Below are 72,089 nucleotides of genomic sequence, written 5' to 3' on the forward strand. Positions count from 1 at the left end.
ATAATCATGTTTCTGGTCTTGAACAGAAAAAAAAACTAATGAGGTACTGTATGGTGACTAATATAACATAATAAAAGAATTTTAAATAAATAAATAAATAAATAAATAAATAAATAAATAAATAAATAAATAAAATGTCTGTGGTACCCAAAGCAATTTACACATTCAGTGCAATCCCCATCAAAATACCATCAGCAGTTTTCCCAGAGCTAGAACAAACAAACTTAAAATTTGTGTGGAACCAAAAAAGACAGCAAGTAGCCAAAGGAATGTTGAAAAAGAAAACAAAAGCCAGAGGTATCACAATTCTGGACTTCACGTTGCACTGCAAAGTTGTAATCATTAAGACAGTTCGGTATTGGCACAAAAACAGAGACACATAAATCAATGGAATAGAAGAGAGAACACAAAAATGAATCCTCAACTCAATGGTCAACTAATCTTTGACAAAGCAGGAAAGAATATCCAATGGAAAAAGACAGTCTCTTCAACAAGTGGTGTTGGGAAAATTGGACAACCACATGCATTAGAATGAATCTGGACCACTTTCTTACACCATCCCCAAAAATAAACTCAAAATGGATGAAAGACCTAAATGTAAGACAGGAATCCATCAAAATCCTAGAGAACACAGGCAGCAACTTCTTCGACCTCGAGTACAGCAACTTCTTGCAAGACATGTCTCCAAAGGCAAGGGAAACAAAAGCAAAAATGAACTTTGGGATTTCATCAAGTTTAAACTTCTGCACAGCAAAGGAAATAGTCAACAAAACTAAAAGGCAACCCACAGAATGGGAGAAGATATTTGCAAATGACATATCAGATAAAGGGCTAGTATCTAAGATCTCTAAAGAACTTATCAAACTCAACACCCAAAGAATTCAGTCAAGAAATTGGCAGAAGACATGAACAGACATTTCTCCAAAGAAGACATACAAATAGACAACAGACACATAAAAATATGCTCAACATCACTTGACATCGGGAATATCCATATCAAAACCACAGTGAGATACCACCTCACACAGTCAGAATGCCTAAATTTAACAAGTCAGGGAACAGCAGATGTTGACAAGGATACAGAACAAGGAGAAAACTCTTACACTGTTAGAGGGAATGCAAGCTGATACAGCCACTCTGGAAAACAGTCTGGAGGTTCCTCAAGAAGTTACAAATAGAGCTACCCTACAACCCAGAAACTGCACTACTTGGTATTTTCCAAGCAATACAAGCATAGTGATCTGAAGGGGTACCTGAACCAAAATATTTATAGCAGCAATGTCCACAATAGCCAAACTATGGAAAGAGCCCAGATGTCCATCAACAGATGAATGAATAAAGAAGAGGTGGTATATATTTATACAATTTAATATTACTCAGCCATCAAAAAGAATGAAGTCTTGCCATTTGCAACAGCATGGATGGAATTAAGTGTATTATGTTAAGTAAAATGATTCAGTTAAAGATAAATACCATATGAGTTCACTCATACATGGAATTTAAGAAACAAAACAGATGAACATGGGGAAAGGGAAGGGGAAGAAATAAGATGAAAATTGAGAGGGAGGAAAACCATATGAGATGCTGAAATCTAGGAAACCAACTGAGGGTTGCTGGAGGGAGGTGGGTGCGGGGATGTGGTAATTAGATTTTGGGCATTAAGGAGGGCAATTGATGTAATGAGCACTGGGTGTTGTATACAACTGATTAATCACTAAATTCTACCTATGAAACTAAAAGGTAAACAAAGGGGACAAATGCTGGGATCAGCCTCCCAAACCATATCCTAGGGATGCACCCATCAGTTGACCCTAGTGATCCTTCCCACCTGCCCTCCCCAGCCAGGGTTTGCTCCACATCTGCCATGTCCCCACAGACACAGCGTCCCCTAGGACACAGTTGCTACTATACTGCATGTTCCCTTACTTCTGGTTTCCCACCTTACAGATTGTTGTGGACTAAATGTTTGTGATCCTCTACCCAATTCATATGTTGAATCCCAAGCCACCCCCCCATGTGTGGTATTTGCTGATGGGGTCTTTGGAAGATAACTAGAATGAGATGAGAGTGGGGCCCTTAGATGGGATTAGTGCCTTTTTAAGAAGAGACCTGTGAGAGATGCCTGGGTCGTTCAGTCCGTTGAGCATCTGCCCTCGGTTCAGGTCATGATCCAAGGGACCTGAGATCGAGTCTCATGTTGGGCTCCTTGCTCAGAAAGCAGCCTGCTGCACCCCTGCTTGTTCTCATTCTCTCTCTCTCTCTCTCTCTCTCTCTCTTTCTCTCTCTCTCTCTCTCTTTCTCACAGACACACACACACACACACACACACATAAATAAAGAAAATGTTAGAAAAGAAAAAAGAAGAGATACCTGAGAGTTTTTTTTTCACTTTACACTTGAGAGTCAGAAAAGGCCATGGGAGCACACAATGAGAAGGTAGTCAGAAAGAGTGTTGTTTCAGCCCCCCAGTCTATGGTATTTTGTTATGGAGTCTAAGCTAATACACAGGTCCTTGGGATTCCCTGACACGGGAATCAAGTCTGACTTGTTCATTTCCATTTCTTTCAATTTAGCACCATGCCTTTAAGAGTAAGTACTTATCAAATATTTGAAAAATGGTGTGGGATGAAGAGCTCCCCGACCTTCCTAGGACACAGGTCAGCAAACTACAGCCCATGGGCCAAATCTGGCTCACCACCAGTTTTGTACAGCACACAAGGTAAGAATACCCTCCACGTTTTTTAACAGGTGAAAAAATCAAAAGAAGAATGAAATTTCATGTCATGTGGACATTCAATGAAAGTCTGTGTCCAAAAATAAAGTTTTATTAAAACACAGTCATGATCATTCATTATACAGGTTTTCATGCTACAATGGCAGAGTTAAATTGTTGCTATAGATTCTAGCCATGATGGTTAATTTCATATGTGTCAACTTTACTGGGCCACAGGATGCTGGATAGCTGGTTAAACAGGAATTCTGGGTGCATCTGTAAGGGTGTTTCCAGGAGAGATTAGCATGTGAGTTGGATGGGGTTAAAGAGAAGGCCCTTTCCAAGGTGGATGGGCATCATCCAGTCCCTTGAGGGCCTGATAAAATAAAAATTGGAGGAAGATTGAATTAACTCAGCCTGATGGTTTGACTGGAACATCCATCTTTTAGAATCAACACACCTGGTTCTCAGGCCTTCAGACACAGAATGGAATCTACACCATCAGCTCTCAGGCTCTCAGGCCTTCAAACTACACCACTGTCTTCCTGAGTCTCCAGCTTGCAGATAGCAGATTGTGGGACTTAGCTCCATAATCATGTGAGTCCATACCTTATTATAACTTGATTCACAAAAACACGTGTGTGTGTGTGTGTGTGTGTGTGTGTGCGCGTGTGTGTGTGTCCAGTGGTTCTATTTCTCTGGACAACCCTGCCTAAAACACTGGCCCACAAAGTCGAAAACATACATATCATGATCTGAGTTTTCAAACTATCTGTATCATCATGTGAGGATTAAACACGATGGTGTCTGTGAAATGGATTATACTTCAATTGTTCAGCTATAGAGATGTGATTTGTAGGAATCTTTCAGCCTCTGAGTCGACTCTAGCTGCAAAAATCACTTTATTGCCCCCCTGAAATCTCTATGAAGGCAAAACCTGTGTCTCCCTTGGTCTCAGCCTTAGACCTAGTGAGAAATCAATATCTTTGAATGAGTGAATAATTAAACCCACAGAAAGCAGAACAAAGAAATTTCAAAATCCATACTATGGTGTGAACTTTTCCATTCTTATGGATGGTTTTGGTAGGAAAATCTGTTGAGTTGGGTTTTCCTGCTCATAGATGTTCAGCATCTGGAAGAGACTTTGTAGGAAGGAGAGGCTTCCAAAAAAGACGTAACCCAAAGTGACCAAGAAATTGAGCCACATCTGGCCCTTTATATGTTGAAAGTTTTCTGAGCACACTGAAGGACACAGAAAAATTCCAAATTTTGCAGATCTTGAGTGTCAAACATGATTGACTTCTTTCACATTGTGGACATGGTGACATGGTGAATTTTTTGAAACACACACAACAAAGTCTTGTTTATCCTCTCAATGGCTCAGAGAATAACAGTTCCAGTTTTCCATGGGATAAGTGGATATAAGTCAAGATATCTTTTAATTCACCTAGAAAAAATAATATTTAGAAATGTCATAAAAGACTATAGAGAGATAATTCTAAAGATTCCTTTGGGGCATCCCGGTGGCTCAGTCAGTTACACGTCTGACCCTTGGTTTCAGCTCAGGTCATGATGAGAGTTGTGAGATCGAGCTCCATGGGGGGCTCCATGCTAAGCATGGAGTCTGCTTGAGATTCTCTCTCCCTCTCCCTCTGCCCCTCCCACTCATGCTCTCTCTCTCCCTCTAAATTAATAAATAAATATTTTTTAAAAGTTTCCTTTGAAAAAAGAAATAAAAATTTAATGAAGCATTCAATCACAAAATTTCCTTGCCAGGTGAACATGGCAGAGGAAGATCAAAACACCATACTATATCTATATTACATTTGGTGAGACTCTGGTCTTCCCCAGAAGTCCCATCTCCCTACAAATCTTAACCCCCAAGTTACAGAAGATAAAACCAATGAAATATGCTACAGAAGAAAAAAAAGATCTGTCTCTTTCAAGATGTGTGTCCTGATCCTTCTGCTTCAATGTTTGTGAAATGCTGCTTTACATGTAGAGAAATAAAAGAGGGAAGGTGGGAAATTAACACAAGGTTGGAAATGTTACATGTTGTCAATCACCTCAGATGTAAAGGAAAAAACAATTAATTCTCCTTTTTCCCCCTTATCCTTTCCATTTCCATTTCCAATATGAGTTATTTTTTCCTGGGTCTACAGAAAGCTTAGTGTGATTTCTGGTGTTTGAGTTAGGCAACTTCACATGCTTATCTCTACACAATAGGATTATAAAAATTATGCTTTGTGAAATTACTCAGAACTAAATGCAAGAGCATATATTGTGTTTTTCTTGAACGGGGCTTCAAGAAGCCACAGAAGAGATGACAGGATGAGGGGGAGACACTCCTATATCTTCAAACACCAGAGGCACCAAATTTTAGGAGACAGGAGAAAATACGACATTAAAGAATGGATTTGCTTGGTCCTTTGCTCGCAGACAGTAGAAACAGCTGATCAGATGACTTACATTTTAGACCCCTTCCTTGGCTATCTGATGCCATTTTTGTCACAGAAAGTATGTTTCTTCACTGTGCAGATCATCTCAGGGGAGGGGGGTTGATATTTACTCAAACACTATAATACCAGGCAGATTCTGATGGTTCTATAATAAGCAAACCAAAACCATGTAGAGTAGACAGAGTAATGATTCTCCCAAAGGTGCCCAGATTCTCATCTCTGGATCCTGTGAATATGTATTTTGACATGGGAAAAAATGGACTTTCGAAATAAAATTAAGTATCTCAGATGAGAAGTGAGGCAGTATAATGACTAAGGTCCTTTTAAGGGAAAGAGGGAGACAGGAGAGTCAAAGACAGGAAAGGAGATACAACTGGCAATACCAGGGGGGAGAGAGAGAGAACGAGAGAGATTTGAAGATGCCGTACTGCAGGCTTTGAAAGGGAATGGAGCAAGGGGCCAGTATCTAGGGAAAGCAGGAAGACTCTAGGTGCTGGAAAATGTGAGAAATCAAAAACTCTCCTAGAGGTTCCAGAAGGAACTCAGCTCTGCTCACCCCTTGATTTTACTCCCATAAGATCATTTGAACCTTTGAACTTCTAGAGCTATAAGATATATGTTTGTGCTTTTTTTAAAGATGTGCTTATTTGTTTTTTTATTATGTTCAGTTAGCCAGCATATAGTATATCATTAGTTTTTGATGTAGTGTCCAATGATTCATCAGTTGCACGTAATCATGGGAAACAGTATGGAGGTTCCACAAGATATTGAAAATAGAGCTACCCTACCACCCAGCAATTGCACTACTAGGTATTTATCCCAAAGATACAGATGTAGTGAAAAGGGAGGCACATCACCCCAAAGTTCATAGCAGCAATGGTTTACTTATTTTTTTGAGAGAGAGAGAGTGTGTGTGCAGTGGGGGAGGGGAGGGAGAGAGAATCTCAAGCAGACTTGACACTGAGCATGGAGCCCACTGCAGGGCTGGATCTCAGGACGCTGAGATCATGACCTGAGCTGAAATCAAGAGTCAGATGCTTAACGAACTGAGCCACCAAAAGACCCCTAATGATTGTGTGGTTTCTAGCAATAAGTCTGTGATAACTTGTTACAACAGAACAAGGAAACTAATACAACTGAAGTATATATGTGGAAACATCATTTTCTGGGATTCTGGAGTGAGGGAAGCTCAGATCCTATTCAGGGACTCCTAGGTTCTAGCTCCAAGGGATGAGGATATGGCCTTGCTGAGGCTGAGCTAACTAAAGAACATGGAGGTTAAGTACTGTGAGCATTCCCGAAACAGAAAGGTAGAGACTGTTTGTTACATTCTTCCTGATAAAGTGCAAGCCCCAAGTGGGATGGGGCTGTGACACAGCCAGAATGGAACATCTTCGATCTGTGGGGCCCTCCCCTTGTGTGATGGCCTCAGCTGTACTGAGGGATGTTACATTAGCTCCTGCTTGGTTACATTCCCCATCCTTGGCTGAATCAACGTTTACAATGTGTGTGGGAAATGTTCAGCCCCCTCCCACCAATGCATGAGCCACCCGAAAACCTACACATGGAAGCAAGTAATTAGTTCCGATTGAGTAAATTTAAGAAAACTGTCTCCTGTAGGGAAAAGAAAAGGAGACAACGGAAGATTTACGATGTTTAGCAATTTGACCCAGTTCACATACAAGCGCTTGAGAGAGGTGGTGTTTCGTTCCAGACTTGTTTCAGTCTGGGAACTAAGATCTACGTGATGCTCATGGATCATAAGGAGATAGTTGGGTCTTAATAAGTAGACGTGATGGTCAATAAAAAACAATGGGGCAGAGAATTACCTTGATATTCCCAAGAGAAAGTGGCATCATAAACTAATCAGTTCTTTCATCTACTGTTTTCATAAATTCACTCATTCATTTATTCATTCACTTGTTTGCGCACTAGACAATTATCGAGCATGTGGAAAGATGCAAAGAGATTGGTGAGCAAGACAGTTCCTGCACCTTCTGCAGCTGCAGTTTGTTCATTTAACTTAATCAGTCGTGCAGCAATTAGGTACTGAGCATTTCTATGTGCCCGACCCTGTGTGAAATGCTGGGGGATACCTGAGATGGAAAAACCAACCTGGCACCTGTCAGGGATGAAATCCAGAGGGAACACAGACACTAATGAAACAGTGAAAACCAAGAGTAAAGGACTCTTACAAATGCTCTGCAGGAAAGGCACAAGGGTATCAGAAGTAAAAACAAGAGAATCTGACCTGATCTAAGAAGGAAGAGAAGGTTTCTTGGAGGAATGGGCGCATGAACTGAGATCTGAAGGTTTACCTCGTTTTGAGTCATGGAAAACAAAAGAGTGTTTCAAGGAGAAGGAGTAGAGGGAGTATGTTGAATTCTTTGTTCCAAAGAGACACAGTGAATTTTAAAAATTGAAAGAAATCTGAGGAGGCCAAAATAATGGTGAGTTTATGGTACATGAAGCTGGAGAAGTAAGCAGAAGACAACCCAAGCAAATACTCATTGATTTTAGGATTGGGGGTTTGATCCTACATGTAATGAGTTTAACAAAGGAGTGACTTTATTTTATTTCTGTTTTGAAAAGGTCCCTCTGACTTGTGTATAAAGGATGCACAAGAAGCTGATAAGAGTAGAAAGCAGTGGTCAGGTAGGATCCAGCAGTGGCTCAACCAAGCAAAAATGGCATCCTGCTAAGGAGGGGTGATGAAGATTAAGCCAGCAGGAAATACTGTGGACATATTGAGAAGATAAAAACAACAAGGACTGGATAGTGGGTAGGCTGTGGTGGGAAATAAAATCATTGTTGAGCGTAACTTTTATGATCCAGATTAGTGCCAGAGGATGATCGAGTACCATCAACAGAGAAAAAGACATCATGGGAAAGGTCATGGGAAAGGATAAATTGGGGTAGAGATTGCAACTCTTCTGCTGAAAGGCTGAGCTAACGATGTCTTCAAGATATGAGAAATAAGAAGCCAGAAATAGTCATCTAGATCTCAGAGATCAGAGCAAGAGAAACATACATGGCCATCGTTTGTGTCTACTGATCCATTGGATAGAGCTATAAAGGGAACAAAGAGAGAATGGAAGAATGACATAGAAGGGTGTGTGAGTAGAATCTAGACAGAATAAGGATGGAGTGTTTCATGAGAAAGGATGAATAGTCAGAAGTTGCTGAGAAAACTTTTAGGGACAGGGAGATCATTGTAGGTCCAAGAGATGTTTGTTTGGGTGGCACGATGTGGGAAAGAAACCATATTTGGAAGGGTTGAGGGAGGAGGGAGTAAGTTTAAGGCAAGGAAATGGAGACAGAAAGTCAACTCTTGCCTGGTAGTAACAGAGGGGCAAGTAATCCATGTTTTTAAGATAGAGGAGAACCAACCATTTTTCCAGGACTATGGGAAGAATATTGTTGAGACGGTGCTAGAGGGAAGGGAAGAGAGAGAGGAAGAATGCGTGAACAATAATTTAAAGATAATTGATAAGGTATAAAGGATGGGATCCAAAGAGCAGATGGAAGCACTCTTGCTAGAGGAACAAAGAAATTGCATCAATGATCTGGAATGTGGACAGGATGCATGCTGATGTTTGGTTGGTCTGGCCAATGGCATAGAGCTCACAAAGTGTCATCATGATGACTCTGATTTTCTCTGTGAAATAGGTGGTGAGAACATTTGCTGAGAAAGGAGGGAAACACAGAAGATTCAGTGGCAGAACCAGTGCTAGTGGAGTTTTGGTGAATGGGGTAGTGCAGGAGGACTTCCTGGCAGCAGAGTAGGCTCCTTTAGATGGGAAGGGAGACTCAGGGGAGTCTTTAACAGAAAATGGAAGAGATGAGAAACCATAGGTGAAGAACTCAGTTCAGTCTAAACCAGTAAGTGTTGGTTCTGGATAACCATCCCCATGAATTTTCCCACGCCATACTGCTTTCCCTTCTTGGTTTTGCAGTGGGTAGAGTGCTGAAAATACCAGGCATCCTTATCAGAAAGTCCAAAAGGCCAGCTAATACTTCTGTTTAATTTATAAATATGTACATCCACTTCCCCCATGATTGCCTTTCTGGGGCTTGCTGCTCAGTGACTTTGAGTTATGGGTGGGTATAGAGAAAAAGGAGAGGACAACGTGGCCTGAGTGGAATGTGCATTGACACTTCCAATCACTGATTCCTGTTTACTTAGTTAGCCATGCCTGCCACATAGCAGGTGTTTCATGAGTGTTGATGTGTAAGAGTTAAGATGAACACAGTTCCCTAAGGAGAAAAATATATTCTTAAACAAACCTTTTTAAAAAGACAGTTGTAATAATTAAAGATTATTGAGAAGGCATGAATGATAGGATCCAAAGAGCAAGTGGAAGGAAGCATCATCTTCATAGACGAGTCCAAATGTTAAGAATTAATTAATAGCTAAATTATTAACATTAAAGAAATAGGTAAAGAGTCAAAAAGCAAACCAAGTGATAAAAAAAAAAGCAAACCAAGTGTGAGCCACCCTGGGGCATCATCTGCTGCACACTAAAGTTGTTCAGCATGATAAGCATATGGTACTCAAGTGATCACTTAGTGAAGTGCTCCGAGAGCACTGCCTGATCTTACCATGCTCGGTTGGGAGGCATCAGACATGACCTTGCTGGACAGCGTGTATTTCTCAGACTCGGCTCTTGTTTTCCTGATCGCTTTGAACCATTTCCCATATTGCTCCCGTACCTGCAGAGGAAATGTATGTTCTGGATCAGCTCACTGAGAGGAGTGAGGACAGGAAGGGCCCTGGGTGGGAGTTAGGCAGTGGTACCTGCTGGCTGAGGAGGCAGTACACCAGGAAGAGGAAGACGCCCTGCAGGCTGTTGACGATGGTGAAGAGGTAAGCCATGACGAGGGCAGCTGGGCCCACCTGCAGGACGCCCAGGCACCACGTGCAGCCCAGGATGAAGAGCTGAGCTGTGGCTTTAAATGTCAGCATCCTGGGTGGGAGGAGAAAGGAGGCTCATGACGCACCCGGGGCAACACAATGACAACCATTCTCCTCTCTACCCTATGGATTCTCCTTCCTTCCCCTGTTGGTGATGAGTTCTCAGACTGAATTGTGATCAGCTTAGATCTTTACTGTCTGTGAGCCTCTAAAAAAAATGTCATGCTAAATGAAATGAGTCAAGCAGAGAAAGAAAATTATCATATGGTTTCACTCATTTGTGGAACATAAGGAATAGCAGGGAGATCAGTAGGAGACGGAAGGGAAGAATGAAGGAGGGTTAACAAAAGGGCGAATGAACCACAAGACACTATGGACTCCAGAAAACAGTCTGTGGGTTTTAGAGGGGAGGGGGTGGGGGACTGGGATAGGCTGGTGATGAGTATTAAGGAGGCCATGTATTGCATGGAGCACTGGGTGTTATACGCAATGAATCGTGGAACACTACATCAAAAACCAATGATGTACTGTATGGTGACTAACCGTATGGTGATAACATAATAAAAGATTTAAATATATATATATTATATGTATATATATTTATATATATACACATATATATTATATCAAAGAAAAAATGCCACGAGGGACCAGGGTGGAATTTTGATTCAGATTGAGAAGGATAGGGATACTTCATAATGAAGTTTCAAAAAAATTTATGACATCCATGGAGATCCTGAATTTCATTCATCCAAAACTACTGAGGAGCCATTTTGCATCAGGCTCTGTGCTGGGACCTGGGCATTAAAAAATAACAAAGGCAAGATTTCTATTTTCTTTGGGTTTTGTTTTGTTGTTTTTTTGTTTGTCTTTGTTTGTTTGTTTGTTTGTTTTAGAATCTGTCTTTATTTTTTTGTTTAAATTCAACTAGCCAAGGAAGATTTCTATTTTCATTTGGAAAGGATAATAATAGGAACATGGGGGGAGTCAAAAGATGGCAGAGGAGTAGGGGACCCCTTTTTCAGCCGGTCCCCTGAGTCGAGCTGGATAGGTACCAGACCAGCCTGAACATCCACAGAATCAGCCTGAGACGCAGGAAGATACATCTGGATCTCTACAACTGAACATCTCCAGCGCTGAGTATTGAGGTACAAAGCGGGGAGCCGTGAGACCACGCACAGATATCGGAAGATAAACGGAAGGCGGAGGGAGCCGCCCCATTCGGGCGCCGGGAAGCGGAAGCCACCTGCACAGGGGAGCGGGCGGACTCACGGATGGCACCCGCAAGAGAGCAGACTGAGACCGGTGAGCCGGGAGCGCGCGCCACCAGGCATCTTGTGGAACACCGGAATCCCGGTGTGCTCACAGGATCCAGACTGAGACCGGGAGCTCCGGGAGCCCACGGGGGTGGCTGGCAGTGTTAGAAACACAAAGGACAGAGACGCGCTGGCCCTGGAAGTGAGGGCAGGGACGCTGGGTGTGGGGCGCACATCCCAGGACGCTGCACGGTTGAGCAGCACCAACAGAAACAGAGTTAAAGTGGCCAGAACATCAGTGGAGAACGGGCCGCAATCCCTCTGTTCTGTGACAATTCAGCCTCTGCTGCTCTGACTCTCAGAAGAGGCATAGCAGACCGCCAGGGAAAGCCGCCAGAAAACAAAAGCCTGGAAATACTGGCTCACAGTGTGCCCATCCCCATCCCCCCTCGCAGGGGACAAGGAGACTCTACCCAAATAGGGTTGCCTGAGTATCGGCGCGGCAGGCCCCTCCCCCAGAAGGCAGGCTGAAAAATCAAGAAGCCTACATCCCTAAGACCCCTATAAAACAAGTGCACACTGCATGGGTCCCAGTCAATAATTTGGGCTCTGGACAACCCCACAACCTCTCCTCATCAGAATGACGAGAAGGAGAAATCCCCCCAGCAAAGAAAAGACAATGAGTCTGTGGCCTCTGCCACAGAACTGATGGATATGGATATAACCAAATTATCAGAAATGGAGTTCAGAGTAACAATGGTCAAGATGATGTGTAGACTTGAAAAAATATTAACGAAAATACTAACAAGGATATAGAATCTCTAAGGGTGGAAATGAGAGCGAATCTGGCAGAAATTAAAAATGCTATGAATCAAATGCAGTCAAAACTAGATGCTCTGACAGCCAGGGTGAATGAGGCAGAAGAACGAATTAGTGAATTGGAGCATGGGATGGTAGAAGAGAAAGCTAAAACAGAAACTTGGCTCAAAAAAATCCAATCTCAAGAATGTAGGTTACGGGAGATTACTGACTCAATGAAATGTTCCAATGTCAGAATCATCGGCATCCCCGAGGGGGTGAAGAAAGAGAGAGGTCTAGAAGAGATATTTGAACAAATTATACCTGAAAACTTCCTTAATCTAGCAAAGGAAACAAGCATTCATGTCCAAAAGGTAGAGAGGACCCCTCCCAAGGTCAACCATGAAAAACCTATGTCAGGTCACATCATAGTGCACTTCGCAAATATTAGATCCAAGCATACAGTATTGAAAGTGGCCAGGGCAAAGAAATTTCTCACATACAGGGGCAAAAATATCAGAATTACATCAGACCTTTCTACACAGACCTGGAATGAGAGCAAGGGTTGGCAGGATATTTTCAAAGCTCTATCCAAGAAAAACATGGAGCCAAGGATACTTTATACAGCAAGGCTGTCATTCAGAACTGATGGAAAGATAAGGACCTTCCAGGATCGCCAGACACTGACCAAATTTGTAACCCCAAAACCAGCCCTACAGGAGATATTAAGGGGGGTTCTATAAAAGTAAAAAGGACCCAAGAGTGATACAGAACAGAAAGTCACAATCTATAGAAACAAAGACTTTACAGGCAACATGACAACATTAAAATCATCTCTCTCAATAATCACTCTCAATCTGAACGGCCTCAATGCTCCCATAAAACGCCACAGGGTTGCAGATTGGGTAAAAAGACATGACCCGGGGTGACTGGGTGGCACAGCGGTCAAGCGTCTGCCTTCGGCTCAGGGCGTGATCCCGGTGTTATGGCTCTGATGAGCCTGCTTCTTCCTCTCCCACTCCCCCTGCTTGTGTTCCCTCTATGAGCCTGCTTCTTCCTCTCCCACTCCCCCTGCTTGTGTTCCCTCTCTCGCTGGCTGTCTCTATCTCTGTCAAATAAATAAATAAATAAAGTATTTAAAAAAAAAAAAAGCATGACCCAACCATTTGCTGTCTACAAGAGACTCATCTTGAAACTAAAGATATATCCAGACTGAAAGTGAAGGGATGGAAAACCATTTTTCATGCCAATGGGCCTCAAAAGAAAGCTGGGGTAGCAATTCTCATATCAGACAGATTGAATTTTAAACTAAGGACTGTAGTTAGAGATACAGAAGGGCACTATATTATTCTTAACGGATGTATCTAACAAGTGGATATGAGAATTATAAATATCTATGCCCCCAAGAGGAGAGCAGCAAGATACACAAGCCAACTCTTAACCAGACTAAAGAGACATATAGATAAAAATACGTTAATAGTAGGGGGCCTCAACACTCCACTATCAGCAATAGACAGATCACCTAAGAAGAAAACGAACAAAGAAACAAGAGCTTTGAATGACATACTGGACCAAATGGACCTCATAGATATATAGAGAACACTACAGCCCAGAACAACAGATTACTCACTCTTTTTGAATGCACATGGAACGTTCTCCAGAATAGACCATATACTGGGTCACAAAACAGGTCTCAACCGATACCAAAAGAATGAAATTATTCCCTGCATGTTCTCAGACCACAATGCTTTGAAATTGGAACTCAACCACAAGGAAAAATTTGGAAGAAACTCAAACACGTGGAAACTAAGAACCGTCCTGCTCAAGAATGATTCGGTAAACCAGGAAATTAAAAATCAATTTAAAAAACTTATGGAGACCAACAAGAAAGAAGACAAAATGGTCCAAAACCTATGGGACACTGCAAAGGCAGTCCTAAAGGGAAAATACATAGCCATCCAAGCCTCACTCAAAAGAATAAAAAAACCTAAAATGCAGTTTTTATACTCTCACCTCAAGAAGCTGGAGCTGGAACAGAAGAACAGGCCTAACCCATGCACGAGGAAGCAGTTGATCAAGATTAGAGCAGAGATCAATGAATTAGAAACCAGGAACACAGTAGAGCAGATCAACAGAACTAGAAGCTTGTTCTTTGAAAGAATAAATAAGATCGATAACCCACTGGCTAGACTTGTTCAAAAGAATAGAGAAAGGACCCAAATTAATAAAATTATGAATGAAAGAGGAGAGATCAAGACGAACACCAATGAAATAGGAAGGATCACTAGAAACTTTTATTTTTTTTTAATAATGATTTTTTATTATATTATGTTAGTCACCATACAGTACATCCCCGGTTTTCGATGTAAGGCTCGATGATTCATTAGTTGTGTATAACACCCAGTGCACCATGCAATATGTGCCCTCCTTACTACCCATCACCGGTCTATCCCATTCCCCCACCCCCCTCCCCTCTGAGGCCCTCAGTTTGTTTCTCAGAGTCCATAGTCTCTCATGTTTCATTCCCCCTTCTGATTACCCCCCCTTTCTTTATCCCTTTCTTCCCCTACTGATCATTCTAGTTCTTATGTTCCATAGATGAGAGAAATCATATGATAGTTGTCTTTCTCTGCTTGACTTATTTCACTAAGCATTATCTCCTCCAGTGCCGTCCATGTTGTAGCAAATGTTGAGAACTCATTCTTTCTGATTGCTGAGTAATATTCCATTGTATATATGGACCACAACTTCTTAATCCAGTCATCTGTTGCAGGGCATCTCGGCTCCTTCCACGATTTAGCTATTGTGGACATTGCTGCTATGAATATTCGGGTGCATATGGCCCTTCTCTTCACTACGTCTGTATCGTTGGGGTAAACACCCAGTAGCGCAATGGCTGGATCATAGGGTAGCTCAATTTTTAACTTTTTAAGGGACCTCCACACTGTTTTCCAGAGTGGCTGTACCAACTTGCATTCCCACCAACAATGTAGGAGGGATCCCCTTTCTCCACATCCTCTCCAACAATTGTTGCACTAGAAACTTTTATTGACAGCTTTATGCCAATAAATTAAACAACCTAGAAGAAATGGATGCCTTCCTGGAAACGTGTAAACTACCAAGACTGAAACAGGAAGAAATTAATTTTTTAAACAGACCGATCAATTATGAAGAGATTGAAGCAGTGATCAAAAACCTCCCGAGAAACAAGACTCCAAGGCCTGATGGATTCCCCAGGGAATTCTACAAAACATTCAAAGAAGAAATAATACCTATTCTCTTGAAGCTGTTTCAAAAAACAGAAACAGAAGGAAAACTACCAAACTCATTCTATAGGGCCAGTATTAACTTGATCCCCAAACCAGGCAAAGACCTCATCAACAAGGAGAATTACAGACTGATATCCCTGATGAATATGGACGCCAAAATTCTCAACAAGATCCTAGCTAATAGGATCCAACAGTACATAAAAGGATTATCCATCATGACCAAGTGGGATTCATCCCTGGGACACAAGGGTGGTTCAACATTCGCAAATCGATCAGTGTGATAGAGTATATCTACAAGAAAAAAGCCAAAAAATCATATGAGCCACTCAATAGATGCAGAAAAAGCATTTGACAAAATACAGCATCCTTTCCTGATTAAAACCCTTCAGAGTGTAGGGATAGAGGGTACATTCCTCAATCATAAAAACCATCTATGAAAAGCCTACAGCAAATATCATTCTCAATGGGGAAAAGCTGGAAGCCTTTCCGTTAAGATCAGGAACATGACAAGGATGCCCACTCTCACCATTATTATTCAACATACTACTAGAAGTCCTTGCAACAGCATTCAGACAACGAAAAGGGATAAAATGTATCCAAATCGGCAAAGAAGAAGTCAAACTGTCTCTCTTCGCAGATAACATGATACTCTATATGGAAAACCCAAAAGAATCCACTCCCAAACTACTAGAAGTTATAGAGCAATTCAGTAATGTAACAGAATACAAAATCAATGCTCAGAAATCAGTTGCATTTCTATACATGAATAATGAGACTGAAGAAAGAGAAATTAGGGAATCCATACCCTTTACAATAGCAACAAAAACCATACATTACCTTGGAATTAACTTAACCAGAGATGTAAAGGATCTATATTCTAGAAACTATAAATCACTTTTGAAAGACATTGAAGAAGACACAAAAAGATGGAAAAATATCCCATGCTCATGGACCGGAAGAATTAACATAGTTAAAATGTCATGCTACCCAGAACAATCTACACTTTCAATGCTATCCCGATCAAAATACCAAAGACATTTTTCAAAGAACTGGAACAAACAGCCCTTAAATTTGTGTGGAACCAGAAAAGGTGACGAATTGCCATGGAAGTGTTGAAAAGGAAAAACAAAACTGAGGGCATCACGTTGCCGGATTTCAAGCTGTACTACAAAGCTGTGATCACAAAGACAGCATGGTACTGGCACAAAAGCAGACACATAGACCAATGGAATGGAATAGAGAACCCAGAAATGGACCCTCGGCTCTTTGGGCAACTACTTTTTGACAAAGAAGGAAAAAACATCCAGTGGAAAAAAGACAGTCTCTTCAATAAATGGTGCTGGGAAAATTGGTCAGCTACATGCAAAAGAATGAAACTTGACCACTCTTTCACACCACACACAAAGATAAACTCCAAATGGATGAAAGACCTTGATGTGAGACAGGAATCCATCAAAATCCTAGAGGAGAACATAGGCAGCAACATCTACGACATCGGCCACAGCAACCTTTTTCATGACACATCTCCAAAGGCAAGAGAAACAAAAGATAAAATGAACTTGTGGGACATCATCATACAAAAGCTTCTGCACAGCCAAGGAAACAGTCAGAAAAACTAAGAAGCAGCCCACGGAATGGGAGAAGATATTTGCAAATGACACTACAGATAAAAGACTGGTATCCAAGATCTAAAAAGAACTTCTTAAACTCAATATGCAAGAAACAAATAAACAAATCATAAAATGGGCAGAAGATATGAACAGACACTTTTCCAATGAAGACATACAAATGGCTAACAGACACATGAAAAAATGTTCAAAATCATTAGCCATCAGGGAAATTCAAATCAAAACCACACTGAGATACCACCTTACGCCAGTTAGAATGGCAAAAATAGACAAGGCAAAAAACAACAATTGTTGGAGAGAATGTGCAAAAAGGGGATCCCTCCTACATTGTTGGTGGGAATGCAAGTTGGTGCAGCCACTCTGGAAAACAGTGTGGAGGTCCCTTAAAAAGTTAAAAATTGAGCTACCCTTTGATCCAGCCATTGCACTACTGGGTATTTACTCCAAAGATACAGACGTAGTGAAGAGAAGGGCCACATGCACCCCAATGTTCATAGCAGCAATGTCCACAATAGCTAAATCGTGGAAGGAGTTGAGATGCCCTTCAACAGATGACTGGATTAAGAAGTTGTGGTCCAGTAGTGAAGAGAAGGGCCATATGCACCCTAATATTCATAGCAGCATTGTCCACAATAGCCAAAGCATGGAAGGAACCGAGATGCCCTTCAACAGATGACTGGATTAAGAAGCTGTGGTCCATATATACAATGAAATATTACTCAGCTATCAGAAAGAACGAATTCTCAACATTTGCTACAACATGGACGGCACTGGAGGAGATAATGCTAAGTGAAATAAGTCAAGCAGAGAAAGACAATTATCATACGATTTCTCTCATCTATGGAACATAAGAACTAGGAATGTCAGTAGGGGAAGAAAGGGATAAAGAAAGGGGAGGTAATCAGAAGGGGGAATGAAACATGAGAGACTATGGACTCTGAGAAACAAACTGAGGGCCTCAGAGGGGAGGGTGGTGGGGGAATGGGATAGACTGGTGATGGGTAGTAAGGAGGGCACATATTGCATGGTGCACTGGGTATTATACGCAACTAATGAATCATCGAACTTTACATCAAAAAACAGGGATGTACTGTATGGTGACTAACATAATATAATAAAAAAATATGATTATAAAGATAAATAAATAAAATAGAAAAAAATAAGAAGATGTGGTCCATATATACATTGGAATATTACTCAGCCATCAAAAAGAACAATTTCTCAACATTTCCTGCAACATGGAGGGGACTGGGGGAGATAATGCTAAGCAAAATAAGTCAAGCAGAGAAAGACAATTATCATATGGTTTCACTCATTTAGGGAACACAAGAAGTAGGAAGATCAGTAGGAGAAGAAAGGGAAGAAGAAAGGGGGCGTAAGCAGAAGGGGGAATGAACCATGAGAGACTATGGACTCTGGGAAACAAACTGAGGGCTTTAAAGGGGAGGGGGGTGGGGGATTGGGATAGGCTGGTGATGGGTATTAAGGAGGGCACGTAATGCATGGTGCACTGGGTGTTATATGCAAGTAACGAATCATGGAACTTTACATCAAAAACCAGGGATGTACTGTATAGTGACTAACATAATATAATAAAAAAAATATTCTATAAAAATGTATAAATAAATAATAGGAACATGGAAGACAAAGCAAGAAATTGCACAAAGGTTGCTGGAACACAGGACTGCCCAAGCCTCCTAGAAGATTGGACATTGACTATGATTTTCTCCACAGAAAGGAATGGAAGAGGGGTCAGAAGGAGCCTGAACTAAGGGTGGTGTGTGGAAGTATAGGCTGGTTTGTGAGAGCAATCACAGGCTTTTCTAAGTGCTTCATGGGAACATAAATGTTCTTTACACATTTGTCATAAGATTGTTGGAAAAATCCAAAGAATGTTTATTAACCAATGCCAATTTTTCCTGTTGCTGATGGCGTTACATACCTGGGTTAGAAATAGAACAGTGGCGGCTGGGTGGCTCAGTTCGTTAAGCATCTGACTTCGATTTCAGCTTAGGTCATAATCTTGGGGAGTCCCCATGTCAGGCTCCTCACTGAGCGTAGAGCCTGCTTAAGAATCTCTCTCTCCCTGTCCCCCAGCCCTTCACTCCCTCCCCCACACTCTTGCTCTCTTTCTGGGGAAAATAATGAAAAGACAGAACATTTTGGCCAGGGTGTCAGCAGCACACCACTGAATCTGAGTCAGCTGCCATAGAAGGATAGCTGCACCTCTCTACTCTAGGCCCCTCAGCAAACCCCGAGAAGAAGCATCAGGGGCTGCTGAGGCACATGGCTTTGTCCTTAGAACCACATGTGTCTGCGGGGTTGTCACTCTCTTCTCCATCTTACCTGGTGTTCTGGAGGGTGGATACATCACTGTTGAGGGAAGACAGTTTGCTTTTCAAAATCCAGAGGGTCATCAGAAAGAAAGCTAAATTGACCTTCAAGAAACCACAGAAGTTTTATTGAAAACAATTTCAGTCTGTGATCTGTATTGTAGTCTGTCCTACATCAATTTCACACTTAAGTCATTTCATATCAAGTAACAGTGTTAGAGTTTGTAGTTTTAGGACCAATCTTAGAAAACCAAACAATGCCATGACAATCCAGGGACATGCCTGCCCCTGTCACCCCCTTTAAAATTCTGCTCTTCTAATGACCCCAGCTAAGCATCAAGGATGCTGTGATGTCATTACTCACAGAGAAGATGACACAGACTGGTCCAAGGAAGCTCCATAGAAATCCCTTTTCTCGGTGGAGCCAGCAGCTGAGAAAGAGAGAGTAAAAAATGCATTAGTCCTTAGGAATACAGAATATTATATAAATTCATTCATTCATTCATCAACAAAGACTGAGTGACTCTTTTTGAGAGAGTCTGTCATTGGCTCTGAAGATACAGTAGTAAAGAAAGTAAACATGGCCTTAAAACCCACAAATCCCACATTAGTGGACACACAATTAGTCATACTGTAACAATAAAACAAAAATGTGAGGCTTCAAGATGTATCATTGGCTGTCATGCTTAGTTTGGAGTCTGAGGGATAAAGATGGTTAAGGAAGATTCCCTAAGGAAATTATATTTTTAGCTGGGATATTGACGTTGAAGGATGTTACTGAGATAAACAGGGTTGAAGCAAAGAAGCCCACAAACGTGTTAGATTTTGAGAGTCCTGTAATCCTAACAGTCTTTTAGGGGCCTTTCTTGCACTGCTCAATTGAATTTGTTTCCATTGGCTGCCAAACTCACCGACTTAGTTCTAAATTTGTTCATGGCTTTATTGAGATATATTTTATAGACCGTAAAATTCACCCATTTAAACTACATAGTTCAGTGATCTTCAGAATATTCACAGAGTTGTGCAACCAGTGCAACAAAATCTAATTTTAGGACATTTTCAACTCCTCCAAGAGAAACTTCATTCACATTAGCAGTCGTGTACTCCCACCTCCACACACTCCACTCCTCACCCTCCCCCCAGGGCACCATTACTCTGCTTTCTCACTTGATGGATTTGCCTAATCTAAACATTTTACATAGGTGGTATCATGCAATATGTGCTCTTTCATGACTGGATTCTTTCATTCAGCATCAAGCTTTCAAAGTTCATCCACATTGCCACATATTTTTATGGCTGAGTAATATCCCTTACTCTTTTTCATAGCTAAGTCATATTCTGCCGGATGGATATGTCCCATATTGTTATCCATTCATCGGTTGATGGACATTACAGTTGTTTGCAATTTTGAATACTGTTGCTATGAGCATTCATGTCCAAGTTTTTTGGGAACATATGTTTCCATTTGTTTGGGGTATATGCCTAGCATGTGGTAGCTATTTATTGAACTTTGTGAGAAACTGTCAAACCATGTTGCCAAGTGGTTGCACCATTTTACATTCCAACCAGCAATGTATGAGTGTTCCAAATTTTCCACATCCTTGCAAGCACTTTTTTTTTTAATTTACAATGACTTTTTTGTGCTTTTTTTTATTATTGAGATATAATTGATGAGTAACATTGTATTAGTTGTAGGTACACCTGAGCCTATATTTTTTATAATAATTTTTTATTATGTTTGTTAGTCACTTTTTACTGCCTGTCTTTTTTAACCATCACCACTAATGGGTATACAGTTAATATCTCACTTGTGGTTTTTGACTTACACTTTCCTAATGACTAAGGTGGTTGAACATTTTTCATGTGCTAATTGGTCATTTACATATCTTCTTTGGGAAAATGTCTATTAAAATATTTTGTCAGGGCACCTGGGTGGCACAGCGGTTAAGCATCTGCTTCGGCTCAGGGCGTGATCCCGGCGTTATGGGATCAAGCCCCACATCAGGCTCCTCCGCTATGAGCCTGCTTCTTCCTCTCCCACTCCCCCTGCTTGTATTCCCTCTCTCGTTGGCTGTCTATCTCTGTCGAATAAATAAATAAAATCTTTTAAAAAATATATTTTGTCCATTTTTTCAGTTTTTTATTTCTTTAATTAATCTCTACACCCCACATGGGGCTCAAACTCACAACCTCAAGTCAAGAGTCACACACTCCACCAACTGAACCAGCCAGGCTCCCTTAGTTTGTCCATTTCTAAATTGAGTTATTTGTCTCTGGTTGTTGAGTTATTCAATTTAATTTTCACAACAGCACAAATCAGAGGTTCTCTTATGATCACACGTTGGTAACTAATGCTTAGAGAGCTTAGGTCTATGGCTGAAGGTTTTACTGATACACAGTGACAGAATTCACTTTTGATTCTACATTAGGATAAAGGAGAGAGTAAGCAGGGCATTTCAGAACAATTGAGAGTGTGGAAGGCCATTTCAGGACAACTGAAATATAGACTAAGTAGAATGTAAGCAAGAGAGAACTGAAGTGTCCAAGAAAGACACCCGGGAAGAGCTCGGTCGATGAGGTGAACATAAGCTGTAGCAGCATGTTGTGGTTAGGCGTGCACGTCCTGGGAACTGACCTCCTGAATGGAGGAACCGCAGAAAATATTGAAAATAGTCTCTCCAAGAGAAACTACTACACCTCACTAAGACTAGAGAGAAAGGAGGCTGGGATGGTTAACATGGAGCTTGGTGGTGTCGCAGCCAAAAGTTGAGAGCACTGAAGACAATGGAGAGATCTGACTATTTTTGGAGCTCCACTAAAAGCATCATCATCACCCCCAGAACACAGCCAATATTTTTTTCTAACTCTGTAATTCCCTAACCCTTTATTCTGCAAACTTGGCGGCTATTTGATTTGACTGAGAACTCATGGGGGAGAGGGGAGCCTATGCTAGGGTGTTACCAGTACAATAGCCCACTACTGTCACATCACCAGCTGTCTAGGCCTATGATTTCAAGTGGGATCAACAAGAACTTGTCCAGCAATTTAAAAGGAAATACTGGAGAACCAAAAGACCATAACAAATTTTGAAAACCTCTGAAACATTCCTCTAAGTCTAAGGATGCATGAGGGTATGCCTCACTCAAAAAAGGCATGGGGTGCACCCAATGTTCATAGCAGCAATGTCCACAATAGCCAAAATATGGAAAGAGCCCAGACATCCATCAACAGATGAATGGATAATGAAGATGTGGCATATATATGCAATGGAATATTACTCAGCCATCAAAAGGAATGAAATCTTGCCATTTACAATGACATGGATGAAAATAGAGGTATTATTATGCTGAGTGAATTAAGTCAGTCAGAGAAAGACAAATCTCAGATGATTTCACTCCTTTGTGGAATTTAACATGAACCTTGGGAACGGAAGAAAAAATTAAATAACACAAAATTGGAAGGGGGGACAAACCATAAGAGACTCTTAACTGAGGGTTGCTGGAACGAAGTGGGCAGGGGATGGGGAAGTGGGTGATGGGCATTAAGGAGAGCATTTGATGTAATGACACTGAGTGTTACATACAACTGTTGAATCACTAAAATATACCTCTGAAACTAAAAATAAACTATATGCTCATTTAACTGAATAAAAATTGTTTTTAAAAAGGCATGGGGAAAAAAGAGAGTGCTAGTCTCTCACCTCTGACTGACCTTGAGGTTTTGTACAATCAGAAAGTGAAAGCTGTTATGTAAACTGTCCTAAGTTTGAAGGTGTGCCTTCTCACACAGATACCTTTGTAAAAGAACGCAAAGTATATAGGCAAAGCATTAAGGAAGTCTTCTGAGGAAACATTGGGTCACATTTAAAATATACTGACCCACATGTGACCAACACCCTAGGAACCCAGGACTAAAAATAAAAATAAGAACTTTAATAAAGCTAGCAGAAAATTCAGAAATGGCTAGTAAGGAGGGCACGTATTGCATGGTGCACTGGGTGTTATATGCAAGTAACGAATCATGGAACTTTACATCAAAAACCAGGGATGTACTGTATGGTGACTAACATAATAAAAAAATATTATTATTAAAAAATTAAAAATAAAACTTTTCCTAAATGTCAAAAAAAAAAGAAAAAAGAAATAACACACTTCAAGGAATGACCAATCTACAGAATTGGTCCAGGAGAGTCACTAAACAAACAAACAACAAAAAAAAAAACCAATATATCAGAAACAACATATCTGGGAGGGTGGAGGAATCTGATAACAGAGGTGTTACAATATATTATCTAATATATTGACGTTTAACCAAAAATTTATGATCTATCCAAAGAAACAGGAAAATGCGCAACATACACAGAGAAAAAATCAGTCAAAAGAAAATGTTTCCTAAGAGGTACAGATTTCACTTTGTAAAGTCTTTAAATCCGTTATTATAGATATATTAAAAACACTATACCATGTCTAAAAAAACAAAGGAAAGGGTGCTGGGGTGACTCAGTCAGTTAAGCATCTGACTCTAGATCTGGGCTCAGGTCATGATCTCAGGGTCATGAGATGGAGCCCTGTATCTGTCATGCACTGAAATAAAGTTCTCAGACACCAATCTGAGTGGCCACGCAGGCTGCCTCTGCAAGGGAGAGTGGTAGCAGCTGAATCCTGCACATACATTTTATTTTGTTTTTTATCAGAAAAGCAAGGACAGCTGCCTCAAAGCATGGGAAAGGGGTACAAAGGGATAGTAAAATCTTGAAGCCATAAAGCAGGCTTGCATTCTCCCCCACACATTGGCACCCTGGGAGTCAGTCGTGGGACAAGGGAGGACCAGGATGTATGAGCTAGCAATCGCCAGGTGCAGAAATGGGGGACTGAAGGTTACATTCTTTTATAGCTCCTAACTTACGCCCTGCCCCTGGGGATCATGGAATCCTGCTTCTACTGGGCCATTGAGTACAATAGCCTGAGAACAGGAACTCTGCTGACATTTCAGCAGCTTCCACAGTCAATCTTTAGGGTTCACAATATATTTTCTAAGAATAACTCCACAGCATCAGGCTCTGTGCTGGGCATAGAGCCTGAATGAGATTTTCTCACTTCCTCTGTCCCACTATCCCCTCTCTCCTTGTCTTTCTCTCAAAAAAAAAAAAAAAGCCGGCGGGGGGCGGGTGGTCATCAATAAGATTAACAGCTGACTTCTTGTCTGAGATCATGGAGATCAGAAAGCAGTGGAATAACCTCTTCAAAGTGTCCCCAAAAAATGATGGTCAACCAAGAGTTCCATATCTAGCTAAATTCTCTGTGAAAAATGAAGAAATTAAGGCATTTCAAGAAAAACAAAAATAAGATAATTCTTGCTTGCTGAACTGTCCTACAAAAAATACTAAACAAGTCCTTTAGGCTGACAAGAAAGGACACTAGACAGTAACTTGAATCCAAACAAATAGAGCCAGTCAAAGAAACTATGTGGGTATCACGAAAGACACTATAAGTATATTTTTGTTTATAACTCTTTTCCTTTTCTGTTTTATTTTTTTAAGATTTTATTTATTTATTTGACAGAGAGACAGCCAGTGAGAGAGGGAACACAAGCAGGGGGAGTGGAAGAAGCAGGCTCTCAGTGGAGGAGCCTGATGTGGGGCTGGATCCCGGATCGCCGGGATCACGCCCTGAGCTGAAGGCAGACACTTAACGACTGTGCTACCCAGGTGCCCCTCCTTTTCTGTTTTAACAGATCACTGCAACGAGCAATACTTATAAAACCGGGTCAGTGGGCTCGTAAGATACAAACATATAATTTTGGGAGGAGGAAAGGAATGTAGGAATATTGGGCTGCACAATGGTTTTAGATATGATATCCCAAGCATGAGCAACAAAACAATAAACTGGACTTCATCAAAATTAAAAAAACTTTTCTGCTTTAAAAGACGTTATCAAGAAAGAGAAAAGACAGATTGGTAGAAAATACTTGCAAATCACATATAGAGGAGGTCCTAGCACCCAGAATGTATTAAGAACCCAAAACCTCCACAATAAAAAGACAAATAACCCAGTTTAAAAATGGGCAAAGAGGGGCGCCTGGGTGGCTCAGTCATTAAGCGTCTGCCTTCGGCTCCAGTCATGATCCCAGGGTCCTGGAATCGAGCCCTGCATAGGGCTCCCTGCTCTGCTGGGAGCCTGCTTCTCCCTCTCCCACTCCCCCTGCTTGTGTTCCCTCTCTCACTGCTTCTCTCTGTCAAATAAATAAATAAAATCTTTTAAAAAAATAAAATAATATAATATAAATAATAAAAATAAAATAAAAATGGGCAAAGATTCTGAAAAAGCATTTCTCCGAAGAAGATAAGCAGGTGGTCAATAAACATGGGAAAAGCTTCAGCATCACTAGTTAGTAGGGATTGAAGTCTAAACCGCAATGAGATATCACTTCAAACTCACACAAAGGGCTAACATTCAAAATGTAGAAAGTTAAATGTTGATGATGTGGAGAAATTATATATGTATTATTGCTCCCAGGAATCTAAAATGGTGCAGACACTTGGGAAAATGCATGGCAGTTTGTCTAAATGCTACACGTAGATGTGCGACGTGATCCGGCAATCCCACAAATGGATATATACCCAAAACAAATGAAAATATATGTTCCCACAAACACTTACACGTGTTTAGTTGTGGCAGCATCATTCATAATGGCAAAAACTGGAAACAATCTAAGAGCCCATCAAATGAAAGATACATAAAACGCGGTATCTGTATAATGGAATATTATTTCCAAAACCATAGCACCACCGGGAGCAATTAACAACAAGGAACGAAGTCACGAAGTCACCATACTTGCAACGACCATGTGGGTCAGCCCTGAAAGCATCTTACAAAGGGGAAGAACATAGTCATAAGAGACCACATGTATGATTTCATTTACGTCAAATATCCAGAACAGGCAGAGCCACAGAGACAGAGGGTAGATTAGTGCTGGCCGGGGCGGGGGTGGAGGAGGGTAGCAGGAATGAGGAGGGAAGGCTGTGCACAAGAGGAACGTGTTCTAGAAAAACATCGTGGTGATGCCGCATGACTCTCTGATCGTTCTAAAAAACACTAATCTGTACACTTCAAAGGGTCAGGTTTACAGAAGGTGAAATATATTGCAATGAAAAAGTAAAACACGAAACTGAGTATTAAAAGTGAAGAGTGCTATACGGTGACTAACTTAACATAATAAAAATTATTATTAAAAAAAATAAAAATAAATAAAAGTGAAGACTACAAGCTCTGCAGCTTGACTGCCAGGATTTGAATCTCAGCTCTGCCTCTTACTAGCCAAGCACTTTGGGGCATTTAATTAAACTATCAGGGGCTCACTGGGCAAATGACTGTATTTACCTCATTGTGTTAGAATGAGGAGAAACTGAGTTAACACATACAAAAATGGGTAGAAAATTGCATGGCATAAAGTAAGTACCATAAAAAACTATAATACAATCGATTACTTCATTATTTAAATCAACTCTATTTTTCAAATAAAAAAACATCTTAAAGGATTTGGACAAAGAAGTAGATTCAATTTTTTTAAATGATGTCCTAAGCACTTCTTTTGACTTCAGTTTTGCTATTCAAACGACAGAGCTTTAAAGACTTGTGGCTTAATTATCATAATTTTCCACCAGAAAGATGTCCTAAGGATTATTACTTCATGTGTCTTCTCTGTATTATGCTCTAGCATAATAAAAAAAATGCTACTCTGGTTCTAGTGGTGGCCGTGCTCATGCAGGGAATTTGCATTTACCGGGTGGTTGTTCCATAAAGGCGAGGCCTGGATGCAGCAGAAATGGCCACAATTATAGCCGGGGCTGCATAGCCCACGGGGAACATGAACTTCTTCATGACCCTGCTCACGCTGGAGTAGTTGACCACCGTCAGGTTCCGCGCAGTGAGGAAGAGGTGCAGACCCTCCAGCAGCATCCAGGTGAAGGAGGCCAGGTAGAGGTAGTGTAAGGCACCCGCGATGATGGCACACAGCACCTGGGGGAGGACAAAGGTGCCCCAGGAGGGAATGTCAGGGAGGAGGGTGGCCCCAGGACCTGTCCCATACTTTGCCATTGGAGAGAACACTCATGCATATGGTCGAGTTGTCCGGAGAGGGTTTGTCTTCTAGTTCATTGGTCAATGTGAAATAGGCTACTTACCCCTCTAACCTCCCCGGGAACCAAGGACATTTTATTAAGGTATCAGTGCAGCACAGCTCCATGAACTGAGCACCCCTGAGACAGGGCAGGGGCTCCTCTGTGACAGTGTCAGTACCTTGATCTCGGTCCGGTCGATGGCCGTGAGGAAGAGCAGGTGGGCCAGGAAGAGGCAGATTGCGAGCTGCAGGTGGATGGAGGTGCTGGTGTTCTGGATGGTTTTGCACAGCAGGAAGGTGAGGGCTGCCAGGAGGAGGCACAGCAGAGAGAGGCCCAGCCCCCCATAGGTGATCACAACCAGCGCATAATCCTCTTCCTGGGACCCAGCAAAAAGAAGCAACAGGACATCACAGTCACATTTTCCTGCTCTGGGTAATGACCCTTCCATCTTTTGTCCCCCATTTTTTGGCATAGCAACATCAAGAATAGAGGAACCAGGTAAATTTGTTGTGTTATTAGTAAGTTCCTCCAGGTTCAGAATGCTAGAATTCTATGGGATTCGGACCTTATTAATTCAGGTCCTGCAAGAATTGAGGGAGAGGAGAGCCCTTACTCAAGACAAAGCCCCAGAACTCACAAGGGTTTTTTTTTTTTACTTTACAGGTCACCTGCATGAAACTTTGGTTTTGGTGATCCAGAGGAAGTGCTACCAGCTCACCTGGCTGGGGAAGCAAGCACACAGAGTTTCTCCTCTTACTCACTGGCTTCCCTGCTTCCCTCTGACCTCTGACACCATCATAACTTCCATTCTATAACCCCTGAGCACTCCTGCCCTGAAGACCCCTGTGGTAAGCAGAATTCTAATTTGGCAGTGATCAAAGGTATACACACACCTTCTTCCAATTTTTCAGATAAAGGCCAATTTGTGCTGCTGTGAAGGAATTTTGCAGATGAAATTCAGATGCTATATCAGTTGACTTTAAAAGAGGGATTTTATCCTGGGTGGGCCTGGTCTAATCAGTAAGCCCTCAAAAGCTCTGAGCTCTTCCTGAAGTAAAATCCAAAGTATGAGGGCATTTGAGGTGAGGGAGCTTCTCCTGCTGGCCTCAGGATACAAATGCTGATACACTACAACAGAATACAGAACCCACAATGGACACTCAATTCTATGGTCAACTAATCTTCAACAAGGCAGGAAAGAATATCCAATGAAAAAAAGACATTCTCTTCAATAAATGTTATTGCAATAATTGTGGACAGCCACATGCAGAAGATTGAAACTGGACCACTTTCTTACATCATAGAGAAAAATAAAGTCAAATGGATGAAAGACCTAAATGTGAGACAGGAATCCAAAAAAATTCTAGAGAACACAGGTAGCAACCTCTTTGAGTTTGGCTACATTGACTTCTTGCTAGACACATCTCCAAAGCCAAAAGAAACAAAACCAAAAATGAATTATTGGGACTTCACCAGGATAAAAAGCTTTTTGCACACCAAGGAAACAGTCAACAAAACTAAAAGGCAGCCTACAGCATAGGAGAAGATATTTGCCTTGAAGAAACTGCATGATATAAACTTCTGGTTTTTTAGAGCCCCTACATGTGGGGAAATACGTTACAGAGCAACAGGCGTGGAATGCAGCCCCTCTCAGGGTCTCACCTGCACATCATAGTGGGCCATGAGGACGGCAAAGCTGCTGAGGTGGGTGCACTGGCAGGTGGTGCTGGTGTCTCTGGTGGTCACCGTCCTGCAGCCCGTGGTGGACCAGTGACCACATCCATCCTGACTGTGCTCCCAGAAGACGCAGAACACCTTTTGCTTTGGCCCAGGGGTCGCTGACTGTAGGAACAGAGTGTAGGTGGGAGCTGGTGGTTCTGGTGCTCAGAAATGCTTATCCAAAGCTGGCTTGCAAAGGGCTTTCCTGGAGGAATGACAGACCCATGGGGGAGCCCCCCAGAACCTAAGACTGAGCTAGGCAGCAAGGCTGTGCCCAGGACCCAGACTCCTTCCACACCCACAGCCCCGTCTCACCAACACTCACATGGTGAGAGAAGATGAAGGTGATCGGGGAGCTGAGGTTCTGGGTGTCCCTGTTGCTCGTAAAGGCGGAGATGACATCTGAGAGCAGGACAGAGGGGACTCCTTGCAGCACGCCCTTCTGTGCCCCATGCAGAACTGCCTGCTTCTCAGACTCCAGGACCAGGCGGGCCTCAGCCAGCAACTTGCCCATCCCTGGCATGGAGATGAGGCCCACCACAGAAGGACCTGCAGGAAGAGGCCAATGTTGACACCTCAGGGTACACAACAGTGCCCCTTCCTCCTCAGAGGGACACTTTGTGGTGCTACCATACCCCCCTTTCCCTTTTATCCTCAGTTCCCTGTTTGTCACATCCTTGGGCATCTTGTGACCTGTCCCCCATCTCAGCCGTTACCTGAGTCACCAGATTCGTGCACCACATTCCAGTTCAGCAGCATCTTTGCCTGATTGGAACTCAAAGTGACGTTTGTGTGTCCTTGCTCCTGCACCGCGAGGGCCAGGTCTATAAGATGTCAGAGTCGTATAAGGGAGTTAGGTTAGTAATTCCACCTGGAGTGGTTGCTGTAGCACCATTATTTTTATACGTGTTTACACACACAGTGAATCACAGAGGATTATAAGAAAATACTATGAGCAATTGTACACCAACAAACGGGATAACCGAAAAGAAAGTGACAAATTCCTAGAGACACACAAACTACGAAAGTAATAGAAGAATGAAGTTGAACAGAGCTATCACAGGCAAAGATAATGAATCAGATAAAAATTCCCCCAAATGAAAAGCCTTGACCAGATATCTTTACTGGTGAATTCTGCCAACCATTTAAGTAAGAATTAACAAGAATCCTATGTAAACTCCTCCAAAAGTAGAATAGGAAGGAATACAACTAAATAATCTTATGAGGCCACCATCAGCCTGACAAAACCAGATAAATCCATTATGAGAAAACTATAGACCAATATTTCTAATGAGCATAAATGTATAAAAATCTTCAACAAAGTATTAGGAATAAATATAGCCGAGGAGGTTCAAGTCTTGTATACAGAAAACTACAGAAAAAAAAATGTTGGGATAAATGAAAGATCCTATGTAACTGAGAAAACATCTATGTTAATGGATTGAAAGGCTTAATATTGTTTAAATGGCAATATTTCCCAAAGAGATCTACAGACTCAATGCAATCCATATCAATATTCCAACAACATCTTTTTTTAGAAATGGAAAAGTCCATCCTAAAATTCAGAGGCCATTGCAAGAGGCCCAAATACCCAAAATAATCTTGAAAATGAAAAACAAAATGGAGCACTTACACCTCCTGATTTCAAAACTGACTACTAACCTACAATAATCAGAACAGGTCACTAGCATAAGAATAGACATATAAACCAATAAAATAAAATTAAAAGTCCAGAAATAAACCCATACATCTGTGGTCAATTGATTTTCAACAAAGGATATCAAGATCCTTCAATGGAAGAAGAAAACTCTCTTTAGCAAATGGTGCTGGGCACATCTGGATACCCACTTGCCATAGAAGGAACCGCACCTCACACAACACACAAACATTAACGCAAAGTGACCTACATTTATGAGTTAAAACTAGAACAGTTAGGAGGAAACACAGGCGTAATCTTCATGGCTTTGGATTTGGCAATGGATTATTACCAAAGACAATAAATACACACGCAACCAAAGAAAAAAGAGAGGAAAAGGATTTCATCAGAACAAAGGTATCTGTTCACGGGAGTGAAAAGACCACGGAGAAAGTGGAAAGACAATCCTTGGAAAGGGAGAAAAAATTAGCAAGTCACATGTCTCATACAGTCTACTATAGAATATATAAAGAACTCTTACAGCTCAACAACCAAAACCAAACAATGAATTACAAAGAAGGCAAAGGACCTGAATGGATGTTTCTAAAATATATATATACATACATACAAATATGCAACAATCACATAAAAAATGTTAAATATCAGTAGTCATTTGGGAAATGCAAATCAAAACCATGACAAGATATCACCTGACATATACATAAAAGGTTAAAAGAAAACAAAATGCAAGTGCCAAGTGTTGCTGAGAATGTGGATATGGGAAGCCCTGTGAGCTGCTGGTGCGGATGTAAAATGGTGCCGCCATTTTGGAAAAAGAGCCTGGTGGTTCCTCAAAAAGTTGAACAGAGAGTGACGTCATCACTCAGAAATTGCACTCCTATGTATGTATGCAAAGAGCTGAGAACTGTTATTCAAACAAAAACTTGTCCACCAATATTCATAGTAACACCATTCAAAATAGTCAAAAGGTGACAACAACCCAAAGGTCCATCAGTGGATGAATGGATACACAAATGGTACTGAATACATAATAGTGGACTATTATTCAACCATAAAAAGGAAAGCATTACTGCCACATGCTACAACATGGATTCACCTTGAAAACATGATGCCGTGTGAAAGAAGCCAGACTATAAGGTTACCTATTGCATGATTCTATAGGTATGAAATGTCCAGAATAGGCAAATCCAGAGACACAGAACACAGACTGGTGGCTGCCAGGGACTGGGGGAGGGAGAGAGAAGGGACTGCTTAGTGGGTACATTATTTACTTTTGAAGCGATGAATATATTTTAGAAATGAGGTGATGGTTGTACAGCTCTGTGAGTGTTCTAAGTGCCACTGAATTGTACACCTTGTTTAAAATGGTGAATTTTGAAAACAGTGTGGCGGTCCCTTAAAAAGTTAAAAATTGAGCTACCCTATGATCCAGCCATTGCACTACTCGGTATTTACCCCAAAGATACAGACGTAGTGAAGAGAAGGGCCATATGCACCCCAATGTTCATAGCAGCTCTGTCCACAATAGTTAAATCGTGGAAGGAACCGAGATGCCCTTCAACAGATGACTGGATTAAGAAGTTGTGGTCCATGTATACAATGGAATATTATTCAGCTATCAAAAAGAATGATTTCTCAACATTTGCTGCAACATGGACGGCACTGGAGGAGGTAATGCTAAGTGAAATAAGTCAAGCAGAGAAAGACAATTATCATATGATTTCTCTCATCTATGGAACATAAGAACTAGGAAGATCGATCATTAGGGGAAGAAAGGGATAAAGAAAGAGGGGGTAATCAGAAGGGGGAATGAAGCATGAGAGACTATGGACTCTGAGAAACAAACTGAGGGCCTCAGAGGGGAGGGGGTGGGGGAATGGGATAGGCTGGTGATGGGTAGTAAGGAGGGCATGTATTGCATGGAGCACTGGGTGTTATATGCAACTAATGAATCATCGAACTTTACATCAAAAACCAGGGATGTACTGTATGGTGACTAACATAATATAATAAAAAAATATTTAAATAAATAAAATAAAATAAAATAAAATAAAATAATAAAATAAAATAATAAAATAAAATACAGGAGGTAGAAAAAAAAATAAAATAAAATAAAATGGTGAATTTTATGTTACCTGAATTTTACCTCAATAAAACAAATCATACTTAAATATCAAATAATATCAAATTTACATTCTTCAAAATCGAACAAATAATCTTCTTTCAAAGATATTTCTATTTTGTTATCTTAAATTCTTCATTATAATTATTTCATCTACTGATAATTTATATTACAATGAAAATGTATATGATTTACAGTTTTATTCATATAATCTCTTAACTGGTTTATGAGTGCAACACTGAGATACAAGCATGGTCACACACTCTAGGGAGGCTGGGGAACAAGGAAGTGGGAACAGGTGGAACAGAGCCTGGGGCAGACCCCGTACTGACCTGTGCCTGCAGATGCATTGAAAGTCGGTGTCCCATTGGGCAGAGCCTGGCTAATATTTCTCAGGACATCTTCCAGGCCAACGAGCAGGTCAGTGGCCACACAGTGCTGCTCTAAGCGGGGCAAGGTCTCCAGGTCCTCAGGGGTCTCCAATAGCTCATCTACCCCCTGTATGAGGTCCTGGGAGATGGGGACACAGAGCTAGTGAGCATGAAGGCCCTGCCCACTCAGCCCCAGACAACAGACCCTGGAGACTCATTGGTGGTACTGGATCAGATTCTCCGGGTCTTTGCCCCTGGAATCCAGCCACGCAGAAATCAACCTTGTTCACAAATGCCAAGAATGACATCAGCCCAGTGTCCAGAAACAGCAAGAAGAAGTGACTTGTCAGTGCAGGGGGGTGTCTAACAGTGAGTGGGAATGCCTGCATGTCTGCTCTTCCCACCCACGCTGGGAGAGGAGGGGCCTCGGAGAGGAAGCCATCGTGTTGGGGCCAAACTTCCCAGGCCTCTGTGGGACGCCTCCACCTTGCCTCTCCTGGGATGTGCCTTTACCTGGATGGTGTTCTTAGCCAAGGCTGGCTTGAAGTCTTGGCGCAGATCTTGGACTCTTTCAAAGAAGCGGGACATGCTCTGAGGAGAGGGGACATGAGGGGGGTCAGAGAGCCTCACATGTGGGTGGGGGAGCAGATGGAAATGGGTGGATCAGGCTGACTGCGCAGAGGGATTCCTGGCCACTCACCTCGCTCTTGATTCCAGGGGGTGGGGTCCAGGTGGGGAAGGACATCTCTGCAGGGGATAGAACACCACTCATTAGGTGTGACAGTGTGTGTGCCTGTGTCCGGGGTGGGGTCAGGGGTCAGGTCAGACCAGGTACCTTCACAGATGGTGTTGGGCTGCTTATCCTGGAATCCGGGTTTGGGCTCCCAGCCCCGGAGGCAGCGGCACTTGTACGAGCCCACGGTATTGATGCAGACGGTGGAGCTGTGGCACGTAGGCTGCCCGGAGCTACACTCGTCCACATCTGGGGACACAGAGATGAGAGTCAGGACCCCTTTCCCCTCCGTGCCCTGCCCCCTTTTCCCTGTGTTACTGTCCCCCCTTGGCTGGAGGCGATAACACCTGCTGACTCCACACCCTGGTGATGCTGTGGTTACAGGAAGTGTGCAGAGCCTGACAGGTGGCACGTGAGCCCCGTACAGAAGTGCAGGTTGTGAATATAGAAATACCTTTGTCCCAGGTAGTAATTAGCTGCTGCCTGGAGTCTCCAAGGAGCCTGCTCCTCGGTACCCCAGCTCCTTCCCCGGAACCCCCCAGATCTCTTCCCATCCAGCCTCAAAAGAATTAACGCCTGGCTCAGCAGGGCATCCCCCAGGGCTCATTCTGCTTGGTTTGTGTGGGTGCCACTGACTATGTGATCAGATGTTCTGAGTGTGGGTCCGGGATGTGGCGTCTGAGCTCTGCACCTTCACAGACGGTGTTGTTTGGGCCATTGGGGGACCCAGGGACCGGCTTCCAGCCAGGGCGGCAGCGGCACTCATAGCCCCCAATGTTGTTGAGGCAGTGGGTGGAGGTGTGGCATGGGTTCTGCCCCAACGTGCATTCATTCACATCTGAGGACAAAGCCAGAGGGTTAGGGTCCCTCCACTCACCGCACCCATCCTGCCTGCCCCTTCTCTCAGATTCCCTGTACTTCAAACAAGGATGGACACACACACACACACACACACACACACACACACACACACCCCACGTCCCAGCCACCTAGCCTGTCAAGACAGAACTTTACGACAGCATTTCTACTGTAAAAACCCCATAATCTCGGATTGTCCCTGCAGGGTGAACAGGGTAGAAGCGTGCGTGTGAGTCATTCCAGACAACGCTGAGTCCCTTCACGTACGGTGCAGAATGGACTGGGTGTCGGGGGAATGAAAGGAGGGAGGTTCTGATGGGCCTCTATCCAGGGAGGTTGCAATGCTGACCTGCCCCCTCGTTGACTCGGTGGGTGGGGTAATGACACCACTACTGTCCCAAGCTGCACTGCTGTCGAACAGACCCCAGAGGGTCCGCCCTGCCCCTCACAGCCCAGGTTCCCTGTCTCCTCACTGCCTGCACTGAGCTTCCACCGGTCCTGAAAGTACTGCTGTCTCTCGACTCCCAAAGCTCCTTATGGCAGCTTGCTTCAAGATGACTCAGCAGGCACGTATCCTCCTTTTTCAGGCAAAACTAAGGCAAAGAGGGAAACTGAGTCATGGGAGCTGCACTTCCCAACGAAGGCTCTTACTCATTTCCTCCTCAACTGGGGACTGAGGTTCCCCTTCTCAGAGCTAGAAGAGACACTTCCTGCTGGAATGTGACAGATGAGGAGGGATGAGGCCAGGAAGTGTGCACAGAGGCCTGGCCTCCACAACGGAACCCCAGGCCCAGAAAGCCCTGCTGCCTCCCTGCTCTGTGGTGGGACCTTCCGGGGAGGTGATCCTTGGGCAGAGCAAACCCCTGGTGTTTCGGGAATCTGAGGGTCTTCTCCCTCCTCCTGACACTGCGGGATCCGCTCAGCCCCTCCCAGCGCAGCCTCACAGTGTCTTCCAGGGCCTCTACCTGTGCACAGATTCGGGTCACCCGGGTTGAGCTCCAAGCCCGGCGGGCACTCGCAGGTGTAGCTGCCCTGGGTGTTGATGCAGACGCCACGGCTCTTACAGACTCTGGGTTTCAGCTGACATTCGTCCACGTCTGCAGGGGGAAGAAGAGGGTGATGGGTGCCTGCAGCTGTGTCCTGGGATAGAAGCATCACGAAGGCCCTGCTCTCTGCTCCTCAGTGAGTGGGTGCCTTTTCTAATTCACACGGACGCGTGCTATGGGCGAGCATGGTGGCCCAGATGTTCTGTTGTCCAGATGTTGCCAGAAGTAGTCCAAGTCCTCCCCGTCTGCCAGCTCTGGCTCCCTCGGCCTCTCCCAGCAGCTCCCACCTGGGGCAGGGTCACATGACCACCCGTGTCCCAGTCTGAGGACCTGGACGAGTCCAGGGTGCGCCTTCCTGGGAACCAAGTGCAAGGGAAATCCTGTGTTCCCCAAGCAGGACCATCTTGGCTCCCAGTGATGGCTTTTGTCCTAATTTCCCAGAGCCATTGCTTGCTGCCTGAGTTGCCACTGGAATCCCGGTAATCCTAGCAGGACAGCTTGCTCTCATCCCCACTATCTCTGAGACTCCAGCTCCATGGAGATGGACCAAGACCCATGCCCGAGCCAGGCTCCTCAAGGAGAAGGTTTTCTACAGAGGAAGGGAGATGAAGACGATGCCAACCAGTCCTGGGCCACCCAGAGAGTGGACACCAAGCTGAGGAGGACAGTGGGGACTGATGTTCGGGCAAGCAACCTTGGGGAGATGAAGGTGACTTTTTCTGATTCCCATGAAGGCATGCTTGGACTGGCAGGAAGTGGTGAGAATCCACATCTGAGCAAGGCAAGTGGTGAGCAAGGGCTGATTGGCTGGAATAGAGAATGGGAGCTGATGGCAAGGGGTGGCAGGGGTTTCTGTCTTCTTGGCCATGTGTCCCCACAAAGGACACAAACCTATGGTCCCTGCAAATGGGCTCAGCCTCCATCTTCTGTCCCCAAGTGATATGAGTCAACATGGGCCCTGGGTTGACCCCCTTGGAAGAGCATCAGTCTCGGGGAAATTATACCCTCTCTTGCCATTTGTTCCAGATGAGACCCTCTTCCATTCACCTGAATCTCCAGGTATGTGCGGGGTGGTCCACATCACCCTTCCCACACCCAACACAACAACCTCCCAGATCCTGGTCATCTGATTTGCCATGGGCTGGTTAATGGAAATTATTGGGGAGAGTCAGGCAGAGCCTTGCACGGGGAAACACATGTAGGCAGAGAAGACAAAAACCCAAGTCAAGGTGCCAGGCGGTGTCTTCTCCAGGTGGGGTTGTTGGCCATGGTCAGGGCCAGCTGGGGAAGAGGAACCCACTCTCAAATCCCCCTCCTCCCATGTTTCTGGACATGGTCCCTGGATTATTCAGGGCCCAGGGGTCTGAGAGAGCTCCCAGTGTGGCCAAGCCCATGTGGGCCCCAGTGAGGTCAGGATTCATCATGGTAGTCACTGATGATGGTGAAGATTGGATATTGTGTTGGAAGACACATGCTCTCAGCTTCTGAAGTATCTTGATGCCATCTCTCTCGTTTGTTTTATGAAAAGAAGATGCCAGGTGGGCAAGGACATTCCAAAACTGCAGAAGTGATCCTCTACAGAGGGTTCTGCCTCGGGGGGTTTGGGAAGGGACAGGATACCAGGATGTTCTCTGATGCCTGGAAAAAGTGAGCTGAGTGACCTCAGACCTCAGGTACGAGGAGATGGAACACACAAGTCAATTCTTACCTCGACACATGTTCTCACTCTCATTCCTGAATGTTCTTGCCCCAGAAACAAGCTCATATCCTGGAATGCATGTGCAGTAGTGGCTGCCCTCTGTGTTCTGGCAGTCTGCGAATTTTCCACAGGACACTGTCGAGGACGGCCCACACTCATTGATGTCTGGAACATAACAGGGCAAAGGGTCACCTCCCAAAGCTGTGAGTTCCCATAGGGCAGAGGCCCTGGCCTCCAGCCTGACTCAGCCATAGGGACTGGAGAGAACTCACCTTGCAGGTGGCTTTCCTGGGACAGGTCTGAGCTGGAGCCAGCTGCTCTGAAAGTCTGCTCATGCTCTGCTCATCCCTGATCTCTGGCTGGGCCCCAGAGCACCTAGACTCAGACACTCTGCTGTGCCATGATGGGGGCTGGAAGGAGGTCTGCACCCCCTTCTGCAGGCTTTGTGCGGTAGACAGAGGCACTGAGTCCCTGCTTGCACTATTGGGGACCTGGAGGTGGGCTCCAGTCAGGGTGACAGTGGCACTGAAGGCCACTCTGGATGCTGAGTCAGTGAAGGGAGTCATGGCTGGAGTCTGTCCAGGCTAACACTTTTTCACACCCGAGGATAAAGCCAGGTGGTCAGGTCCCTGCCCATTGACAGCTTCCACCTCCCAATACAAACAGGGGTCCTAGTAAACCCCAGAGTCCTCATCAAGCACTCCCCCAGTTCCACTCTCAGGCATTTTCAAGCCTGAGTGTTTCAGTCAGTTAAGCTTCTCCGTTTGGCTCAGGTCATGATCTCAGGTTCCTGGGATCAAGCCCCACATCGGGCTCCCTACTTAGCGGGGAGGCTGCTTCTCCCTCTGCCTCTGCCCTTCCCTCCCACTCATTCTCTCTCTCTCTTTCTCTCAAACAGATAAATAAAATCTAAGAAATGAAAAAAAAATGCCCCAGGATGTCTCTGGAGGAGTCTTGCTACCTCCAACCCGGGAGGAAGTTTCATTTATCTGAGCCGTTGCAGATGTGAAATGAGGAAGCAGCATGCAGGTTCTCGCCGCTGAGTCACTGGGGGTGTTTCTGGTCTCTTATCTCTCCCTGTTCTTTAAGCATGAGAGGAAAGAGTCCCATTGGCCAGGTTCATTGAGTATCTCAGGGACCCACAGAGCAGGGGGTCTGACTAATCACTGGCTAAAAATAACAGTTTAATAAGAACAAGCAAGACAAGAATGCATCAAAATGCAGGGACAGAATGTTTTCTCCTGTACATTCCAATCAGGTCAATAAGACTTTTAGAGCCTGAAAGGACTCAGGACTCATGCTGAGTTAGGGCAGGCAACTGGTCTCCCCCAGACCAGTTTCCTACCTGAGCTCGTGGACATCCTTTCTAAGGCCCCAGGCTCAGGCCGTGGGTGTCAGCACCAGAACAGGACAGGATGTGGGAAGACACACACCTGACACATTCCTGTTCACCCCATCTGAACAATGAGACTGTCCTCCTCTGTTCTCAGATGGTGGCAGTGGCTGGACACCTGCCTTCAAGCAATTGGGTGGGGGGGAGCAGTGGAGTGCAGTGGGGGACAGGTGGGAATGAGGTGTGCGGGAGGGCAAGACATGACAATGAGAAATTCTCAGCCTAACAAGTGTGCTCCCAGGAAGGAGCTGGGATCCAGGCACACCATCAGCAGGGCTCCTTGCTGTGCTCCCCCAGCCACGAGTCTCCATAAGACACATGCACAAATGCAGGGGGATCCATTAGGGTTACCTCTTGGGCATGGAGGGGCTGGGAGGAGTCACAGCACCACCTTTTATTCCGTGGTAAACTTACTTTCTCCCCCAAATATTAAATGACACATGGATACTGAAAAGACAAAGAAAATGTAAAAAAATGAAAACAAAGAAAATCACCCATAAGTCCACTATACAGACTACTAGGAAATTTTAGGTATTTTTTTCTTATCTTTTCAAACGTATTAGGAGTAAATATTCTGGGTGAGCTCACGCTAGGAGGAGAGTGTGAGCTTCCAGGCCCTGGGTGTTTCTTCCCTCCTGTTGCTTCCACTACTCTCCCCTTTCCTTGTGCTATGAGAATCATCACAGTGATAACAGTAATAACCGTGATAATAGCTTGTGTTTGACAGTCTGCTCTCTATTAGTCTTCACATTTGCTTCACACACGTAAATTTTAAATGTCACTCGCACCCTGTAGGGTAGGTACAATGATTATCCCCGATTTATACAAGCAAACTGAGGCATAGAGAGGAGAGCATCTTCCCCCCATCACCTCCCTCCACCATCTCCACACCCCTCCAGCACCCCCAAGCCCCTGTACCATCACAGCTCTCCAAGACGCTGGTGAAGATCTCCCCAGACGAAGAAATGTATCCCGGGGAGCAGCGACAGGCGGTGGCATTGATACACATGGATTTCGGAGGGCACCAGCGAGCACAGTCTGTGGAGATAGAGTTTGTGGGGATAGAGACCAAAGTCAGAAGGCTCAAGAAATGGAGGGAGCCAGGGGCCAGGAGCCTCTGCTGGGAGCAGTGGATGGGAGGTGGAAAAAGGAGAGGGATGGCTGCCATTGAAAGAGGAAAGGACAGAAAACTGGACATTTAGGGATGTACAACTGTCTCTGTTATCTCCAGGAGACCAGAGCCTAACCTGAGGATATGCTGCCCTTACCCCCTTGCTGGTGAGAGGACCCAGGCCCTGGCATGCACTCCCCAGCTTATGTCACCAGTGGGGCCTCTGGGCAGACTCACCACTAGTCTTCTGGGCCGAAGCTCCCAATGACAACAGCAACAGCATCGAGAGTCCTGGGGCAGAAAAAAACAGAGAGATGACAAAGAGAGGAGATGGAGCTCCAGTTTCAACCCTTGTCCTCATGGCCACTGCATCCTGGGAGGTGGCTCTGAGGCTGCAGCTCATGGCTCTCCCAAGGCTCTTGTAATGTATGAAGATTTGAGGACCAGTCCTCTTCCCTCCCTCTCCCTGGACTCCCTTAGGCGTCAGTCACTATCAGACACCATCCTTATGGAACCCCCGTGCTACAGGTAAGGGGACAGAATATACACAGGTGATGTCAGGGACACAACTTAGGAATTCCAGCCTCTCCCAGGGGCACCTGGGTGGCTCAGTAGGTTGAGGTCCAACTCTGGCTTCTGGCTCAGGTCATGATCTCATGGGTCGTGAGAAGGAACTCTGCATCGGGCTCTGCGCTCAGTGGGGAGTCGGCTTGGGATTCATTCCCTCTTCTTCTCCCCCCCTCTACCCCTCCCCCCTCTCACAAATAAATAAATAAATCTTTTAGAAAGAGAAAAAAAAGAAATTCCAGCCTCTCCCGATGGAGGGGGTAAATCTTGCAGCACAAAGTCCTCAGATTGGCGTGCTCTGCCCATAGCCAGGTCCTTTGTTCTCTGGCAATGGCAGAAATCTACCTTGAAGATTTCCTTCCAGGATCATTCCCCCCTGTTTAACCCACATGTTTTGGGGCACAGAAGAACAGCATGGGTTTGGGAGTCAGCCAGCCCCAAGTCTGTGTCCCAGCTCACAGTGGTATTGGCCAGGCAGGGAGCCCAGGAATCACAATAGGGGGAGCTGGTGATGGGTGTGGGGTAAGAACTAAGGCACCAGCAGGTGGAGCCACCATCTCCTGGTTAGGTGGCCTCTCCAGGTGCAGCACCCATGGCTCTATGGTTCCTTCCAAGTGAGCTCCTGCCCTCCTACAGTGCACTGAGGGCACAGCCTTTTCCTTTATCTCCCAGTCTGGTCCTGAGCGATGAGTCACCGGACAGGCTCCATGGCATGAAAACCACGGCAGGTGTGAAGGAATCTCCCCTACAGCAATCACCTGGCCACCTGTTAGAGTCTGTCATTCCATTCATGGGAGGCCTGATGCTGCTGTAGAGGTGGGTTTTTGGGGTGGAGCCTTTATTGTCTCACAGCTCTGGAGGCTGGAACTCCAAGATCAAGGTGTCAGCAGGGTTGGTTCCCTTCATGCTTCTCTCCTACGTTCTGATGCTTTGCTGGCAAACTTCCGTGTTCTTGGCTTATAGTAACATTGCCTTGATCGTTGTCTTCATCTTCAGGGTCTTTCTGTGTGTGTGTCTACTTCCCAATTTCCCCTTTCGTAAGGACACCAGTCATACTAGAGTACAGATCCTCCCTACGTTAGTGTGACCTGAACCTAACTTAAATAACCACGTCGGCAATGGCCCTATTTCCAAACAAGATCACATTCTGGGGTACTGGGGGTTGTAACTTCAATGTATGAATTTGAGATTCACAGTGAAATCAGTAGACTCTGAGTAAAGTGGATTAGATTCTATAATGTGGGTGGGCATCGTTCAATCAGTTGAAGACCTTAGGAGAAAGAAAGACTGATCTCCTCCAACGAAGAGATAATTCTGCTTTCAGACTGACTTCAGACTTGAGAGGAAACATCAATGTTCCTGGAAACATCCCTGGGTTTCCAGCCTGCCCTGCAGATTTCAGACTTTCCAACTTTAACAATCTCATAAACCAATTTCTTAAACTAACACATTCTCTCTCATTCTTCTATACACACATATACATACATACATACATACATACATACATTTACATCTCTATACATATACCAAAACTTGGTTCTGTTTCTTCGGAGAACCTGGTCTAATATACGCCAGAAATGAGAAAGTTCTGAATAGTCCCAGTGTTTACCCGAGAAATAAATTTCACCAATTTTCTTCTTTGACAACTTAATAGAACTGAGTTAATACCATTCTTAAAATTTCTTCCCTGCTCTCCCTTACAGAGATAGTGGGAAAACCAGAAATAGAGCAAAAACCAGAAATAAAGCAAAGAACAGAGAAATTCTCAAACTGGATAGAGTTCCCGGGTAGCTTTAGTTGCCCTATCACCATTGTTGTAATTCTGCCTACCTGGCAGCAACCTCAGATGCCCGTTCCTCATGGTGCAGACACCAGCGAGCCCAGCCACAGAGGAGGCCGTCTCATCTTCATCTGGGTGTGCTGAAAAGACTTCCTGTTTTAAATCTGACTTTAAACATACTTCATCATTGGATGAGGGTAGATGAGCTGCTTAGTAAACTGCTGATCTGGATGCTTCTTTCTCCTGTTTCCCCATCGTGTACATCTCTGAAACCTCTCACTTCTCTTTTTAAGTATTTCCTTAGCATTTCTAGCAATCCTACTGAAAGCCTCCTTGACGGTTTCTACCTTTTTGATACAGGAAGACCTCCCCAACGTGAAGAATCGTTCTATTGGGTTTTGGCCCCTATGAGGTCTATGGTTCAGAGTGAACAGATTGTTTTTCATCTGGTGAATATCTATTCATGGACTTCTTTAAGTTTTTATTTTGAAATAAACATTGACAGCACTTTCAAAAACAATTTAAGTTTTTTTTAAGATTTTATTTATTTATTTGACAGAGAGAGAGACAGCCAGAAAGAGAGGTAACACAAGCAGGGGGAGTGGGAGAGGAAGAAGCAGGCTCCTAGCAGAGAAGCCTGATGTGGGGCTTGATCCCAGAATGCCGGGATCATGCCCTGAGCTGACGGCAGACGCTTAACGACTGAGCCACCCAGGTGCCCCTAAGTTTTTATTTTGAAATAAACATAGATTGACAGCAGTTTCAAAAACAATTCCTAGAGGTCCTTCCCTTGGTTTCCTACGAAAGATATATTTTATGTATTTATGTATTCGTATGTAACGATAGTCAAATAACTAAACAAAGAAACTGACATCAGCACAATGTGTGTGTATAGTTCTGTGACATTTTATCAGATGCACAGATTCCTGTAACTGTCATTGCAATAAAGTAGATAAGTATCCGGTCACCACAAAGCTCTGCGTCATGCAACCCCAACATCCCTAAACCCTGGCAGGTCTAGAACCAAGGTGTTTTTATTTTTTAACAATACTCAAAAAAGTCTGAAATTCATATTCATTGATAAAAGAAAATATTCCTGATATGTTTTAAAAGATAAGAAAAAGGTACCCCAAATGTTCCACTCTGTGGTGAAATTGTGGTGATTTTCTTTGCATTTTTTACATTTTCTTTGTTTTCTCCATTTCCATGCATTAGTCTGCGAGAGCTACCATAATACCTCGTATTAATGAGGTGGCTTAAACCACAGAAATTTATTTTCTCAAATTGTTTCTGGAAGCTGGATTCTAAGGTCAAGGTGCCAGGAGGGTTGCTTTCTGGTGAGGGCTCTCTCGTGACTTGTAGATGGCTGCCTGCTATCTGTGTCCTCATACGATCTTTCCTCTGGGAGTGGAGAGAGAGTGGGAGGGATGGAGGGAAGGAGGGAGGGGAAGGATAGAAAGAGAGAGGGAGGGACAGAGGGAGCGAGAGATCACTAGTGTCCTCTAGTTTCAAAGCCAGAGCTCTTCACTCTGCATCGCCCTGGCCACATGCAGGTACTGCCTTGTCCCCACCACTCGTCCTCTGGCCTGTATGCCCTTGAAAAACTGCTTCTGTGCTGCTCCCAGGACTGAGGACCAAATGCCTCACAACCTTGGATGTGCCTGACCCTCCACCACCCTGAAGCCTCTGTACCCTTAGAACCCACCATGGGATTGCTGAAGATCTCCCCAGAGGGAAATATGAATCTGAATAACCGCAACAGGCAGGGGCACTGAGAGGTATGGAGTCAGAAGGGCACCTCCAACCACAGACACTGTGGGGATGGAGACCGTTCTCAGAAGCCCCAGGGAATGGAGGATGCCAGCTGCCAGCTGGGGACCAGAGAATGGAGGAGGGGAACATTAGCTGCTAATGAAAGAGGAAGAGTTCAGGGGCGCCTGGGTGGCTCAGTTGTTAAGCATCTGCCTTCGGATCAGGGCGTGCTCCCAGAGTCCTGGGATGGAGCCCTGCATCCGGCTCCCTGCTACACTGGGAGCCTGCTTCTTCCTCTCCCACTCCACCTGCTTGTGTTCCCTCTCCCTCTGGTTGTCTCTCTCTGTCAAATAAATAAATAAAATCTTTAAAAAAAAAAAGGAGAGGAAGAGTTCAGGAAACTCTAGGCATTTGAGGACGAGGAAAGTTTCTCTATCTCCAGAGGAAGACCATATCTGAGGCTCATTCACAGAATAAGCCTCCTCTCCCTGGCTCTCCCCCTTGTAATGAAGGAACCCAGACCCCAACCTGGCATGCCGTCCGTCACTCCTGGGCCAGCTGGGCAGGCTCACCTCCAGGGCTCAGGGCTGCAGCTCCCAAGGGCAACAGCAGCAGCACCGACAGCCCTGGAGCAGGAAGAGCGGTGAATGAGAGGAGTCAAGCTCCAATGCGACTCTTGGCCATATGGCCACTGCCCCCACACTAGCTGGCTCTAGCCGTGCAGCCTCCAGCTTTGCAGCAGAATCCCGGAGGCTCCCCCGACCAGGCTCCCACACTTTGCATGGAGTCTTGGGCTCCATGTCTCTCTTCCATCTCCTGGGACACCCTGAGGAATCAGTCACCAACAGCCACAAACCGTCACGGAATTTCAGGTGCTACCAGTAAGGAGACAGAATATACGCGGACAGCTGACGCCAGGTGCACAACTTACAAACCCCAACCTCGGGTGCACAACTACAAACCCCAACCTCGGGGCACCTGGGTGGCTCAGCTGGTGAAGCGTCTGACTTTGACTGGGGTCATAATCTCGGGGTCTTGGGATTGAGCCCCAAATCAGGCTCCCTGCTCAGTGGGGAGTCTGCTTCTCCCTCTGCCTCTGCCCTCCCCCCTGTTGGTGTTTGCTCTCTCAAATAAATAAAATCTTTTGAAAGACAAACAACAACAACAACAAAAAAAAGAACCTCCAACCTCTCCAGCAGGGGGGGTAAATTTTAAAGGAAGAGTCCTCAGATTGGTCGGCCATTGCCCAGTGCTAGACCATAGTAATCTGCTTTCTCGTTCAGGATTCCTCTCCCTGGATTACTGGTCTCCCTGTTCCAGGAAATACAAGTGAAGAGTGGGTTTTGACATCAGCCCCAAATTTAGAGTCCTCACCCCTCCCCTTAAATGTGGCCTTAGTTTCACCACTTAATTTTTCGAATCTCAGTTTGCTCAATTGTAAAATGGGTATAATGAAAATGACAATTGAATGTCATTATTATAGAAGTCTGCTCTCAGGAGTGAGATGCTAAAATAGCTAAAAGGAAAAAGGAAAAGCAGCCTTTCCTCCCTTTCTCTACAATTCGTTCTTGACCTGAGACACTCCTGTGTATGAGTCGCACTCAAGGATCTGGCCCTAAATGACTCTCTTGGCCTGGCTCTCCCATGTGGACAGGATTCCTTCCTTTTCACTGGCTGACCTTTTCCCCAGGAATGCTCCTGCTTCTCCCTGTGTGTCACAGCATGAGGTTCCGGGGTGGGGGGGGGAAATGCACAAGACGGCCTGAGTACAGCCCCAACTCTGACACTTTTCAACTGTGATATTGGGCAAGCCTCAGTTTCCTATCTGCAAACTGGGAATTTTCAGAGTCCCTACTCATACGTGAGTCCCTAACTGTACACATGGAGGAGAGGGCCGGGCACACAGTAAGTGATTCATAAGTGTTAGGCTTTTGTTCTATCCTCCTTGGGTCCCTTTATTACTGATCAGTGCAGCCCAAATCAAATATCTTCACTATGACCTCTTTCTTGAAGAACATTACCGTTTTATTCACAAAGCAGTATATATTCATTATCTGAAAAGGAGACGTAAGGATCTGGAAATGAGACCATCCTGGATTTGCCAGGTGGGCCCTAAATCCGATGGCTGATGTCCTTATACAGAGAGGGGAGGACACAGTGAGGCTCACAGAGGGGAAGGCCTCGTGGAGACAGAAGCAGAGATTGGGGTGATATGGCTATGGTACCTGAATCGGGTGTCTCAATCAGATGGGGGCCCCCAAATATGAGGTGACAATAAGGTGGAAGCTGGTGGTGCCGGCGGTGCCAAGAATTCACCCGGAGCGGAATAAAGATGATAGAAAGTATGAACACCCACCATCCGCACTGACATGGATGGAACTGGAGGGGGTGATGCTAAGTGAAACAAGTCAATCAGAGAAAGACAGTTATCATATGGCTTCACTCATATATGGAACATAAGGGATAGAGCAGAGGACCATAGGGGAAGGGAGGGAAAACTGAAGGGGGAGAAATCAGGGAGGGAGACAAACCATGAGAGACTCTGGACTCCGGGAAACAAACTGACGGTTACAGGAGGGAGGGGGCTGGGGGGATTGGGTAACTGGGTGATGGGTTTTAAGGAGGGCACGTGTGGTGATGAGCATGGGGTGTTATACACAACTCAGGAATCATTGAACACTACATCAAAAACTAATGATGTACTATATGTTGGTTAACTGAGAGGAAGGAAGGAAGGAAGGAAGGAAGGAAGGAAGGAAGGAAGGAAGGAAGGAAGGAAGGAAGGAAGGAAGGAAGGAAGGAAGAATTAATTCACCAAGCAGAATAAAGGTGATAGAAATCGATTGAATACACCACAAGGGAGCAGCGGGCAGGACAGCAGAGGAGAGGCTGTCTGCCACGAGGCATTGGGTAGGGACCATTTTTAAAGGGGGAAGGGCAGGCAGTATGGCAACATATGGAATCTTCCCTTTTTTGGGAACTGTGCCTGGTTGTAAGTAGCCCATTGGTCAGTTAGGGCCTGCAGATATGTTGAGGTGGGCGCCTGACGGGCCTGTCGGTCTTCAGCCAGGATGTCGCTCTGGCCCTTTCTGCGTTCCGTTGCCCAAACCTGTTTGCCTGAAAACAGCCTCTAAGGTGTCCACAAGCCAGGGGGCATCTGGGGCCCCCAGAGCTGGAGGGGGCAATGAAAGACCCTCCCCGGAGCCTCCACGGGGACTGTTGCCCTGCCAGCTGCTGGATTCCAGCCTTCTGGTCTCCAGAAGTGGGAGAAAAGAAGCTTCTGTTGTTTCAGTTATTTTAAGACACCAAGTTTGTGGTGATTTGTCACATCAGCCACAGAAAACTCATACAGCCCGAAAGTTGGGTCTGAATCTAGGATATTGGCCCTGGAGCCTGCCTGCTTGGCTTGAATCCTGTTCTATCGCTTACCGTCTGCTCATCCTCTAGGGTCACAGAGCTTTCCTGAGCCTCAATTTCCTCATCCGTAAAACTGGGGTAGTCGCAGCACTTCGCACACAGGGCTGCTGTCGGAATTAAATCAGTGATACTCATCAACCACCCAGGAAAGTAACTACCATGTCGTGGGTGCTCCCGACGTGTCACCTGCCTTTAGCGGCAGCAGGAAGACACTACCGTGGGTATCACGGTTTGAAATCTGCTTCTTTTCAGCTATGGATGAAATCAGTTATGACGGAATTTGTACCCAACGATCTATTCCACATTTTTCCGTTCCAGATTGAAATTCTAAGCTCCTCAAGCAATTTCTTTTCCCTTTTCTCATGATAGCCTTTCCTAAAATAGGACACCCAGAGCCTCCTATGTCGGACGTGATTTTACATCTGGTTTACATCGTGGACTCTGGAGTGTAGTCTTTATAAATGCCCCCCCCCAACCCTTTCTTTCATTCCAGGTCTGTGTAGACAGGTCTGACGTAATTCTGATACCTTTGCCTTCGTACGTGAGAAATTTCTTTGCCCTGGCCGCTTTCAATACTGTATCCTTGGATCTAATATTTGCGAATTGCACTATGACGTGACGTGATGTAGGTTTGTCGTGGTTGAGCTTGGGAGGGGTCCTCTCGCCTCTTGGACACGAATGTTTGTTTCCTTTGCTAGATTAGGTAAGTTTTCAGCTACAATTTGTTCAAATATCTCTTCTAGACCTCTGTTTTTCTCCACCCCCTCAGGGATGCCGATGATTCTGACATTGGAACGTTTCATTGAGTCAGTAATCTCCTGTAACCTACATTCGTGGGCGTGGATTTTTTTGAGTCCAGATTCTATTTTAGCTTTCTCTTCTACTAACCAATACTCCAATTCACTGATACATTCTTCTGCCTCATTCACCCTGGCCGTCAGAGCCTCTAGTTTTGCCTGCATTTGGCTCATAGAATTTTTAATTTCTGCCAGATTTGCTCTCATTTCCGCCCTTAGAGATTCTATACTCTCATTAACATTTTCATTAATACTTTTTTCAAGTCTACACATCATTTTGACCATTGTTACTCTGAACTCCATTTCTGATAATTTGGTTATATCCATATCCATTAGTTCTGTGGCAGAGGCCACAGACTCATTGTCTTTTCTTTGCTGGGGAGGATTTGTCCTCGTCATTCTGATGAGGAGAGGTTGCGGGGTTGTCCAGAGCCCAAATTATTGACCAGGACCCAGGCCATGCGCCCTTGTTTTATAGGGATCTTAGGAATGTGGGCTTCTTGATTTTTCAGCCTGCCTTCTGGGGGAAGGGCCTGGGGCGCCGATACTCAGGCAACCCTGTTTGGGTGGAGTCTCCGTGTCCCCTGCGAGGGGGGATGGGGATGGGCACGCTGTGAGCCGGTCTTTCCAGGCTTTTGTTTTCTGGCGGCTTTCCCTGGCGGTTTGCTGTGCCTCTTCTGAGAGTCAGAGCAGCAGTGGCCGAATCTCAGCCTCTGTCTCAGAACAGAGGGATCGCGAACCGTTCTCCACTGATGTTCTGGCCACTTTAACTCCGTTACTGTTGGTGCTGCTCACCTGCAGCATCCTGGGATGTGCGCCCCACACCCGACGTCCCAGCCCTCACTTCCAGGGCCAGCAGGTCTCTGTCCTTTGTGTTTCTAACACCGCCAGCCGCCAGCTGCCCCCGCGCGCTCCCGGAGCTCCCGGTCTCAGTCTGGTTCCAGTGAGCACACCGGAGCTCCATTTCAGTCTGGTGGCACGTGCTCCTCGGCTCATGGTCTCAGTCTGCTCTCTTGCGGGTGCCGGTCTGCGAGTCCACCCGCTTCCCCGTGCAGGTGGCTGCCACTTCCCAGCTCCCGAATGCGGCGGTTCCCTCCCCCTTCCGTTTATCTTCCGATATCTGTGCGCGGTTTCACGGCTCCCCGCTTCGTACCTCAATACTCAGCGCTGGAGATGTTCATTTGTAGAGATCCAGATGTATCTTTCTGCATCCCAGGCTGATTCCGTGGATGTTCAGGCTGGTCTGGTACCTATCCAGCTCGACTCAGGGGACCGGCTGAAAAAGGGGTCCCCTACTCCTCCGCCATCTTAACTCCAAGCCAATAGCTTGGCTTTCTATTGCTTTTACAACTTCAACGACATGTAGACCAATGTTTGACAGGTGGAAATGACCCAGCAAACATGGACGCCAGTCAAAAATTGCATTTCCTATTGCAGGCTAACCTAAGTGACAAAGGTTTCCTCAAAATAAAGAAATAAATTAGAAAGCACATATTGAGCACCTACTGTATGTTAGCTACTCCGCCAGGCACCGGAGAGAAAAGTCATACAGAAACTATAGTTGACCTCTCAAGGAGGCCCTCCTCAATTTTACACAATTGTCCTTCAAGTTATTCAATGGCCAACAGGTTAGCTACATCTGATCTTTCTTAACATATTTGGGAAGTGAAAGGTTAAAGATGCATGGGATTTCAGCTTATAGCAATAATCACGTTGGTAGAAAAATGAAAAATCCCCACATAATACTCTTTTCTTTAACCCAAGTATTAGCCTCTTTTTCCTGAGAAACTAATAAAAATAAGTCTTGTTTTTGTTTTCCCCCTTTTTTTTCTTTCATTTCTCAGGATAGCACAAAATCAAGCTGGGGAAAAAGCAAAAATAACAGAAAAGATTCTCCAACTGGGTAAATAGTTCTCACATCATTTGGGCGGTGGGGATAACAAGTATATTCAGTGAGGTGTGTGAAGGGCATAGATCAGAAGTCCCCTGCTCAATGAATTTTTATATGTGTGCAAACCTATGAGACCAAGCAATCAAGGCATAAAACCCCAGAAAGTTCCTGCCTCATCTTCGCAGTTGATAACTCCCAAAGGTAGCCACTATTCTGATTTCTCTCACCATTGACTGATTTTTTTTCCTGTTCTTAAACATTACCAGTCTGAAATAGACCATACATGCTGTTGTAATTCTACCCAGAAAGAGATGGTGGAGAGCTGCTTCTCGTGGAGCAGAGGTCATCTAGCCCAGCTATGGAGAACATTCTATGTTTTCTTGTAAGCATAAAAATATTTCCTGTACAAATAACCCCAGGAGAATTCATATGTGTGGCTTCCCTTATACACGAGAAGCATCTTCCCTTATACATGAGAAGACAGAAGGATGCTGTCTTCCTCATATTTTATTATCGGACCCACAGTTCTGCTTTTTTCTTTTCTTTCCTTAGCATTACCAGCGGATTATACAGCCAGCCTGTTTGGTGGTGCTTTGGGTTTCCTATTGATGAGGGAACAAAGAATACGACAGTGCCCCCCACCAGGAAGCTTCCTGACTAGCTCAGGAAAGGGTTCCTACAGCTCTAAGATGAGCATCAGTCTATGGCTTGTTCAACAAGAAAACATGTCTGACATCACAAAACCAGGAACTGGTGGGACCAAGACACATTCTAGCCTCTTGACTGTCAAAGCCTGGGCTCTTTCTACTAAATCACTCTCTCTCTCTCTTTTTTAATTTTCATTTGACTTCAACTTAATTAACATACACTGTATTAGTTTCAGAGGTAGAATTCAGTGACTCATCAGTTGCATACAATACCTAGTGTTCATTACATCAAGTGCCCTCCTTAATGCCCATCACCCAGTTACCCCATCCCCCCACCCCTCTCCCTTCCAGCAACCCTGTTTGTTCGCTAGAATTAAGAGTATCTTTTTTTTTACGTTATGTTAGTCATCATACTGTACATCATTAGTTTTTTATGTAGTGTTCCATGATTCATTGTTTGCATAACACCCAATGCTCATTGCAACACGTGTTAAGAAACACCCATCACCGGGCTAGCCTATCTCCCCACCCCCCTCCCCTCTGAAACCCTCAGTTTGTTTCCTGGGGTCCATAGTCTCCCATGGTTCATCTCCCCCTCTGTTTTCCCCTCTTCATTTTTCCCTTCCTTCTCCTAATGTCCTCCCTGTTATTCCTTATGTTCCACGAATAAGTGAAACCATATGATAATTGTCTTACATCATTGGTGGGAATGCAAGTTGGTACAACCACTTTAGAAAACAGCGTGGAGGTTCCTCAAAAAGTTAAAAATAGAGCTACCCTATGACCCAGCAATTGCACTACTATTTACCCCAAAGATACAGACATAGTGAAGAGAAGGGCCATATGCACCCTAATGTTCATAGCAGCAATGTCCACATTAGTCAAACTGCAGAAGGGGCCAAAATGCCCTTCAACAGATGAATGGATAAAGAAGACGTGGTCCATATAGACAATGGAATATTACTGAGCCATCAGAAATGATGATTACTTAACATTTGCATCAACACGGATGGAAGTGGAGATTATGCCAAGTGAAATAAGTCAAGTAGAGTTAAGAGTCTCTTATGGTTTGCCTTCCTCTCTGTTTTCATCTTATTTTATTTTTCCTTCCCTTCCCCTATGTTTATCTGTTTTGTTTCTTAAACTCCACATACAAGTGGAATCACATTACATAATGCTCTCTTGTTAACCAGAGAGGGTACAGAGAAAACAACTGGGATAAAGAAACTCACTGGGTGCCTGACAACACACAGGAGAGGGATTTGAGGAGGGAGAATCTCCTAAGTCAGCAAGTACAGCCTCAGACTGATCCAGATGCCTAGAAAGTGCCTAAGTGCCTGGTAGTAAATTCCCCATGAATACCAGGCACTGTGCTGTCTGCACTCAGCATGGAGACTGCTGGGTGATAGTAACTTTCAGAGGCTATGGCTTTGACTCAGTGTTGGTGAGAGGAAGCAGCCCACAGGATCCTGCAGCCTGATGGGTTACCAGGGAGAAGCTGCTCCAGTAGGAGCTCACGTAGACTCAGCAAGCATGCCGAAGGCTTATTTTCTTTTATCATTATTTTTTTTTTAATTATTTTTCTGCCCACTGCAGTGCTAGGCTTAAAGGAAGTTGCACTGAACAGGCTCCATGTGATCTCTGCTTTAAGGGAACTTACAGAAAAGAGGAAGGTGATGTCATAAACAATCAGGTCCCAAAAGACATGTGATTTAAGAAAGAACCTGGTTCCTGGCTTCCGCCTTGGATGTAGAAACCTGCCAGACACTGCTGCCACCACAGCCACAGGAAAAGGCTGAATAATCAACAAAAACATAACGTCCTTGAACCCATCAGAGAGCTGAGGTCACAGGCAACCCAATAGCCAGAAATCTAGGGGAAGAGAGATGGACAGGAGCACTGGCTCGCCTGTGGCATGGGATGAAGACAGTGCACCAGACGAGGGGGAGATTTCTGCTACAAGTTTTAACTAATTGCTAAAGGCCAGGTGTGGGCTGGTGTGAGGGTGGAGCATCCGGGAAAATCAGACACAAGGGGACTTCTCACCCACCATCAGGCTCTTCTGGGACCACCAGCAGGTAGTCATGAGGAAGGTTGGGGGTAGGGCCAGAGACGGGGGAAGCCCCCTCCTTAGTCAGATCCACAAGTTCATGGTCTGACTCCCAAGTTACCATGACAACGTGTTTGCCAATGGTTCTCATACCACATAACCACACAGACTTTTTCTAACACCTGGCAGCAGGTCCCTCACCATGTTTCAAGCTGAAATTTCTTCACCCCTCTATAGCTTCTTTCTCGCTGCCAAATTCCAAAGTCAATGCCAAATTTTAAGTTTTTGTTGCAGCAGCATCCTCTTTCTGATACTAACTTCTGTGTCCATTACATTATGTGCTCATAATTCTGTGAGTTGGCAATCTGAGCTGAACTCAGCTGAGCAGTTCTACTGATGGTCTCACCTAGGGTCATTCATGCAACTGCCATCACGTGGAGGCTTGCCAGGGGCTGGATAGCCCAAGATGGCCTCACTCACATGCCTGGTGGTTGGTGCCCACCATCAGCAAGGCCCTCTTCATGTGGTCTCCCAACCTAGAGGAGAGAGGTTGGCCCAGGCTTCTTCACACTTTGCTCTTAAGACTCTAACCATAATGTGGGATGCCTGGGTGGCTCAGTCAGTTAAGCGTCCAGCTCTTGATTTTGGCTCAGGTCATGATCTCAGGGTTGTGAGATTGAGCCCTGGGGTAGGCTCTGCACTCAGCGAAGAGACTGCTTAAAGTTCTCTCCCTCTCCCCCTCCCCCTATTTGAGCGCCCTCTCTCTCAAAAAAAAAAAAAAAATCTTAAAAAAAAAAAACAACAACTCCAACCATAACTAAAAGAGGGCAAACCCCAGCTCCAGGGCTGGAGATGGGGCACCGCCATTTTCATCCCCCCCCCCCCACATCAGTACTAAAAGCCTTCAGGGAGCAAAACAGCACCACATAGTGCAATCCGGAGCCACTTACACTGAGCCAGCCCCTGGCAAGGGCTGTGCAATTCCACCTGAGCAAAGACACCTGAGTCAGCCCAACAGGCCCCTCCCCCAGAAGAACAGCAGGAACAACCAGCTAGGACCAAATTTACCAATCATAGAGAGATGCAAAATTTCAGCTCTCAGGGAAAACAGTATATAGCATTCACGGTTTTTTCTTCCTATTCTTTAGTCTTTCTGTTTAACATTTTTTTCCTTTTCAGCTAATTTCTTATTTATCAATTCTTTTTTTTCAAGTTCCATGATTCAGCACTTGCATATAACACCCAGTGCACCATGCAATACATGCCCTCCTTACTACCCATCACCAGTCTATCCCATTCCTCCACCCCCTTCCCTCTGAAGCCCTCAGTTTGTTTCCCAGAGTTCATAGTCTTTCATGGTTCATTCCCTCTTCTGATTACCCCCCCTTTCTTTATCCCTTTCTTCTCCTACTGATCTTCCTATCAATTCTTTTTTTAAGTCTTTTTTAATTTTTATTCTTACATTTATGTTATATATATTTTTTTTATTTTTGCTTTCCTTTCATTGTATTCAATTTATTTTTGTATATATATAAGTTTTTCTTTCTTTCCTATTTTGGGATCCAGTTTCTTCTAACAAACAGACCAAAATACTCCCAAGATCTAGTTTATTTTTGTGTTCTGTTCAACTTCTGGTTTGATTTCTCTTTCCCTCCTTTTTTTCCCATTTGTTTGTTTTTGTTATCTTCTGATTTGTTTAGTCTGTATTTTTCTTGTGTTGTTGCTATTTTTGTATTTTCTCTCTCTCTCTCATTTACTCTTTTCTGGAGATAATGATGAGATGGAAAAACTCACCCCAAAACAAAGAACAAGAGGCTGTACTCACTGTCAGGGAATTAATCAATATGGATATAAGTAAGACATTGGAACTAGAATTCAAAACAACGATTATAAAGATACAAGCTGGGCTTAAAAAAGGCAAAGAAGACACTAGAGAATCCCTTACTGGAGAAATAAAAAAACTAAATCTAATTAGGCCAAAATCAAAAAGGCTATTACTGAGATGCAATCAAAAATGGAGGCTCTAACTGCTAGGATAAATGGGATAGAAGAGAGAGTCAGCAATGTAGAAGACAAAATGTTGGAGAATAGGAAACTGAGAAAAAGATAAACAACTACTGGATCACGAGGGGAGGATTCCAGAGATCAGCGGTACCATAAAACACAACAATATTAGAATAACTGGGGTTATAGCAGAGGAAGGGGGGGCAGAAGGCTTATTTGAATGAATTATAGCTGAGAACTTCCCTAATCTGGGTAAAGAAACAGGCATGCAAGTCCAGGAGGGACAGAGAACCCCCCCAAATCAATAAAAATAGGTCAACACCTCAACATGTAATAGTGAAGCTTGCAAATTTCAGAAATAAAGAGAAAATCCTGAAGCAGCTCAGGACAAGAGGTCCTTAACCTACAAGGATAGAAACATTAGATTGGCAGCAGACCTATCCACAGAGACCTGGCAGGCCAAAGGGACTGGCATGATATATTTGGGAAGCTAAATGAGAAAAATATCCAGCCAAGAATCCTTTATCCAGCAAGGCTGTCATTCATAATAGGAGAGATAAACAGCTTCTGGGACAAACACAAACCAAACGAATTTGTGATCACTAAACCATCCTACAAGAAATACTAAAGGGGATCCTTTGAGCAAAGAGAGAGCCCAAAAGTAACAAAGACCAGAAAGGAACAGAGACAATATACAGAAATGGGGACTTTACAGGTAATACAATGGCACTAAATTTGTATCTTTCAATAGTTACTCAGAATGTCAATGGGCTAAAAGCCCCAATCAAAAGACACAGGGTATCAGATTGGATTAAAAAAAAAAAAAGACCCATCGATATGCTGTCACAAGAGACTCATTTTAGACCCAAAGATATCTTCAGATTGAAAGTGAGGGGTGGAGAATCATTTATCATGCTAACTGACATCAAAAGAAAGCTGAGGTAGCAATCCTTATATCAGACAAACTAGATTTAAACCAAAGACTGTAAGGGAAGAAGAAAGGAGGGGGGTAAACAGAAGGGGGAATGAACCATGAAAGACTGTGGACTCTGGGAAACAAACTGAGGGCTTCAGAGGGGAGGGGGTGGGGGATTGGGATAGGCCAGTGATGGGTATTAAGGAGGGCACGTATTGCATGGTGCACTGGGTGTTATATGCAAGTAATGACTCATGGAACTTTACATCAAAAACTAGGGATGTACTGTATGGTGACTAACATAATAAAAAAGTATTCTTACAAAAATAAATAAATAAACCAAAGACTGTAATAAGAGATGAACAAGGACACTATATTACAATTAAAAGGTCTATCCAACAAAGAGCTAACAATTGTAAATATTTATAACCCTAACTTAGGAGAACCCAATTATATAAACCAATTAATAAGAAAATTAAAGAAACACATTGATAACAATACAAGAATCATTGGGGACATTAACATCCTACTCACAGCAATGGACAGATCATCTAAGAGAAGATCAAAAATGAAACTGGGACTTTCAATGACACACTGGACCAGATGGACTTCACAGATATATCCAGAAAGCTTCATCCTAAAGCAACAGAATACACACTCCTCTCGAGTGCACATGTAACAGTCTCCAGAATAGATCACATACTGGGTCACAAATCAGGTCTCAATCAGTACCAAAGATCGGGATTACTCCAGGATATTCTCAGACCACAACGCTTTAAAACTTGAACTGAATCGCAAGAGGAAATTTGGGAGGAACACAAATACATGAAGGTTAAAGAGCATCATACTAAAGAATGAATGGGTCAACAAGGAAATTAAAGAATTTTAAAAATTCATGGAAACAAATGAAAATGAAAACACAACTGTTCAAACCTTTGGGATGCAGCAAAGGAAGTCCTAAGAGGGAAGTATATAGCACTACAAGACTTTCTCAAGAAACAAGAAAGGTCTCGAATACACAACCTAACCCTACACCTAAAGAACCTGGAGAAAGAACAGCAAACAAAGCCTAAATACAGCATGACAAGAGAAATAATAAAGATTAGAGCAGAAAGCAATGAAATAGAAATCAAATGAACAGCAGAACAGATGAACAAAACTAGGAGCTTGTTCTTTAAAGAATTAAGATTAATAAACCCCTAGCCAGACTTATCAAAAAGAAACAAGAAAGGACCCAAATAAATAAAATCATAAATGAAAGAGGTGAGTTCACAACCAACACCAAAGAAATACAATTTTAAGAACATATAAGCAACTATATGCCAACAAATTAGACAATCTGGAAGAAATGGATACATTCCTAGGAACATAAAAACTTCCAAAACCGAAACAGGAAGAAATAGAAAACCTGAACAGAGCCATAACCAGCAAAGAAATTGAAGCAGTAATCAAAATACTCCCAAAAAAAACTAGAGTCCAGAACCAGATGGTTTCCCAAGGGAATTCTACCAAACATTTAAAGAAGAATTAATACCTATTCTTCTGAAGCTGTTTCAAAAAATAGAAATGGAAGGAAAAATTTCAAACTCTTTCTATGAGACCAGCATTACCTTGATCCCAAAACCTGAACAAAGAACCCACCAAAGAGAATTACAGGCCAATATCCCTGATGAACATGGATGCCAAAATACTCACCAAGATCCTAGCCAATAGGATCCAACAGTACATTAAAAGGATTATTCACCATGACCAAGTGGGATTTATTCTTGCACTGCAAAGGTGGTTCTCCATCCCCAAATCAACCAATGTGATACACCACAGGAATAAAAGAAAGAATCATATGATGCTCTCAATACATGCAGAAAAAGCATTTGAAAAATACGGCATTCTTTCTTGATTAAAACTCTCCACAGTGTAGGGATAGAAGGAACATAACTCAATATCATAAAATCCATATACAAAAAAACCACAGTGAATACCATCCTCAATAGGGAAAAACTGAGAGCTTTCCCGAAGGTCAGGAACATGACAGGGATGTCCATCCACTCTCACCACTCTTGTTCAACATAGTACTAGAAGTCCTAGCCTCAGCAATCTGACAACAAAATAATTAAAAGGCATCCAAATCAGAGAAGAAAAAATCAAACTCTCACTCTTTGCAGATGACAAGATACTCTATGTGGAAAACCCAAAAGATTCTACACCATAATTACTAGAACTCACACAGGAATTCAGCAAAGTGGCAGGATATAATATCAACGCACAGAAGTCAGTTGCATTTCTATAGACTAACAATGAGACAGAAGGAAGAGAAATTAAGGAATCAATCCCATTTGCAACTGCACCAAAAACCATAAGATACCTAGGAATAAACCTAACCAAAGAGGCAATGATCTGTACTCTGAAAACTATAGAACACTTATGAAAGAAATTGAGGAAGACAGAAAGAAATGGAAAAACATTCCATGCTCATGGATTGGAAGAATAAATATTGCTAAAATGTCCATGCTACCCAGAGAAATCTACACATTCAATGAAATCCCTATCAAAATATCATCAACATTTTTCACAGAGCTGGAACAAACAATCCTAAAATTTGTATGAAAACAGAAAAGATCCCAAATAGCCAAAGGAATTTTGAAAAAGAAAATCAAAGCTGGAGGTGTCACAATTCTGGAAGTCAAGCTGTATTACGAAGCTATGGTCATCAAGACAGCATGATACGGGAATAAAAACAGACACATAGATCAATGGAACAGACTAGAGACTCCAGAAATGGACCCTCAACACTACGGTCAACTAATCTTTGACAAAGCAGGAAAGAATATCCAATGGGGAGAAAAGACAGTCTCTTCAACAAATGGTGTTGGGAAAATTGGACAGCCATATGTAGAAGAATGAAAGTGGACCATTTTCTTACACCATACATAAAATAGACTCAAAGTGGATGAAAGCCCTAAAGGTGAGACAGGAATCCATCAAAATTCTAGAGGGAACACAGCCAGCAACCTCTTCGACCTCAGCCACAGCAAGACACACGTGTCTTGCTAGACACGTCTTCAAAGGCAAGGGAAACAAAGCAAAAATGAACTATTGGGACTTCATCAAAATAAAAAGCTTTTGCAGGAAGGAAAGTCGACAAAACCGAAAGACATCTAACAGAATGGGAGAAGATACTTGCAAATGTCTTATCAGCTAAAGGGCTAGTATCCAAAATCTATAATTTACCAAACTCAACACCCAAAAAACAAATAATCCAGTCAAGAAATGGACAGAAGACATGAACAGACATTTCTCCAAAGAAGACATACAAATAGCCAACAGACACATGAAAAAATGTTCCACATCACTTGGCATCAGGGAAATACAAATCAAAACCACAATGAGATACAATCTCACACATCTGAATGGCTAAAATTAATAAGTCAGGAAACAATAGATGTTAGCGAGGATGGAGAGAAAGGGGAACCCTCTTACATTGCTGGTGGGAATGCAAGCTGGTGCAGTCACTCTGGAAAACAGTATGGAGGTTCCTCGAGAAGTTAAAAATAGAGCTACTCTAGGGGCGCCTGGGTGGCTCAGTCATTAAGCGTCTGCCTTCAGCTCAGGGCATGATCCCAGAGTCCTGGGATTGAGCCCCACATCAGGCTCCTCCACTAGGAGCCTGCTTCTTCCTCTCCCACTCCCCCTGCTTGTGTTCCCTCTCTCGCTGGCCATCTCTCTCTGTCAAATAAATAAATAAAATCTTAAAAAAAAAAATAGAGCTACTCTATGACCCAGCAATTACATTACTAAGTATTTACCCAAAGGATACAAACATAGTGATCCAAAGGGTCACCTGCCCCTCAATGTTTATAGCAGAAATGTTCACAATAGCCAAACTATGGAAAAGGCCCAGATGTCCATTGAAAGATAAATGGATAAGAAGAGGGGTGTGTGTGTGTGTGTGTGTGTGTGTGTGTGTGTGTGTGTAATGGAATATTACTCAGCCATCAAAAAATGAAATCTTGCCATTTGCAATGACATGGATGGAACTAGAGGCTATTATGCTAAGTGAAATAAGTCAATCAGAGAAAGATAATTATCATATGATTTCACTCATATGTGGAGTTTAAGAAACAAAACAGAGGATCATAGGGGAAGGGAGACAAAAATAAAATAAGACAAAATCAGAGAGGAAGACAAACCATAAGAGAGTCCTATCTATAGGAAACAAACTGAGGGTTGCTGGAGGGGAGGTCAGAGGGGGGATGGGGTAACTGGGTGATGGGCATTAAGGAGGGTACTTGATGTAATGAGCACTGGGTATTGTATGCAACTGATGAATCACTGAATTCTACCTCTGAAACTAATAATATGCTATATGTGAATTAATTCGATTTAAATTTTTAAAAAGTAATTTAATTAAACTAACAGCACGCATTATCTGGATATGAAGCAAACAAAACTTTCATGCGTTCATGATGGATGTATAAACTGTTTCAACCACTTTGGAAAACTGTTGGCGGTATATACCACAGCTCACAGTCTGCCTACCCAGTGACCCAGCGATTCTGCTCCAGACTGACACCTAAGAGAAATGAGAACATTTGTTCACAGTAAGACATGTCCAAGAACATTCACAGCAGCTTTGGTCCTAACAGCAAAACCTGGAAAGAACCCAAATGTCCGTAAACAGAATGGAATGTTTTGGCTGTGGGATATTCATACAATGGAATATTACCCAGCAGTTTTTAAAGAGAATAAACTACTGATAATGTGACAAAGATAAATTTCACGGACACTATCTTAGGTGAAAACCCAGCCACAAGAGGGCAGTGTGTGGTTCCATTTCTATGAACAGGGAAAACAAATCTGTGGTGACAGAAGTCAGAATGCTTATTACCTCTGGGTGGGGCTTATTGGCCAGGGTAGGGCCCAAGGGAAACTTCTTGGGAGATAAAATGTTTAATATCTTGATATGGTGGTGTTGACATATATAAAATTCACCAAAGTGTGCACTAGGATTTATGAACTTTTATACAAGTTATAATTCAGTTAAGATTTTTTTAAGATTTTATTTAATTATTTGAGAGAGAGAGAGACAGCACAAGTAGGGGAGAGGGGCAGAGAGAGAGGGAGAAGCAGACTCCCCACTGAGCAGGGAGCCTGACGTGGAGCATGATCCCAGGACCCGGAGATCATGACCTGGGCCAAAAGCAGACACTTAACAGACTGAGCCACTCAGGTGCCCCTAGAATTTTAAAACACAAAAACAGGGGCACCTGGGACACTCAGTTGGTTAAGCATCTGACTCTTAATATCAGCTCAGGTCATGATCTCAGGGTTGTGAGATCGGAGGCCTGTGTCAGGCTCCACACTGGGTATGGAGCCTGCTTAAGACTCTCTCTCTCTCCATCTCCTTCTGCCCCTCCCTCTTCCTCTATCTCCGTCCCTCTCTTAAGAAAAAAAAAAGAAAAGAAAGAAAAGAGAAGAAAACCCAACAACACACAAAAACAGACCTTTGTGAGACTGAGAAAAGGTACAAAGGAAGAAAAGTCCCCCAGAGTAAAGCACTGTGTACAGCCCCTGGATTTGAGAGCCAGACTCCATCACTTACCACTGTACGACCCTGGTTAACTCACCTCGACTGGCTTGGCCTCAGTTTCCTCACCCATAAACTGGGGATAATAACAGTATCGACTTCAAAGTGTCATTGTGCAAAATAAGTAACTTAGAAGATTCAAAGCTTAGGGTATCTATTATCTGTTAACAGTAAGCTCCAAATAATGACTTGCTGTTATGAAAATGAATGGCTGAATATTCATCACTGGTCACTAGATGGTCACTAGAAGAATAAAAGGAACAATTTGCTCGAAACATTAAATATCAAAAATCTTCTCATTTAATTTGCTTGAAAATATATAAATTTAAAAATGGACAGAATTACAAGATGTATTCAGCAATCATGGTGGGAGAGTTTAACGTAGCTGTCTCAGTACACAGATCAAAGACAGATATGGATTGAATGTCTGTGCCTCCGGCCTCCAGATTCATATTCTGAAGCCTAATTCGCACTCTGTGATGGTATTAGGAGGCGGGACTTCAGGAGATGCTTACGTTATAAGGGTGGAACCCTCATGAACGGGATTAGTTCCCTTCTAGAAGACACCCCACAGAGCCCTGCTCTCTTTCTGCCATGTGAGGACCAGGCAAGAAGACGGCCATCTACGAACCATGAAGCAGGCCTCACCAGACAGCAATCTACTGACATCTTGATCTTGGTCTCCAGCCTCCAGAACTATGAGAAAAAAGTTCTGTTGCTTATAAGCCACCCAGTCCACAGTATTTTTGTTATGAAGCCCAAACAGACTAAGATATTGACCAATACATATAAATGTGTAGAAGATTTTGAAACACAAATATGCTCAATCTAGCGGACGTATGTAGACTACAATACGTTGATTTCAACCACCCATGAAGCATTTATGAAAACTGACCCTATACTAAGGGCATCAGTGAGATACTGCACTCGGCCGTCATGAACCCATCCCTACCTTCTCTCACCCCATCCCCAAAATAGCAACGTCACGTACCAGTAAGAAGTACATTTTCTTCACGTCACAAGATGTCCCGAAACAGTCCAGGGCAGCCACACAAAGATACCAACTGGGGAAACGGGTTGGTGTGACTTCTGGCCACACTCTCTTTAGCCTGTAGCTTTCACCCTCACAGTCATGGGAGGGCTCCCCTGGCACCGGATATCGTGTCTGTTTGTACAAAGGGCAAGACGTGGAGGGATCTAGCTAAATGTTCCTTTACAACATCCTTCCCAGGTATCACACCCAACGACTTCTCATACTTAGAAAGGCCAGGACTGGAAGGACCAGGAGACAGAGGTTTTTTAACAGTGCACATTACCAATCTGAACAAAAAACATAAGTTCATAGAAGGGGCAATTCTGACAGGCAACTAACAGGATACGCCACATTAAAAACGAAACAGATACCTAACATTCAATAACATAAAGACCACATTCTCTGTTCACAATGTAATTAAATTAGAAACCAACAACAAAAACGCAACTAAAAAACCACTCGTATACATGCAGGAACTTTCCAGGATAGAAATGTTCTGTATCTTAAATGGTGTGTTGGTTACATATACATACGTACGCACCTGTCTGAGTCCTCCAACCATACACTTAAGATTTATGCATTTAACTATAAGTAATTATACCTCTATAAAAATATACCCATGTCCTGTTATTTGAAAATCTAATTATAAATAACTCACGGGCCAAAGAATAAGTGATAACAGAAACTAAGACAATATTTATATTTCAACCAAAATGAAAATATTATACATCAAAACGTGTGATGTGCCTAAACGAGTACTAGGAGAGATGATTATAGCCCGGAACGTGTATATTTTTAAAACTTGGAAGTCAGTCAGCAAGGGGCCCCCCATACGGATGGGACACGGATAAAGGCAGGCCACCGTTCCTCACGGTCTCTCTCCCGGCATGAATCCTTTTATGCACAGTAAGCGAAGAGCTGTGCCTGAAGGCTTTCTCACACTGATTGCACTCATAGGGTTTCCCTGCAGTGTGAGTTCTCACGTGCACAAGAAGGTGTGAAGACTGACCAAAGGCCCGCCCGCATTCCTGACAGGCATAGGGCTTCTTGCCGGTGTGGGTCCTCGCGTGTTTCCTGAGGGACGAAGGTTCACTGAAGGCTCGCCCGCACTCCTGGCACACATAGGGCTTCTCTCCCGTGTGAGTTCGCATGTGGCTCTTGAGCGTTGAGAGACGACTCAGGACCTGCCCACAGGTAGCGCACTCATACAGTTTCTCCCCGGTGTGTATCCTCTTGTGGACGTTCAGGTGAGTGCTCGTCCGGAAGGGCTTCCCACACTGGTTACACGCATACGGCTTCTCCCTGGTGTGAGTGCGCAGGTGTGTCTTCAGCGACGAGTGCTCCCGGAAGGCTTTCCCGCACTGAGCACATCCAAAGGGCTTCTCTCCGGTGTGAGTCCTCGCGTGGCTCCTCAGAGAGGACGGCTGATTGAACGCTTTCCCACAGTCCTTACATTCGTAAGGCTTCTCGCCCGTGTGGTTTCGCTGGTGCAGAATCAGGTTGAAGTTCCTTGTGAAGGTTTTCCCACACTGAGCACATTCGAAGGGCTTCTCTCCAGTGTGAGTCCTCAGGTGGCGCCGCAGATTCGAGGAGTACTTGAAGGCTTGCCGACACTCCTGACATTCAAAGCACTTCTCCGCAGTATGAGTCTTCTCGTGCCTGCTCAGGTCGGAGCTGTATCTGAAGGCTTTCTCACATTTGCTGCACGCGTACGTTTTGTCCCCACGAGGGATTTTGTCAGGCACGCTTAGGTGAGCGGGCTGGAAGAAGGATGTGCCACTCTCGTGGCATTCATAGGGGTCACCTCCAGCATGAATCCTCTGGTACTGAAAAAGTGGTTTGATGCCGTGAAAGGGTTCCCCAAGTTCATTGTATTTATAGAGTTTCTCCCCAGTCTGGGGTTGCTCCTGTCAATTGAGGAAAATAGGAACACCAAGGGCTCTGTTACATCCATAGACGCTCCCCCAAGTAAACTACGTGTAGGGAAAAGGCATTTCTGTAGCTGAAGCTTTTCCCACTTTAGTGTGTCTGGACCCTTCTACCCTGAGTCCCTTCCAGTGGATGCTCTGCCAGAGAGCTGTCATTCTCCTTACGTTCACGAGACCTCTAAGATGCAGGGTTTGCCGAGTTCAAGGCAAATTCAGTCTTAAACACTTGTCTGTTCACATTTATAAACATGGCTCCTTGTGGAAACTCTGGGAAACACATGCCTTGGAGGGTTTTCCCCAACTCATGACATTCACAGACTCTTTCCCAAGAACCTGCTTTCCCCTGGGTGAACGCCACTTGCCTTGACTCTCTCTGGCCTCTTGTGCTGCTTTTCTAACCTACAGCAACCCCAGACTTGTCGTACAACAGAGGACCAAGAAAAATCCTTGGGTACCTTACCCTTTTCATGCCAATGGCTGGAATCTCTGCAAACATATCTTGGTTAGAAATTGAATCTTGGGGTTGATGCTGAGGTTCTGGAATGAATAAGGATAGAAAAATTAAGTACACAGGGAAGGAAACTGTGGGACCAAGGCAACCAAAAAAGTAAGCAGAGAACATGTGGATTTTCTTTTCTAAATACTGGTTCTAGGGGTGCCTGGGTGACTCAGTCGGTTAGGTGTCTGACTCTTGATTTTGGCTCAGGTCATGACCTCAAGCATCAGGCTCCACACTCAGTGGGGAGTCTGCTTGAGATTTTCTCTCTTCCTCTCCCTCTGCACTTCCCCCCACTTATGTGCATGCACTCTCTCTCTCACACAAATAATCTTTTTTGAAAAAATAAAAAATAAATACTGAATCTAACTATGGGAGGAAATTGTGAAGAGGGGGAATGTATCAAAGAGTAAAGGAAATTTTAAGGTATTTGGCTCTGTAAGGAGTCACGTAACCACAGGCACAAGGAATGGAGATGGTCGTTAGGTTATTGAGAAAGAGTTCTATGAAGATTGAGACCGAAACTGAAAGTATTATTAGCAAGAACTTACAGTGGGGAGGCACTGGATAAAGCATACACATGCTACAAACATATAAACTCCACACATGATAAACTATACACGCGGAAATGATAAATGTGAAAAGGGGTAGGGGACAAATCGTCCTATAAACCAGAGTAGAGTATTAGGGATAAAAAGGAGAGGAGGTGCAATGCAATAAAAAAGCTCTGTCAAGGGCACTGGAGGTGTTTCCCCAACTGGCAATTTCCAAACCTAACACTCATCTCGCGACCAGAGCTGGTGCTCCCTGATCTGCCTGCTGCTCACCTGGATGGGTTCCCGGGAAGCTGCTTCTCTCAGGGGGCCACCGCTCTTCTCCTGGCTCCAAATGGGAAAACGTACTGGGTTTGCCTAGCTGATCTCCTGCTCGTGGGAAAGATGCAGGGTGTGAGCAGACCGTGCCTGCCATCAACTGGGGTGGATATTCGAAGTATTTAGGGGCACCGGGGATGGGAAGAGCAAAATGAGCCTGCCTACCTTCTCAAAGGCATGGCAGGGCTCATTCACTAAGGAACCAAAGTACAAGCTCCCTCACTGGGTCCCAAAGGACAACAGGATTCTCCAGACCCCAAAACCCAGGGCCTCACTCAGAGACACACTTGAAAAGCCCCGAACTTTTAACCACGGAACAACAAAGAGCAGAAGAGAGCCCTTCATTTCCGCAGAGAAGCCCCTGGACTGTAAGCACCATGAGAGCAGGATTTGTCTGGTTTTTCACCTCTTGATTCCCCAAACCAGCACACCTCCGGGAACGCGTGGGTGCGGCAGGACTGTGTAGATGAAGCAACGAGCCTGGCCTTACCCACGGAGGCCAGGTTCCTATAGTTCTCCAGCATCACATCTCTGTACAGGCTTCTCTGGGCAGAGTCCAGAAACATCCATTCTTCCGGGGTGAACAACACAGCCACATCCGCAAAGGTGACTGGTTCCTGAAACACACACCCATCCCAGCTCAGCCAGGGCTACCCCACCAGTACTCAAGAGGCTGGTGAGGGGCCAGCCGGCCTGGGGAAGGGAGACCGTGCAGAGGATTCTCAGACAAGGCTCTGAGGTCTCTCAGAATCTGCCCTTTGGCTCAGGGCCCCAGAACTAGAAATCTCCTCCACCTACTCATTCCTCCCTGAGGGACAGCATCTGGACATGTGGCATCAAAGGACTGAGCCATTGGTAACTAGCCAGGGAGCCATGACAGTTTTATTCCCTTCCAGCGCCAGGGTCCAGCAGACCCGAGCATGTTGCAGGCAAGAGAGAAGTATCTGGTAAATGACAACTGTTTGCTCCCAGAGACCATGAAGACTGGGAGGCAAGGAAAAATCACACCTCGCTCTGTTTTCCCTCCGGATGCTCACCAGAACGAGGCACTCCACAGCTAGGGAAGGTCTGAATGGAGCGGTGGGACTGTTGCCTGGGTGGTCCCATGCACCTCCCCCCCACACACATTACAGGAGGTTCAGTGCTTGGAGGCCTAGAGACCAGCCCCATGGGGTCAAGAAGCTCCAGGCCAGGGGAAGAGGACAAGGGCCCAAACGAGAAAGAAGAGCAACAGGGATTTCTTACTTACCTGCGGACAGGTGATCAGTACCCCCGGGGCCACGGCTTCCTCCTCGGTGCGCTCCTGCTGGAGCCAGGCGGGGTCCCGGGCAAGCAGAGCTACAGGAGAGGAGGGAAGCCGGGAGGCCCCGTGAGCACACCCACAGGACCGAAGGCTGCCTGTGCCGACTGAGTGACCACACGTGCACACACATGGGCACACACTCACAGGGACACACACATGCACTTGCATGCACTCACATGCTCAGGCACACGTGCACTTACGCACGTACACACACACATGCGTGCGTTCACACAAGCAGACATGTATGCACACAGACACAAAACATACGTATGCACGCACATACACATATAGAGAAGAACACGCACACACACACACGCACGTTTTTTCCATTCCAAATCTCTGGAGTCACAGTTTCTATTCACCAACAGACTCTGGAGTTTCTGGGGCACCCCCACTGCCCCTTGATTCATCCCTGGGTCAGCATTCCTCCCTCCTGCTCGGCCCCTTCCTCTGCCCCGCTCTGCAGGGCCAGTAGCACCCCAGAACTTACAACTAGGGGAGAGAGAAGCTGCCAGCACCCCAAGTCTGCCTGTGAGAAGGCAGCATCTCCCCTTCCTGCCTTCAAATCAACCACACCCCTCCATCCACACAGGACCTCCTTGCTCCGGCCCATTACAGACAAGCAAGTGACCCCACCACACCATCAAGCGGTCTCCCTGCACCCTCATCTCCCCTCAACATGGGAATTTCCCTCTCAGAAATTAATCCTGACCTAAAAAATTATGCATATCATACAAATAAATAAAATAAATTGCGGATAATAAAAAAAAGAAAACCTGAACCATGTCCAACCTCTGACCCACGTGTTCCCCTCCTGGGGCTGCTTAACAAGTACACAAACTGAGAGGCTCAAAGCCACAGACACGTATTCTCTCCCAGTTCTGGAGGCCAGAAGTCCAAGACCAAGGTGTCAGCAGGGCCACGCTCCCTCTGACACTCTGGGCAGAAACCCTCCTTGCCTCTTCCTGGCTTCTGGCGGAGGCTGTCCGGAATCCCGGGTGCTCCCTGGTCTGCAGCTGTGTCCCTCCAATCTCTGCATCTGTTGTCACGTGGCTGTCCTCTCCCCTCTGTGTCCCTGTCTCCCCCTGGCATGTTTCTCTCTCTCTTTTTTTTTTTTTTAGATTTTATTTACTTATTTAACAGAGAGAGAAAGAGCAGGGAAGAGGGGCAGAGGGAGAGGGAGGGAGAAGCAGGCTCCCCACTGAGCAGAGAGCCCAACTCAGGGCTCAATCCCAGAACCCTGGGATCATGACCTGAGCTGAAGGTAGACGCTTAACCGACTGAGCCACCCAGGTACCCCACGTGTTTCTCTTCTTAAAAGGACACCAGTCACGTTGGATGACAGCCACCTTAAGTCGATGGCAGCTGCAGAGACCTCTTTCCAAGTAAGGTCCCAGGCACGGTCATAGGTACTGGAGCTAATTAGGACTTCGATATGCCTTTTTAGGGGGCCACAATTTAAGCCAGAACACTCTGCTTTTTCCTCTACATATGTTTTTGTTCCCCACTGTGGGCAACCAACTCAATGCCCATTTTCTCACCTCCTGCTCACTCACAATCACCACCACTCCAAGGACAGGCACCTCACTCACACCCCCAGTGATCCCCCATCCCTGGTGGGGATCCAGTCCATGTGTGTGGTCATCCAATCCCTCCACCCTGAAATGACCACGCCCCCAGCCCCCTCAGTCTCCTGTACAAGACCCTCCTCCATCCCTCACCCTTCTCACTTCCCTTAGCCTCTGCCTCACCAGGCAGCCTCACCCGCTCTGGGCATCAGTTCCCAGCCTGGCCTGACCGGGCCCAAACCCCCAGGCTGATTCTCTCCCCTGAACTCCAGACCCACCGCCACACCATCAGCTCATGTCCCCACTCATCTGTCCAGGGAATTCACCTTACAACCACGATGAGCTGGGGGGCAGGGCTGCTGCCACCACAGAGGACTGGTATCAGGCCTTGAACTTGCCCTGCTGGCTTTCAAGATTGCTTGGGACCCATAACCCCTTCTGTCTCTCCCTTTGGGAGAGGGAGCGTGTACCCTGCACGTGTCCCACCAATGTCTTTTGGAAGCAGAGGACTTTTCTCATTTCACAGGTTCACAGATGAAGAAGAATTTTGCACATGGGAGAGACCACACCCCGAGTCTCACCCATGCCTGATTTAGATGATTCATATGGACTTGGGGACTCTGAATTGGGAGTTGAGTTGAGATTTGGGACTTAGAGTTGATGCTGGAATGGGTAAAAACTTCAGGGGTGTCAAGATCATCTAACTGTATTTTGTATGTGGAGAGGACATGAATTTGGGGGGAGGGGGATTAGGGGGCAGACCGTTATGGGTTGAATTGTGTTCCCCAAAATTATGAAGTTGTAACCCCACTACCTTAAAATGTGACCCTATTTGGAAACAGGGTCTTTGCAGGGGTGACTAGCTAAGATGAAGTCACAGTGGAGCGGAGTGGGCCCCAAACCCAGTATGACTGGTGTCCTAAGAAGAGGAGAAAAGACCAAAGCAGGGACACACGACGAGAGAGGGCCATGTGATGACACAGCAGAGACTGGAGCGATGTAGCCACAAGCCCAGGAACACCAGGGATTGCCAGCCATCACCAGACGCCAGGAAGGAGCCTCCCCACAGGCTTCACAGCAAGCACGGCCCTGCCACACCCTGACTGGAGACTTCTGGCCTCCAGAAATGTGAGATACGAATTTCTGTTGTCTCATGCCCGCCCCCCAAAAACATGTGCTCATCACCTTATTCTCAAAGGCTACTCTCCTTCCAGTGTCCCTGATCTCAGGAAGCAACATCCCTCCCTGCCTCAGATGGGAAATTTCACCCCTGATACTCTGCAGACCCCAATAATTAATCCGAAAAAAAAAAAAAAAACCCACCTCAGTGATGACATCTCTACAGAGAGCACCTCCCTCACCCACCCCCACCCCCACCCACCCCACTCCCTTTCCTCCTACCCCTGTCCCCACCATGGCTAATGCCACATCAGGCCTTTCCTTTTTGAATCCACTGGAAGGTCGCTCCCTCAGAGTGCCTCCCCCGCCAAGCATCCTTCTTTCCTCTGGAAGGACCCTCCCGCTCTCCTCACAGCCCCTATCTATCTGTAACCACACGGTTATTGGCTTCCTTAGGTGCATATTTTCTGCTACCCTTGTGGGATTGGAAGCTTCGGAAGAACAAGCCTGGATTCCCTTTCCTTTCACAGCCCCTCCCCGCACTGTGCTTGGCACATGAATGCTCTGGACTGTCTGGTAAATGAAAGCATACAGGACTCACCAAATTATCCCCACTCAACCTCCTGCACATGTCTTAAATCATTCCACAACTCCCTACCGTGTACACAAGAATTAACACAACAGGCCTGACGGCTGGCCCTTGCGAACATGGAATTCCAGAGGGTTCCCACCACCCTAACTGGTAAGAGGGGCTCACTCCGCTTCAACTGCTTCTATGAACCCTGTGGTTTATGCTGAACGCCTGCTTTCCTCCCAGGAGTCCGGCACCTGCTGGCAGGAGTCAGGTTCATGTTGCGCAGAGGGTGCCGCCACGACCAGCCCCGAGTGAAGAGCCTGGGCGCCGAGTCTCTACGGCGCTTCCCTGGTGGACATCACCTCACGTGTGTTGTCACAGCTTGTTGCCGGGAGTATTAAGCGTGTCCTGTGTGACTCCACCGGCAGAGGACTCCCCCAGACTTCACCTAATGCTCCAGCAGACTGAGCTCTGCGCCCCTTCACTGTGATAACCCACCACCATGAGTACGACTGTGGGCCGAGGCCTCCGAGTCCCAGTGAATGGCCACAAGCAGGCGTGGTCTCAGGGCAGCCTCAGCACGCAGGCCAAGATTCTCCTCCCGTGCTTCCAGGCCCTGACTGATCCGGAGCCCAGCCTTCTGCAGTCAGCTCACACCACTCTTCCCTTTCTCTGCTCCCTTCATACAGCCTTCCGTGGGCCCCCGGGCACACCAGGCTCTCCGCCTGCCCGCTCCCCCACCCCAGAGGACTTTTACAGATGCCATTCCTAGGCCTAAAATCCTCCCCGCAAACCTTCTCCTAACAACCCAACATCTTGCCAAGCTAAATGATACATCATAATCATGGTCTAAGTCGATTCTCATCCCCCAGGGCACGTGTGGCAAAGTCTGGCATCTCAGTCAGCTCCCCTGCATAACAAAATACCATAGACGGGGCGGCTTAAACGGTAGACATTTATCCTCACAGTTCTGGAGGCTGGAAGTCCGAAAGCAGGCTGCCAGCGTGGTCGGGCTGGTGAGAGCGGTCTTCCCGGCTCGTACACAAAAGCCTTCTCACTGTGCCCTCACTCGGCAGACAGCTCTGGTGTCTCCCCATCTCTGGTATTGGGGCTCCACCCTTACGACCTCACGCAACCTCAACCACCTCCTTAAAGGCCCAGCCTCCATGCAATATGGTCACATGGGAGGTTAGGACTTCAGCATATGATCTAGGGGGCAGGGGGGTGGGGACCAGCCACAGCTTCTGGAGACATTTCAGCTGTCATGACTAGGGGCTGTTATGGGCTTAATTGTGTCCCTCTAAAAATTCATAGGCTGAGGTCCTAATTGCTACCCAGTACCTCAGAATACGACCATATTTGGACATGAGGTCTTTAAAGAGGTTATTAAAACGAGGTCGGCTGGGTGGGCCCTAATCCAATATGACTGGTGTCCTTCTAAGAAAACAAAATCTGAACACAGACACATCCAGAAAAAGAAAACACAAGAAGTCAACCACCTACAAGCCAAGGAGAGACGCCTGGAACAGGTCACAGCCCTGAGAAGAACCAGCCCTGCCAACCCCTTGATCTCGGACTTCCGGCCTCCAGAA

The 72,089-nt window shown here is 44.8% G+C and overlaps 2 protein-coding genes across 2 annotated transcripts in view; both read right to left on the reverse strand.

The window, feature by feature from the left end:
- Positions 1 to 2,803: 2,803 nt before the first annotated feature.
- ADGRE2 (adhesion G protein-coupled receptor E2) lies at positions 2,804 to 43,033 on the reverse strand. Its single transcript, XM_045811964.2, has 20 exons — positions 42,597 to 43,033; positions 40,437 to 40,490; positions 40,007 to 40,126; positions 37,705 to 37,860; positions 35,916 to 36,047; positions 34,784 to 34,930; positions 34,195 to 34,341; positions 34,060 to 34,106; positions 33,873 to 33,950; positions 33,321 to 33,498; positions 29,926 to 30,033; positions 29,535 to 29,758; positions 29,153 to 29,332; positions 27,669 to 27,866; positions 27,154 to 27,389; positions 19,736 to 19,802; positions 19,385 to 19,476; positions 9,971 to 10,139; positions 9,775 to 9,885; positions 2,804 to 4,160 (listed from the first exon to the last, which is right to left on the reverse strand). The coding sequence occupies exons 1-20, from the start codon at positions 42,625 to 42,627 to the stop codon at positions 4,152 to 4,154; spliced, it is 2,484 nt and encodes an 827-aa protein (XP_045667920.2). The 5' UTR covers positions 42,628 to 43,033; the 3' UTR covers positions 2,804 to 4,151.
- Positions 43,034 to 61,886: 18,853 nt separating this feature from the next.
- Positions 61,887 to 72,089, reverse strand: part of ZNF333 (zinc finger protein 333) — a 21,143-nt gene continuing 10,940 nt past the window's right edge. The window contains exons 7-11 of the mRNA XM_045811970.2: positions 67,183 to 67,271; positions 66,424 to 66,550; positions 65,889 to 65,984; positions 65,026 to 65,102; positions 61,887 to 64,544 (exon numbers count right to left, since the gene is read on the reverse strand). Of these exons, the coding sequence (XP_045667926.2) occupies positions 63,447 to 64,544; positions 65,026 to 65,102; positions 65,889 to 65,984; positions 66,424 to 66,550; positions 67,183 to 67,271 (1,487 nt within the window). The 3' untranslated portion in view covers positions 61,887 to 63,446. The remainder of the gene's footprint in view (positions 64,545 to 65,025; positions 65,103 to 65,888; positions 65,985 to 66,423; positions 66,551 to 67,182; positions 67,272 to 72,089) is intronic.

This window comes from Ursus americanus, chromosome 14 (assembly GCF_024610735.1).
Source record: "Ursus americanus isolate L20-20 chromosome 14, mUrsAme1.1.p, whole genome shotgun sequence".
NCBI classification, from domain to species: Eukaryota; Metazoa; Chordata; class Mammalia; order Carnivora; family Ursidae; genus Ursus; species Ursus americanus.

Coding starts and splice junctions, on each gene's coding strand:
- ADGRE2 (XM_045811964.2), bottom strand. CDS start 42,627: ATGAGGAACGGGCATCTGAGGTTGCTGCCAG. Junction 36,048..37,704: donor GAGTGAGAACATGTGTCGAG/GTAAGAATTGAC, acceptor TTCCCCCTGCAG/ACGTGGACGAATGTCAGCTG. Junction 27,390..27,668: donor TCGACCGGACCGAGATCAAG/GTACTGACACTG, acceptor GTCCTCCCCCAG/GTGCTGTGTGCCATCATCGC.